Genomic DNA, 60,948 nt, shown 5'->3' on the forward strand with positions numbered 1-60,948 from the left:
ACGTGGTCGAGATATTTTTTTGGATTATTCCTTGAACACTGTGGGGGGGGGGGGGGGTTTCCTTGAAAATATTAACTTTACACCTTCTAAGATTTTATTTCCCTGACATTACAACTTTATCCGTCTGACTAATATTCCACCTTTTTTTTGAAGATATATTCCCATTCCACAAACTTTACAACCTCTCCACCCCCCCAAAAAAACATATATATATGTATATGTATATATATATGTACAGTATATATGTATATATATATATATATATATATATATATATATATATATATACTGTATATATGTATATGTACAGTATATATATATATATATAGAATTCCCCAAAAACATCTTTGTCTTGTCCAAGTACAACTTTATTCCACTCACCAAAGTTTTTTAAAAATACAATTTTATGCCACGAACATTGCTACTTTTTTCTTTAAAAAATAAATCCACAAATGCCTTCTTTTATTATAAAAAATGGAACTTGATTGCATTAACACTAAAAATGATGAGGATTTTTTTGTGTACTTTCTCTCCTCTATTTCACTCATGTAACCTTTTTTCTGTAAAAGTAGGACTTTATGATGTTCACAATTTTTCATTCTGTATTATTTCCCCCCACCCCAAAAAAATATATTGCATTTTGACTTTTTCGCAGAAGGAATCTGCTAACATCGCAACTTTTTCTCAGAAAAAAGGACATCCCAAATGGTGATTTGTGTGTGTGTGTGTGTGTGTGTCTTGAACAGGAGATTTTTTGTGTTGCGGCCGAGAGAAGCTCGGGCACTTCATCTTCTCCTCTGCACTGCCAAAAAGGTCAAAGGTGAAAAGTCAGGGCGATTGGGAGAATTCCGCACTGCATGCCGACAGATCGGATTTCAGGGGTGGGGGAGGGCCCCCCCCCCTCCGAGGGATAGGTGCTCTCTGTGCGTGCGTGCGCGTGTTTTATGTGCATGTGACAGCCGTTTTTGTTCTGTGTGGGGTTTTTTTTCCCCCTTGTTGTTTTTTTGCCCCCCCCCCCCCCCCCCTCACACCCCATGTGCGCGTGTTGTCACGGCATCAGCGCTCGCAGCATTTGGAACTTTCTTTTGATGTTTATTAGGAAGCGCGACGCCTCTGCGCTGTGACCTCGGCGTGTTGCATTGTTTGCCTACGGCGTCTTCCAAATGTGCCTCAGATCCATTTTGGGCCGTCGTCGCATGCGAGGTGACTTTTTCTTCTTGCCTAGGAATAAGGGTTAAGGCCACCGCACACTGTGCGATTCTTCCGCATCCAACCATTGCTGGGATAAAAAAATAAAAAAAGAAAGATAGACAGTTCTGAACTTGATGCCATGTCTCATGCTCTTCATAAAATATGTTCATGCTGCATCACTTTTTTTTTAATCCATGAAAAGATGGTATGTCAGTCAAGAGGCCACAGATTGCTTCAGAAAGAAGACATGGACCACAAGAAAAATAGGGGATCAAAATGGGGATATATTGAAAGGCGGGGCTCGCTCCCATTCATTTGAATGAAACCGGCGCGATACGTACGCACATGCTGAAATTATAAATGGTTAAGTATTGTTGTAAAACACAATCAGTGTACTGTGTTTCGATGGTGGGGAGGTGTCAGGGAGGTGGCTGTGTCCTGGCGCTCACCTATAAACCGGAAATTGATTTTCCGCCTGGTGAAAGTTTTTGATTGGCTCCCCATTTGAGATGTCCCCACATCTTGAAACTTGAATTTTTTTTATTACAACTTATTTCCATTCATGGAACTTTTTCTCGTGAAAACGGAACTTTCATTAACATTGCAACAAATGTTTGGGGGGGGGGGTGTTACGTATCACCACAGTTTTTTTTTTCAGTATTTTGGAAAATATTTGTATGTGATATTATTTTATAATGTTTTATTTTTGGGAACCAATGCTCATTTGTCCTGGAAAATGTTTAATAAAACCCTTTTTAAAATTTTGGGGGGTTAACCCTTTCATGCACGCTGAAACCAGATGACATGATAAATGTCCACTGGAGTAACTGTCCCTGAAAGGGTTAAAAGAGGATTGAATGTGCTTTGTTAGTTTTTTCTTTTTTTCAATGCAATTAGGTGTCATTTATTCATGGTTTCTGGTGGAAATTGGTCGAGTGACAGCTCATATCTCAAAAGCCCTCATGTCAAGGCACCCTTATCTGATTTTTTTTGCGCGTATCAAGACGAAAACGGGTCAAGTGACAGCTCATACCTTGGAAAAACTCGCAAGTGAAGGCAACGCTGTGCTGTATATTTAAACACCAAAAAGTTGATTTTCGTCTGCCTGTGGTTTGCTAGCTCAATGCTAACTTGTAATGTGAAAGGCCATTTATGGGCAAATGGAAGTGAGCTTAGAAGTTGCGGTTCTTAGAAAAATGCTTGAATTGTAAAGTTTTGATGAACACAAAAGTTTTTGCATGTTGGGAATGTTTGCATTAACAAATGTGCGATGTTGCGGGGGGTTCGCTGTACCCCCCCCCCCCCCCCCCCCCAACACTGTTCTTTTGTCTAACAAGTCGCTGCGGCGGACAAACCAGTTCGGAAGCGGACCAAAGCCGTGTTTCATTGATCCGCAAGAACAAAGACGTCTTTGGTGAGTCGCAAAGCACCGAGTCGGCGTCATCAATCAATTGGGCGCAGCGCCGCGCTTGAAGCATTTTGCAGACGGTGCATGCATTCACATGCTGGCAGATACGCCGCTCGGTGACATTGTGGACCTTTTGTGGCTCGTTATTAACCAACATGTGCTCTGGGGGGGCCCCTGGGGATGGGGGCCCGGGAGGAGGGGTGAGGGGCTGATGACCGCAGCTGCGTCTGCATTGTCTCCCAAACACAACACAACACCCTGGCCGTGGCTATGTGCTGGAATGTGTTCTATTTTCCTAACTTACAAGACAAAAAGCAGTTGGTCAGATGCATCGGTAGCCACGAGCTGCTTCAGTTGAAATTCAAGTCATACAATTGATTATTGAAAAATAAAAAATTCTGAAGTATCATCCATTAAATCTCTTTGCGTTAAATGAAAACACTACCTGTAACTTCAAGAGATGATTGAAGTAAAATTAATGATGTGAATCAAGCATCTTTTGTGGCCACGACGTGCTGTTGAAAATATGTTGTTGTTGCAGTCATACTTTAGCAGTCGCGGAGTGGCGCTGCGAGCGAAAGCGTTGCCTGCGGCCGCCGCTGGCATGACCGTCATTTGCGTACAGTAACGTCGGCCGCACAAAAACGTTTCTGTGCGGCTCGGCTGCCTCTTTGACCTCTTGTGAGAGAAGCGTTTGTTCTCCACGCTACTGCCGACGCACGAGTCCGCTTCCTGTGCCCGCTGCACAAGGAGACGAAGAAGAAGAAGAAGAAGAAGAAGAAAGGAGCCTCTTGAGAAGGATTTCAAAGTGGTGGCCCCAGGGCCAGGCCCGGCCCAACCAATCCGGTTATGTGGCCCGATCGAACACATTGACTTCATGTTTTTTTTTTTGGTTTGTTTGTTTGTTTGGGTTTTTTTTTTTGCCAAATGGACACGTAATTTTCTTTTTGGCAGAAAATGGGTTCTGAAATTGAAATCTTCCTTCACTTTTTACTAGTTTCAGAAGAATTTCACTGGGAATTCCGATTAGGCCTGTTCTTTAATTATTTTTTTCCCCCCAGGATAAAAATATATTTATTATTTAAAAAAAAATTTGGGGTGGATTCTAGTTATTTGGCATCTGGCCCATTATTTGAAGTTCATGGCAAAAAAAGTGTGCAGCAGCTGAGAACTTTGCAGGCCTCATTGGTTGGGATATAGCCTCAAAATGTTTTTCGCAATTTTAGTTGACTTATTATTATTATTATTTTTTTGCGATGTTGTCATCCAAAATTTGAGTTCAATTTCTGTTACACAGCCCCCATAAAAACAGTAGAACCACACTGACACTTTTGGCTGTTGACTGAATGGGATAAGCAACTGCAGTACGAATTAAAAACAAAATGAAAAATTTGTTTTTAATTATTTCTCTACTTTTGTGTGACCGGTGCCAAACAACAAAAGCAAAACTTGCCTTGCTCCTCTCATTTTTTTGTCTCCATATTATCCTGGCTGCCAATCATACAAGAGCCCAAACCGGTCATTGATGGATCGCCCGGAGCTGTGTAAAATGTGGGACTTGACCCTTTCAAACCCCCCCCCCCCCCCAACTCTTTTCGGCTGTTTGGAGTGTCGGGATCAGTGCATAATGGAGGCCACTCATTTGCCAAGAGGGGGCTTGTATCTTTGATGCCAAGTTCCTGGCGAACAATGCGGCCTTTCTGGGGCGGGCGAGAAACCATCAGCAGGGGTTCCGGGCGAAAGGGGGAAAACGTAAACGGGGGATTAGCCGGACTAATGGCCCCCGACTTGTCAGTGATGTTAATTAGCGTTAATTAGGAGCCGTTCATTTAGCGCCTGGCACTCAAAGGAGGGGCTGTTTTGCAAGTGTCCTGGCTCGTGTGTTTGTGTGTGTGTGTAGGTGTGTGTGTGTGAGTGTGTGTGTGTGTGTGTTCGTTTTAGCCTTGCCAACTTTTCGGGATATACTGTACGTACATGACTCACAAGACTTTTGGCAGATTGAAAGTCCACTCCAAATCCTATTCGAGTGATTAGCGAGTAGCGAGTGACGAATGATTCCAAACACATTCGCTCATTTCCTATTCCTGAATCACTCCAACGGGGTTTTTATTTTGTGAACTATAGAGTTGACTCTTGGGCTGAAGCGATAAATTAATAAAACACATTCGCCAGTGAAGTCTAATGAAGCAACTGGCGATGTTGCGAATCAGTGACTCATCCCTTACTCTCTAATCATGAGAAAAAGATTGTAAATTCCTGTAGTGCACTTCATAGTTGACTCTTGGGCCGAAAGAATGAATCGATTAACAGCGAATAAATAAACAGCCGTGTTGGGAATCATCATCTCATTCCCCGACTCCCTTTTCCATATACAGTGGTACTCTACTTACGAGCGTCTCTTCATATGAAGTTTTCAAGTTACGAAATGCCTCATCAGGAAAATATTGCCTCTTGTTACGAAAGAAATTTCAAGATACAAAAAGGAAAAATACAATGTGAGCTACTGGTTGTTTACATTCACATATTTTGATGCATTTTTCTGCTTTATAAAACATTTGGAACGGATTAGGGCATTTATATGGAAAATGCGTCTCTACTTCCAAAATTTTCTCGTTAAGATATTTCTTCCAGAACCAATTAATTTTATAAGGGGAGGTACCATTCTATATGGATTTTCAGATGATTGACTATGTCGTGTACTGTATGGCTGAAACAATGAATCAAATAACGGCAAATGTTGTGCAGAGAGAAGTGAAACATCGACCAGCTAGATATGTCCTAAAATGTCAAGTCAAGGGTACTTTTATGACTGTACTGCACCTTATTTTGGAGACAGTCCTCCCTGAAACACCTCCAGTTGGTCTAAAATGCTGCTGCTCGCCTCCCAACTAGTGCTCATAGGAGGGAGCACATATCATGGGACTCTCCGGCGTCCCCTTCACTGGCTCCCTGTGCATTTTAGAGTTCTTTTTAAGATTTTTGATTTGTTTTCAAGTCTTTCAAATAGTCCAGCCCCACCTGAACTCTCTGACCTCCTCGACCCCTCCGGACCTTCCCGGTACCTCAGGTCAATTGATATTTTCGTATGACTTATTTAGCTCCATATGTAGCGCTTTGTAAGCAGCGGTGGTTGTTTTAAAGCAGAGGTGGGCAAACTATGGCCCGCGGGCCAAATCCGGCCCGCCGAAGGTTGGTGCACAATTAAGGTTCGATGTCAACGACTGCATTCATTTCATTTGGACTTGTAATGACAGGCATTTCAATGCCAGGTGGCACAGTTACTTGAAGTTGCAGAGCATAGGGAGGAAGGGGGAGACGATACGGAAGCCCGCAGTAGCGCCAAGTCAAGCAAATCCCGTTCGATACGACAGAATAATGTACTCTTAAAGTCTGAAAAACGTGCCAAAAAATGCAAAATACTGCTTTTTAAATGTAGAAATCCAATTAATATTATGTCGAATTTAGTTCACCCTTTTGATCCGGCCCTCCATAATATTTTCTGGTTCTCATGTGGCCCTATGCAAAAAATAATTGCCCACCCCTGTTTTAAAGTGTTCTCTATGGAAAGTTGAGTTGAGAACATTTACACTGTGCAACAAATCCGAGTGTGAAAGGAGCTCTTCTCGTATGTTGTAGTCAGAAAACAATACCTATGTATTATTCTTATCTCATTCATTGTGTGAGTTTTGATCTTTGTGGCCCCCAGAAGAAATGGTGAAACGTGTGTGTTCTCTGATCTAGTGGAAAATGTCACTTGGTGGGATTTCAGCTCTCTTTACACCCGAGCTTAGTCCGCTCAGACATAATCGGCCACTTTGTCAGCTCGGTTAACCTCGTATTGTCCTGGAGGCCCCCTTAGAGCGCCGCCGCCATTCTGCAGAGCTATAAAATACCCCTGCCCACCAAAAAGACCAAAGCACCCCCCCCCCACTCCATCACCCACCCCTGTATCCCTCTTTTTGGTGGCAGATTTCCCCAACACATACAACTGATACAGGTCCACGTTGAGAAAGTGGACTAGAAGCAGGTCAAGTGCTACCGGGATTGACCTATGACAGGCCGTGTGGCACTACAAGGAAAAAAAATACAAAGGCACAGAAGAAGAAGGAGCTATGCTATTTGACCAGAGTGAAGTGTGCTGTCAGGAGTCTCGTCCCCTCAGAGCAGAAATCTTGCCCTGTCAAGCATGAGGTGTGGTGGTCCTCAGCCTGATCTGTTCGAGGCAAAGTACGACGGAGCCCCTCTATGTCACCGATTTTGAAGTGATATTTGTTTCTGGGCCTTTACAAGGAATTGAACTAGCTAATTGGTGTGTCAACTTTAGCGCAGAAGGTCCCGAATTAAATTCTTGTAATAGTGCCAAGAAGTAGCAATTGTTTGAAACGTTAAAATTATTGCTGCTAATTTCTGTTTGCGGGGATGTCCCACCAGAATTGGGAGGTGTGAAATGGGGCCCCGAGTAAGAAGAGTAGAAGACGAAGAAGAGAAGAAAAGGGCTTTGGTTGGGGGTTTGGGGCAAGGGGACGCGAGTGCGCGGGGGGGGGTTGGTCAACACCTGGTATCACTTTATTAACCCTCGCCTGTTCTGACCCCTGAGAACCAAGAAACAGCAGAGCCCAAAAGGGTGGGGAGGAGGGGAACGTCCAAAGGGTGTGTGGACGTCACCGCACAGCCTTTGAAGGGGGAAGCGGTGCGGAGTCCCTGCGATGACTTTACCAGTACTCTGACCCCCTTTGACCCTGAAGCCCCCTCCCTCCCCCCGCCCATCCCAACCCCCACCGCCATCCTTGCTCCAGCCGAGCTCCTGGCAGTTGCCGGCTGCCATTGCCTTCGCCGCGCAGCATCGTGGCGGCGGACGCGAAAGAAGGCGAGCGCAAAAAGGTCAACGCTTGGTCAGAGGTTTTTATTGGGCGGGTGGAGAGTGGAGTCGGGAGAATGCGTTCAAGACCACCGTCTGAGTTTTTAACTGCGGGGAGGGAGAATGTGGCCTTTTTACCACCCCTACACACATTTAGCGGTGAGACGAGTCGACCTGGGTGCTGGCGTCACTACGTTTAAGTGCCGAGGAGTTAAGTGAAATGACGCCCCCACCCACAACCCCACCGGGCAACAAGTGGGTCACTTGGACAGCTTAAAAGCTCATTTGTCCCCATGTGTTATTTGCACGTACCGAAGCTTTCGGATACACGCTGCCCTGAAATGGTGGGGGCGGTTCAATGCTGCCTTGACTTTTGTGTATAATTCATTGTGCATTTGAGCTCTTTTATCTTTTTTTTTTTTTATATAATTTTTAGCTCAGATATTGGCTGGTGACCCAAAGATAAAAATCAACAAACTTAGAAAATTCATGGGGTACACCAAGATATGGTCCCCAGTCAGTCACGGGGCACTTTTACGTATTCGATTTATTGTCAATGACGGAGAAACTGTAACACGCAAAAAAAAAAAAATAAAAATAAATGAAAAGGAGCAGAGATCCCAACGCCAAACTTCAGAACTATGAGGTAGACGTACAAACTCATAATTCTTAAATCTGTATCAAATATTTGTCTGTAAGGATGACCGGAAATTGAAAAAAAATCACCCCAAAAAGGAAGCTTCAAATCAAAATGGTAGCTCTCTTGTGTCTTTTCAAACATGGTTTCATTTTTGTAAGTCTACTTATGACAGACAGGCCAACCAAATTCCATGTCGCTAAATCAAACTGGCATTGGGGGCTGAATTAAAAAAATGATATCAAGATGCCGAAAGGGCTGCTTCTTAACAAAATGATAGCCCTCCCATATCTTTTCAGGCATGGTTTCTTGAGCTTTTTTGTAAGTCTACTTTTGACAGACATGGCTACCAAATTCCATGTTGAAGTCAAAGTGGTTTCTGCGACCAAACTTGGAAAAAAAATGTGTGTAACTTAGCCAAAATAGCAGACTTGCGATGTCATTTTGTGAATGGCTTTTTTTTTTTTTTTTTTTTTTTTTTTTTTTTTGGGTCTACTCATGACAGACACGCTAAACTCCGTGTTGCTAAGTCAAATTGTCTTCAGGGTCTGAATCTTCCCGAAAATAATGACACCCGGCAATCCAGGACACTCGGGACAACATCAGCTGGCCTCGCTTGCCCCGGTTTATTCGCTCTCTCTGAGGGTAATCGTTGTCTCACGGAAGCCCGCTTGGATATCCCACCGGGGGACGTCATAGCCGACGGGATTAGCGCTGATCCAGTCTGACGTCACCGTCCGAAAACCCTCAATGACCCGCCGATTAGTCACTAGCATGCTCATCCAGGATGTCCACAAATAGGACGTTTAAGAGCGGGCTGACCTTTTCATTAAGATCAACGTACTCACGAGAGGCAACTTGGGGGTTCTCGGGCCGGAAGCGCACTTGGCATGAGGTGGAAGTTTGACACTCACTCAGGAATCAAGTCGTGTTTGTCCACAATAATTAATAAATTATACAGCTGTGGATGTGCAACTGTATGCGATTACATACACACAATTCACAGTTGAAGTTCACTCTGAAAGTCAAACGTAAAAGAGAATGTCACCTATCTGTATTTGAAACAGCCAAACAACTGCCGAAAGAGGCCCCGCTAGCTCAATGCTAATGCTAATTTGCATTTAACTTTTGAGGGCAACGGGGGGTACACAATTGGCTTAGCAACACGTAGACAAACAATGAAACAGCCTCAGTTCTAACAGCCATATAGTCTTTTTCCTCGGTGTAGAACACAGCTATCAGATTCAAGGCCCGCGGGCCAAGTCTGGCCCACCACATCATTTTTCGTGGCCCGCGAAAGCAAATCAAACATGTTAACTTTTACGATGATTGCTAAAATCCGTACCAAAATGTCAACTTCTCATATTGAAATAAATAAGCGAGATATTGTAAGGATTTTCTTGTTACCAAACCTATCATTACAGTAGTTGACTTCTTCATATGGTTTCACAGTTGTAACGGCCCTCCGAGGGAAACGGTCATTAAATGTGGCCCGCAACAAAAATGAATTTGAGTGTAGAACGATTAATATTAGTGATGTACAGACGAGCTCGGAAAGGAGTTGAGATGTTACGAATCCTACCTGAGTACTAGACAGAAAACGGCTCGTTGCAATATGATTGGCTGCTATAAAGAGGCAAGAACTGCCTCCACTGAGCTTCCATGGGATTCATAAAAAACGACTCAAGGAACGGCATACCCGTCCTTTAACGCCCACCGGTGACTAAGAAGGGCACACCAGAAGGAAGTGATACAGTGTGACCAAAACATTTTTAATTATGTCTGCAAACATGAGTGGCAACTTGTACACTTCGTGAATTGAGAAAAGTTCACGGAAACAGCAGTATAGTCGCCAGCGATGCTTGTAGACATTCAGCAATCTTGAATGAGCAGTCTTTTTTTTTCTCCCCCCTCCCCACGAGGCGGCATGTCCCCTTAACTTGGATGTCGAGAGTTAAAACCAAAGCCTTCAGGTCCGAACGGTCCTTGCATGAAGCGAAAACAGAAATTACAGCCTTTTTTCCGCACCGAGTTGGGCATCTGTCTAAACTCTGCTTATCGGGGGGGGGGTGTAACACAAAGCAAAGGAGGTTAACCCCCCCCCCCCCCCCCCCCAACTGAGTGCAGTCTTCAGGCACTACCATGGCACATAGATAGATAGATAGATCTTTTTTTTATGGAAGTGACATTCCTGGAGTGGTGGAAACAGAAGCCCTTGTTTAAAGGTGAACCCCCCCGGCACCCTGCCCAGCCTCCCTCTTTTTTCATCTTCCTAGTTTTGGATCCCGGGGTGAAAGGTCGAGACCCCCTCCAGCTTCAGAGACATGTCAGGTCATGCAAGCCACATAGCTTTCCCTGTATAGCCACCCCTCACCCCCCTCGCCTTTCCCCCTTCATGCACACCACCAACAGACCTCCTTCCACACGAGGTGTGAGAGCACGCGCGGCCCGCTCGGCTGGCCGGCCGGCGTGCTTGTGCGCGAATCCTTCAAAGACACTTACTTGGAATTTGGGACTCCAACGCATTCCAGAGCATGTTGACTTGGAAGAGTTCCGAGTTTTATCGTCTCATCCTACTTTGCCGCCACGCTCGAACCAAACGCAATGATCACAATTTAGTCTTCTGTCAAGTATACACGCTTCAAATTTGCTCGAAATCGGACAGTTCTCAGACAAGTTAGCCTTTAAAGGACCGCTGGAAATGGCCAAAATGACCTTAAGACTGTTGCTTTAAACCACAATGGCAGGCACCATGTGTGGTTTTGGACACAGTTTCATTTGGGGACTTTTTGTGGGTCTACTTATGCCACCCCATAAATGAAATTAATGTCCAAGAAATGACCAAAATAGGCTCGAAAGAGCCATTTCAAACCAAACTGGGTGAGTACTTGCGTGTTTTTGCTTTTTTAGACTTTTTTTGGAGGGGTGCGGGGGGGGGGGGGGGGTTGTCTACCTACAATAGACAAACTTAGACACAAACCAAATGTCCAAGTGGTTATGTAGTTCAAATTTTGTAGCAATTGGTCAAAACCATTTAGATGAGTTTGCTTTCGAAGGAGCCCCAAAAACACCAAAATGATCTTGAAACGGCTGCTTCAAACCAAAATAGCAGACATCCCGTGTCTCTTGGGGCATTGGCTTTTGGATCAAATTTTTGTGGATCTACTCTTGATAGATGATCCAACCAAATTTCATGTTGTTTAGTTAAACTGGCTTCTGGGGCTGCATTTTCCACAAAATGACCATCAAACAAAAAAATTCACAAATCGTCAAATGTTGCAACCGTGCCTCAAGGCAAAATCTGGTGTCACCCATCTGCCTGAGTATACGTCCTTCAAATTTGGTAGCAATTGGACTATATCTGTTGGGCAAATTTGTCTTTGAGGCGAACGTGACTTAAAAATAAAAAAGTTGTTTTCCTTCTGTTTCGTGACAAACCGTCAAACTGTTGAAAACGAATTAATTCCAAACTAGCCTCTTCCATCTGTCTAGTATGCAACATTGGAATTTGATAGCAATCAGAAAACACGGCGTGTTTAGGTTTGTGTGTAAGTTAGCCTTTGGAGGACCCCCGGAAATGGCCCAAAAGACCCAGAAATGGACGCTTTGAACCAAAATGACAAACTTGCTCTGTTTTTTTTCCAGCATGGTTTTTCGAGACTTTTTTTTGTTTCTCGATTTTTGACAGACATCCCGACCAAATTTCACATTACTAAGTAACGTGTACTGGCCTCGGAGGCCGGTTTTCCCCAAATTCCAGCTGGGCTTTGTGTTTTGAGCACCACTGTCGCCATTTCGACCAGGATGAAGGCGCCTGCAAAACTCACAAGAAGAATTCCCAAGGCAGGAACGGGAGAATCCCAAATTAGACGAGTAAATAGAGCGAAATAAGATGGATGGTCCGATGGCGCCAGCACAAGTCAAAAGAGACTACCGGGTGGCGTAATAAATTGATAGTGATGGGCCGAAAGAAAACATCAGCGAGTTCGTACGTGCAATGATTTAACTAAGGCCGCCCCAAAGTTCTTCGCGGAAAAGCGGGAAATAAACAGCGATAAATCCACGGTGTCAGGAAGCAATTAGAACAAACGCCATCAGTCCTCCAAACGGGGGCCCCAGAAAAAAGACGTGTCATATGAAAACAAGCTTTTTTTTTTTTTGTGGGGGCGGCAGAGGGGGTGGGGGGGTGGTCGGTGGTGTTGGCCGGCGTATCTGCTTCCAAGTGTCACAGGTCAGGAGACTGGCCGGGGCCCTTCGTCAGCGTCCTTGTCGCTGAGTCGGCAGATGGGACCGGTCCCCCCCCGGCGAAATAGCCAAATAAATCCTGTAGACGCGGAGCTGTCCTCGAGCTCAACGAATGAGCGAAACGATTTCAGAAGCGCGCGTCCGTCGTCAAACATCTACGTGGAAAAAGAAGTCCAAATGCGCGCCACATCGGTTCTAAGATCGGAAACAAAATCCAGGTGGGACCTTAAGTTAGGGGTGGGGCCGGGTATTGTTTCGAACCTTTGATCGGATCACATTTTGAAAATTTGTATCGCGATTCACTTCATTTCGGTTACTCCGCAAGTATTTTTGGGCTCGCAGGTTTTACGGTGGAAGGGAAAGCGTCTTTGGCCGTCTTGTTTTGTTTCACATGCAGAAGTCTTACGGCCTTGTTGCATGAGAAAGATTCCAGCTTTGAATAATGAAGAAGTCAAACTGGGGTTTTTTGTTTTGTTTTGTTTTCATTTTTGTTTTTGAGCTTCAGAGCAGGCAAGGATAGGCCACCAATCTCATGCAATTGCATTTTTGGGCACAATGATTCCTGTATATCGCTGTTACACTGTTCCAGTCTCTCTGTGTCATGTAAAATAACACAAACACATTGAAAAATAATGAATTTTTGTTTTCAAACAACAATTTATATGTTTTGAAATGCGGTTGTGTCCTTATAAAAGTGTGTTTAAAATCCGTTCACCAAGTAAATGACATCATTTACTTGGTGAACGGATTTTAAACACGTGTTACACACAACACAAGGCGTGTTAAATAGGCTATTTCGATATCGCACATTTTTTTTCTATATTGCAGATTTATCTTATCGTCGGGGGTGGTCTGTGACGTAACCCCTGCAATAAACAAGCGACGACTGTACATGCCATTGACAGCGATAAATCCAAAGCATCAGGAAATTATCAGGACAAAGGCCATTATTCCGCCAAACGATGTACCCTCAAAAAAAATAAAAATTGTCGTATGAAAATAAGCTTGTACGTGTGTGTGTGTGTGTGGGGGGGCATATCTGTTGCCGAGTGTCACAGGTCAGGAGACTGGCCGGGGCCTTCGCCGGCGTCCTCAGCGCTGAGTCGGCAGATGGGAGCGGCCAGCGGCGGATAAACAAATAAGCAAATAAATCGTGGGGACACTGGGCTGGGGAAGCCACCCCTGAGGGGGTCAGCGCAGGAACAGATAAATCTTTCCTCCGCCTCGCCACCGGTAACCTCTTAATCAACCCCAATCGAGTCAGAGGAAACGCGGAGGGCCGTCTAAACGGAGGGGGGGGGCGAACGTGCCGAGGAAACGCCGCAACGGGAAAAGCGGCCACCTGGCCCGAGATCATGAGCGAGCACCTTCCAAGAGAACATTTCACCATCACGCGCTGCTACTTTGACTCAGGCCAAAGACTGTGGTCCGCCAATAATGATCTCAAAACAGGCCCTTAAGCAAAAAAAAAAAAAAAAAACTTGTGTGACTAAATGTGATCTCGCAAAAAAACAAAGACGACCAAACGCTCTGTGATTTGCGTCCATGTTGTCCAAAATGATCGGAGACGGGGAACATTGGACAGCGCCCCGAGCTGTCAAGACGCGACACTTCTTGCCCCTGTGGGGGTAATGCTTTTCGACAAAACGACGGCATCGGGTCAGACGTATTTTGTTGACTTTGTTGACTGCCGCCGCAGTCCAGGAAGTCAAATGGCTCGAGAGTGATCGACTTACCACACACGCAGGAAGACTTTTGGTGGGAAATACTGAACGCATTTAAGATTTCAGATTGTTGGCCGAGCGGCCCGGTGATCCAGTGGTTAGCGTGCAAAGGTGCAGGATTCGATTCCAGTCTTCTTGTGTGGAGTTTGCATGTTCTCCCCGGGCCTGCGTGGGTTTTCTCCGGGTACTCCGGTTTCCTCCCACATTCCAAAAACATGCATGGCAGGCTAATGGAACCCTAAATTGTCTTTAGGTTTGAGTGTGAGCGCGGATGCTTTTTCATCACTGTGTGCCCTGCGATTGGCTGGCAACCGGTTCAGGGTGTCCCCCGTCTGCAGCCCAAAGATGGCTAGGATAGGCTCTGGCACGCCCCGCGACCCTTGTGAGGATAAAGCGGATCGGAAAATAGAAATGGAAAAAAAAATGGAGATTGTTGGCCGGACCTGTTTTGAAGGTAAATATCGGGACACGTAGACTCTAAACACACTTCAGACCTTCCTTGGTTGGAAGGGAAGAAAAATTGATCCAAAAACAGCCCCGCTTTCTTTGTGTGTACTGGGCTTTAAGAGTGCCTCAAGTCTTCGCGTTTGTTGTTGGTTCGAGTTTGGTGTTTTCCTTGATCCATGTTTCACGATTACCAGTAAACACCCCCAATGGGTAACAATGTGAGCCAAAAATTGTTCAATTGACATGATTTCGCTCTCTGGAGAATATTGAAACCCAGTTGCGAAGTGGGGGGGGGGGCAGCAGCCAATAACCTCCAGCAGAAATGAAGCTGTTAGCAAACATGTCATTCTGAGCTTTAGGTTTCTATTTGGGCCACGTGCTCGGGTTACGTACCTAGTTCTGTTTTGGGGGGTGGAGGGGGCATGCCCCCCATCGCTCCCCCCTCTTTGCAGAGTCCCTTCACTGCAGTATTGGCGGGCGCTGCTGGTGTCGCTGTCAGGCGGCGCTGCCGTAAATTAGCGAGTGGCCCCGATGTTTCCTAGGCCATGCGGCACGCTCATGTTTACCAGCCCTTGTTGCCCCTCGACCCCCGCCACCGCCGTGACACCCATGCTGTGTGCCCCGTCTCCAAAACCACGCCATCCATCACAGGCAGTACTCTTTCAGTGAAGATATCCTGTCGAACGGTGAGGCTTGATGTTTTCCAGCTTCGGGTTCCATTTGGACTTCGCCAAGTGTTAGAGTTGGGCTGAGTGTCAAGGCGCATCTTTGAGTGACGGTTACATTTCTGGGTAGCGCGTTAGGATTCATCTCCAGGATGGTGCTTGATGCCCCGCGACGTCCTTGCGGCCGTCGCCGGCCATCAAGCACTGTGGAGGGGGTACACCCAATGCACAACTCCGGTCCTCCCGGCTTGAGACATTTTCTTTTTGTCAACACATGAAGCGGTTCAGATAACGGATGGACATTAAATAAAAGCAGACCAGGCTCGAGCGTAAACGATGGTAAGATGCTCACGTCCTCTTTTTCTCATCGTGAGCGCCTTTGGATAAGGTTCTCGCTGTGATTTTTCCAGAGGTCGAGGTGGGCATAAGTAGAGATGTCCATATCCGTTTTGGTTGACCATGACCGCAGTTTTTCGCACATTATAAGCGACGTGCGTTAAGTGAGTTCGACTGGTCTAAATTGTCTCCGTCCCGTTCTTTTGCTGTTGTCACGCCAAGACATGGGGCAGTATCGATTTTGCTGATGGGAAAATGAGCATTCCAGGGGGAATTCATTACTTAGTCATTGCTCCAAAACGGATTAACATTGTTGGAAATTAAGGCCAATTTCCCGAAGCAAAAAAAAAATAAAAATACAAATAGCGTGTTTATTAGTGAATAATGGACCATAAATTCCTTTCAGCTTGGGTCACGTGGTCACGGCAGAGTGTGGTGCTGGCATGACCAATTGACCCCCCTGCTTAATCTAACGCTTACCCACCTCGAGTTTCATGTTGACATTTTTTGCGTGTATGGATTTGTTCCATTTTCTCCCATCGATAGAAGTTGTCAAAAAGATTTGTTTAAATAACCATTCACTTTAAATGACTTATTTCATTCAGTTCATGAAAAAAAAAATTGTTAATCAGTAAAATAAAGAAATAATTTTGAGACGGAGAAAATGTTTCTCTTTGTGCACAAAGCACGTACGGAAAAACGTACAGAACGGTAGATCAAAAATCGAGGCCAAAAAAAAAAAACATACCGTCTGGATACTTACCTCGTATCAGGGTTAGGATTAGTTTTATGGTTATGGTTAATATTTGACAAAATGCTAATTCGTGAGACATTTGGGTGTGTGGCTATAAATGAGGTTTGCCTTGATGTTTCTCCTCCGTGTGAGGATGAATCGCAAACATTCGTCAAACAAGTCTGCTTTTCTGCCCAATCCTGCCCGACTTGATCATAAGCCTCCAGCGTATTGAGTTTCACTTTAATTATTGGCCTGAAAAGCCCCTCAAGAGGCGCACTTGGTCAGTAGGCCACACTGGAATCCCCCTAATAGTAAGTCGGGGGGCTAATTGACCGCCAGGTAAGGTTACATGTGACAGCAATTAAGTTGAGCGCGGGGCCAACTTTATGGCCTCTGGGCAGCTTCACTCCAGGACCCCCAAAGTGGCCTTCGTGGCTTTGTGGCCTTTTTTTTTTTTATGCTTGCAGAGACGCTCCTCTGACAAGAAGTTTTGTGTGCGCTCGCACAATGGAAGAGCATCGCCAACAAGGGATGCAGCAAGCTTTCAGAATATCAGCCCCCGACACCACTTTCACCTCAGAAAACCAAATTGGGCGGACGCATCAAGCTTAACGGGACATGCCAAAAAGGTTTCAAGGACCTCGACCTGAAATCGAAAAGGAAGTCAGCCATTTGGGCTCCAAGCAGCCATTTTGGCTGAATTCCAGGCCTTTTGCACTTTGACGCAAAAAACTAAACAAAACAAAAAAATGATAGTTAGCCCCCAACCAGTTTCACGAAATTAGGAGGACAAGCCTGTCTATCATGACTGGATTACAAAAAAGCAGTATTCAGCACTGTTCACCAACATTGAACAGAGATCCATTTTGGCTTGAAGCAGCCATTTTGTACCAATCCCAGTTCTTTTACTTTCACACAAAAAGCAAAACAAAACATGAATTGGGTATACGCATTTATCATAAGAACCCCCCCCCCCCCCCGCCCCCCTAAAAAAAAAATCTAAAGAGCCACTTTCAGGATGGAGAAGGAAGTCGCTCATTTTGGCTCAAAGCATTTTTGGGCCAACTCCGGTTGTGTTTCGACACTTTGATGCTAAAAATAATGAGCCCTCAACGAAATTTGGTGAGCATGTCCATCACAGCAGGAGGCACCAAAAAAGTCTCTCTTTTGCAAACCAACAGGAAGTCAGCCGCTTTGGCTTAAAGTAGTAGATCAAAGGTGTTGTTGAGTGCATCACCCTCACCACTCATTCAACACTAATAATCTGAGGAATTATTATGATAATCCTGAAATTCTTCAAGATTGTACTCTAAACAAAGAAAACACAAGGTGCTTTGAACTGGACTATTTAGAACACAGGTGTCAAAGTCAAGGCCCGGGGGCCAGATCCGGCCCGCCACGTCATTTTATGTGGCCCGCAGGAGCAAATCATGTGTGTCAACTTTCATGATGCTTGCTGAAATCTGTCCCGAAATTTCTAATTGTCATGCGTAATAAATAACGTTGAGATTTTGCATCGGCCCTCCGAGGAAAGCCATAACTTCGAAGTGGCCCACGACAAAAAATGAGTTTGACACCCCTGATTTAGAATATTTTCCCCTCCTTCAAGGACCCCCAAAAATATACTGTATAATGCCCGACAAATGTTTTTCATGACGTCATTGAGTCATTTGGTGGGTTTGATCGTTTTTTTTTTTTGGTTTGTTTAGTTTTTTTATTATCTGAGGCCATATCGGACTTCACCCAACATGATCCTGAACCATCATCGAGCAAAGAAAGAGCCTCGGGTTACAAGTCGCTCTTCCCGAGGGAAAACTTGGTGTCATTTGGAGAAGATGGCCAGCACAAGTGAGTGGCACTCAGCTCCACGTCGGACAAATGTGCGAAAGTGATCACCGGCGTGCCAGCTTCTTGTTGATGAGATTTACAGACAGTCAAAACTCCCCTCACATCAACACTTTGTCAAATGGCCAACAGTTTGCTGATGGCACCTTTTGTTGTTGGCTCCCGTGTGCGCGCTTGTTGTTGCAAGATTGTCTCCTTTCATCCAAAATTGGCTTCTTTGTGGGGACTCCAAAAAAAAGGAAAATGAACGAATGCTTCCAATGGAGCATCGAGGCGTATTTATTTCCCTACATTGTGACATCTGTGCATGCCCGTTTGCTTGCAAGGATGTTCCAACCCGCAATGCGTTTGGATCCTTTTATTGACTTATAATGGCGTCCTAAATGTCCCTTATGCGTGCACGTGCGCCTTAAAAGTTCAGAGCAAAACGTGAGTTGCTTACGCAAACATTTGAAGGCACTTAACGAGTCCTGAAATACTTGAAACGAGCATTGATATTCGTTCTTCATTTTGGAAAAGTAGTGTTTTCTAGACACGATTAACAAAGAAGCAGAACTTTGTGCTTAGGATTCAACAATCAGTGGAGCCAAATGCATGGTTGTCCTCTGAGTCCTGAAGCTTTAACAAAAAAAAAAAGTCATTCCAAACCATGAACATTTGCCCATTTTTAATCCAGCAATTTATTATGTGGAGAATGTTTTTTGAGTGAGTAAGGAGGGTTTTTTTCATTTGATTATTACATTATTCTCATTAAAATATTTAATTTAATAAAAACAAGACAAAATCACAAGCATTTGCCCCCCCCGTCCCCGTCCCCCGCCCAAAAGAAAGAACAGTCCGAAATGTTTTTTTTTGTTTTTGGTTATAGAAAAGCACAAACCTTTTTTTTGGTATATTAGAGATTATCATTTTTAAGTCATTAATTTAGCCCCTTTTTAAAACTATTCATAGTCCCCTCCTCCTCCAGCCCCCCCAAGTAGTTTGGTATTACCTTTTTCAAAAATGCATGGCAGTTCTACTGTGTTTCTGTTATTTTGATTAATTTCACTTCCTGAAAATGCATAAAGCAGTCCCAAAAAAATAGTTTCAAAAAGTTAAATAAAAAAAAAAAATTACGAGATATTTTCAAATCCCCCACCCCACCCAAAAAAAATTGAAAGTGTCAACTAATTTAATACTAATAGGGAAGCAATTGATGGAGCGATTCTTTTTTTTTTTTTTTTGCCTGCCAATCAAGCAAGTTTGTCTCCTGTCAATCCGAAGTGAGGTCCGGACCCAGTGGGTCGCCTAACCCCGGGCCGACACAGGCGCCCCCCCCGTTTGTCGCGGGTGAGGGGGGTGGGGGGCGGGTTTGAAGCCTGACCTTATTTGGCACTTATGCCCTTATATGGGTCAATGTGCCTGGAGAGGGGCGGGGTGATTGGAGGGCGGGTCACCAGCGAGCGGCCGGTGACCCATCCCACCCACGACCCCCCGCCACCCCCTCCCCAGATACGCGCTTGGACTCTGGGAGGCGACGCGCGTTCGGTGGACATGCGTGTGTTGTGTTACTTGCATGCACGCTAGAGAGCGCGCACACACTCGTCAGGCGGCCACCCCGCCACCACCATCGACGAGTGCAAGCACCGCGACGTGGACGTGGGTCGGACTCGTGGGGCCACAAATGTGTTGAAATCCAGCGTGAATCGTTTGGACTTTCCTCGTCGGCGTGCTGAAGATTTTTCTTTTTTTTTCATTTGGCCTCGTTTGTGGGTTTTTTTTTCTTTTTTCTTGCCGGGACGCTGTTTCCACGAGGAGGACGTGTTTATGGATCGGTGCGCGGCGGCCAGCAGCACCGGGACATCATCCGACGCTCCTCGGTCATGACTCGCCGCTTGCGCGCCTGTCGTGAACTTTGAACCAGAAAGAAAGTCTTTTTGGGCAGACCCCGATCCCACGTTTGCTCGTTTTGTTGTCCTCACTCGTGCTTTTTTTCAAAAGTGTCCGCGGGATAGCATGGCAATGGTAGTAAACCAGTGGCCAGAGAGCATTTCCGCCGAGCCGGGCTCGCAGCTGCAGATTTGCGGCCAGGATCCGGGCGGAGGCGGCGGCGGCGGTGGCGCGCCCGGGACGCCCGCCGGCTCCACGCCGGGCAACGACGCGCTGTCCGGGGACAAGCTGCCCAACGTGGACTGCATGGTGTGCGGGGACAAGTCGAGCGGCAAGCACTACGGCCAGTTCACGTGCGAGGGCTGCAAGAGCTTCTTCAAGCGCTCCGTGCGCCGGAACCTGTCCTACAGCTGCCGCGGCAACCGCGACTGCCCCATCGACCAGCACCACCGCAACCAGTGCCAGTACTGCCGCCTGAAAAAGTGCCTCAAAGTCGGCATGAGGAGAGAAGGTCAGAACGCAGCTGCCTTTTCGCTCTGTCTGTTTGTCTCTTTCTTTCTTTGGTTGTTTCTTGCAACGCGCCGACGTTAACCCTTCAACCCTCCATTCGACCAATCGCTTGAGCACGTCAAGAAAATCATCAGTTGAGTGTACAGCAGTTGCCAGGTCAGCAAGGGAGCATTTTTTTTCGCCTTTACAGACTTGGCAGAACCCAAGCAAAAGTGTGACGTTGCACCCACATGCAAGTGAAATGTCGCCGTGGTTTATCATATTTGCAATATTTGCATGCTTTGAGAAAAAAAACCCCAAACAAACCAGCAATTAAATAAGACAAACATGCAGGCAACTTTTAAACTGAATTTATTCAAGACAACATGTTCTTTTTTTTAAGCATCACGTGACTTCTCGACCGTTAGATTAAGCCTCAATTATGAAGAAAAGTTGATTTTAATTCAAACTGCCATAAGTTTTAAAAAAACATAGCTTTTTTGTTTTGGTTGTTAAAGGCTTAATTACACCTGAGTGCATTTTAAACTTTATGGGGGGGGGGGTTGCCACTTCCCCCCTCATTATGAATATACAATAGAGAGGGAAGAAATACAGCACATTTGACGATAAAGTTGTATCCAATCCAATATAATAAGTCAGTTGTCATAGCGATAGATAAGCAGCACTTTTTATTTCCAAATCTTAAAAAAAAAAAAAAAAAAGAAAATAGCCAGCCAGACCCTCCCACTTGTTATGCCCGAGAATCAAAACAGAGGACACCGCCGCCACCTCATCAGTGCTACATTTGTTGCTACATTGGTGCTCTTGTGTTATATTAACAACAGGTCACTTGGCACCAAATGCAGAGTAGCAGCAAACGTGTTACTGGGTGAAAAAAGGCGGGGGGGGGGGGGTGATTTGCCTCCAAGTGCACCTCTTTTCAGTCCTTATTATTCTGAATTGGCACTCTTTTTACAGTCATTTTTTTTCTTTTGATTTTCAAAAGCTCACAAAACTTATGTGGATAGTATATATACAGACTGTAGCTTCAATCCACTGGAAACAAACCAATTGACAAAACAAATGACACCCGCTCAAAAGGTTTCTTATCATCTCTGTCAATAGTTGAAACTGCAAATGTAGTGCACACTATGACACTTGAATATCACGTCAAACTCATCAGACAACATTGCCCTTCAAAATAAATGATTGGATTTAATTATTTTTTTTTAAACGTACCATAAGACCTCCATCACTTCCACTTACGATCCAGGCTAAACTTGGCTTTCCCCCTGACATACAAAGATCTCTCAGCCAAGACGTATCACTTCAACGTGCTCCTTTGACACCAATTACCCATCTCAGAAGTTGTGGAAAGTCGCGTCAGTGTGCTTCCTTCTGCCTTTCTATTGCACATTTCCCCGAGTACCCGGAGAGAACCGAGCATGTGTGGCTTTTCTACAGCTATTCACAACTTTATCCCGCCTTCGCATAAGTGCTATAAAAGGAAACATTTGTGTTTCGCAAAAAACAAGATTTAACGACAAATAAATGAGCCAATGGCCCCGATCGACTCCAGGGCTGCCAGTTTGACACCAAGTGTTGGCAGGGGTCGCCCAAGGACGCCTCGGAAGTGCCTCTTAAAGAGACAGCGGCCTCTTTTTTCTTTTTTCTTTTTTTCAGCCCTCATTCATAGGCGAGCGAGGTGTCACCTGAAATGCTCCCTCCTGCTTTTGAGGTCACGCACTGCGCTTGCTCGCCGGGTGCATGCGTTCAAAATCTCGATCATTGTGCACAAGCCACACGACCTCGGTCATGCTTGTCCCTGAGGGAATCTCCTGATCAGCTGCGTGGTTTCAAGAACAAGGAAAAAAAAAAAGGTCAATAAAAAAAAAAATCTGCCAGAATCTGGTCATGTGATCAAAAATTGAATGGGAGCCGTGAAATGAAAATTAAAAAAAAAAAAAAGATTGATCATTTTTACAATTCAAAATCAAACATTGACAAGTCACCATTTGCAATTAGACACGCACACCCCCGATCACAGATATAATTTTTTTTAAATGATATTTTCAACAAACTTTTACCAGTTGTAAGGAGCAATTGATAATTTCCTAAATATTTTAAATGTATCTTCTGTGAAGTGAGATTTTTTTTTTAACATAAAAAAAAAGGGGGTGGGGTTCTGGTGTATTTGAGGTCAGCGGGATTAATGTCTGTCTCGAAATCCTCTTTGCCGTCCCAGTGTTTGGTGTTTATCGACACTCGCTCTCTGTCGGACGCCCCCCCCCCCCCCTCCCCGAGGAGAAATAGATGTGTTGCCGAACAGGAAGCACACTTTTAAAAATAAACAATGTCACCATGAATATTGGAGCGCGGCGCCACGATTATTTCACGGCGACATGCACGTCAAATTGAAGCGAGGCGCTAGCGGCGGCAGATGACGGCAGATGGCAGGGCTTGAACTACTCCTGATTTTTGTTCTTGTTGTATTTTTCGCAGTCGACGCTTACTTGAAGACATTCACTTGAAGTCGATTAATCGATGACGTCATGAATCGACTTGGCACTCGAGACTTGTAACCAAGTCTCGCACTGTTGGTGCGTATTGTACACAAGGTGGCTGAAAGTACTCAACTCATTCAACTTTGTTTATGTAGCGCTTTCCCTGCAGCTGTGAAAAAATAAATAAAATAACCATAAACACAAACATAACACACTTAGAAATCTTAGCGGGTGTCAAATTGGAGCACACACTTCCCAACCAGATGTTGGAAAAATGTGCCACTTTGAATATGGACCAAAAAAAATGTGTATCTGTGCAAAATACTTGCTCTCAAACTATTTCATTTTTCCGAATGAAATTTTCAATGCAGTTGCAAAAGATCGACTATCCTAACCCAACAACAAAGGCTTTCACGTAAACAGCAAATTAACACTGTGTTCTATTTTCCAGTGCCAAAGACCATTCAAGGACAGGACAAAATTGCAGAACAAAAAAAACATCAGGCGTAACAACTCCTTTTGTACATTTTTTTTCTCCAAAAATAAACTTACTCAAATGTCATTTTTATTCAGGTACGACTCTGCTGGCTCTGCAGATCATTACAAATCCGCCCAAAAATACGAGGCCTACCACATCGTAGAGGGGCAGTAAAATACTCAGTGGAAGCGCAACTAAGACATCTAGTGGTGATTGGTGATATTACAGCTTACAACTAGTTGACCCCTGCATATTCGTAGTTCGGCATCTGAGGATTCGCATAATGACAGATTATTTTTTTTATCTTTTACAATTTGGCTTTTTCCAATTTTTAAGGGGATTTCCTCCCATTTTTCATGGAAAACGAATATTGAATGTTTCTCAGTGTTTTTAGAAGAATTGTTTGGGTTTGTCAAAAAAAAACAACACCCTCGCCCCATGGGGCAGAAACCAAGTGCCCTGTGACCGTTCCGCAGCAACAGTTGAATAGCGCTGACATTACAGGAAATAGAAACGCTGATCAGGCAAGCGTGCGCTGCTGAAACGGCACAACCGGCAAGCACTAATATTGTCCTATACTTTTGCTTTTGAACTTGGCACTGGTTACAATCTTTTTTGGCTCTTTTCGTCTTTGGCCCAGACGACGCAACATCCACGAGTTCCCAAACCAATTCGAATCGTGGACTCGTCAGACCACAGCACGTTTTCCCACTTTGCAGTTCGTCTCAGACGAGCTCGAGCCCACAGAAGCCAGCGGCGGTTTCTGGGATGCAGTTAACAGGGTTTTCACTTTGCATCGTATTGTTTTCAGTTTTCATTCGTAGTTGTGGCCACAAAGTGCGTGAGGGGACGATATATTTCGCAAGTCTTCCGAACCAACGTGGCAATATCCTTAACACAATGACGACGGCCGGCTATTATTGATTGCACTGCCGTCTGAAGGGTTCAAAGGTCGCGGGTGTTCATTGTTGGTTTGTGGACCGTGCCGCTTCCATTCAAAGATTTTTCTCCAGATTCTCTGAAGCTTTCGGTGATATTCTGGTGCATAGATGATGAAGTCCCAAAACCTTATGTTGAGAAACGTCCTTAGCTTATGTTTTGACTTAAACGGTGAATGGAACGCTCTCTCGTCAAAGGTAAAACGATCAGGATAAAAAATATGTACTCAAGAAAAGTACAGAGATGTGAAAAATGTACCAGAGTACAGCCAGCAAGTATTTCCCACTCTCATTTCCCACCGCTGATCTTCCAGGAATATTTTGCTGCTTTGGCCAGCCATCAAGCCACGTGTTGACCAGAACCTCCCCCAGGGCAGCCATCCGCATAAAGACGGCAGGCGTTCGTCAGCTGCAAAGTGCGACGAATTTGCGTGTGCGAGTGTTTGGATTGATATCGCCTTGACTTTTCCAGTCGACACGCTAAAAATTTAATGACCTTCTCTCGTGGAGAAGATTGGAATTTCTTCTCCTTCTTGCCACCCGCCCCGAGAGGCTTGTCTGGCCTCTTCATATCGTTGGAAGGCATCGAAACTCGGGAGCGAAGGCGTGTCTTCAGCGGCGTGGGCCCTCGAGGCAGGGTTGTTTTCCCTGCCCCGTTTTTCATTTGCCCGCGAGAACATCAGGCAACCAAACAAAAAGTTGGCATGACCACTAGACAGGAAGCCAAAGTAACAAACATCAACACTCACACTGGGCTTCAAAAATGGTACCTTTATGGCTACTATGGTACCTTTAATAATACCTCTGAGTTGTTATGATGTGCAATTTAACAAAATAAAACAGAGGAGAATATGAAGCAAAAAGATGGCATGACGACTAGATGGGAAACCAAAGTAACAAAGGTACTCATGCCAGGCTTCCAAATGTCGCCCTTTAGAGAAAACATTTGAAGTATTGTGCTGTGAAGATCAATTTATTAAACTACGATTATATAAAAAAAAATAATAAGAAGAAGAATAAATTGGTTTGACAACTCGATGGGAAGCTCATGCCATGATTTGAAATGTTGTCATGATTGTAATATTTAAGTTAATATGCCATGGTGGTCGACGGTGGAATTACATCCAAAATAAAGTTGCAGCAAAATAATATAGTAGTTACACACTGTCCCCACCCCCCGGCAAGAAAACCCCCCAAATAGCAGGACTGCAAAGCCAGAATCCGAGATGAAGTGGGGTGACTGAACTGGAGACCGTCAGTGGTGTCAAGTGGATGGCGTGAGGTTCCCCAGGGCTCTGAACTCAGCCTCTTTGTGTGCTTTTCACGGCCGGGTCACTTTGGCGTTTTTCCATTCCCCATCAAGAGACTCACCAGGCTCTTGTCGTTTTATTTGGTCATGCTTGACATTTAAATGGGACGAGATTGAGCACTGAGCCTCGGGCTTTTTTTTTTTTTTTTGTGGTGGTGGTGGTTGTTTTTTTTGTTTTGTTTTCATTTGTTTGTTTTTTTGCTTCTGCTGCTGTCGAGCTCTCCCCCCTATTGTTTGAACAGGGAAGTTAATGTTTAGCCGTTTGGACTGCTCGTTTCGTTTTTGGAATACAGATGTGAGAAAAGCGAAACAAACGCAAAGAACGACCCGAATCTATGTGGGAATGTGTTCATCCCCAAATTGAAGCGGCGGGCGCAGTGGGATACTCGCCCGGTCGCCTCCCGTGCGTGACCCATATTGAGCCAACAGCGGTGCGGAATATAGGTCAAGCAAAAGTAAAACATTCAGAGCAGACACAGCCAGGGCCAAAGTCCAAATGAGGGCACGTCATAGCAGGGCGGGGACAGATGGAGTGGGGGGTTCTCAGAACTGTCTCCCACCGCTAGGACGCTAACCGTTGTTAGCTCGCTTTTGTGGCCTGTGACAAATTCCGACACTTAACCCCGCGCGCCCCTTCTCAAATGCTCCCTTTCAGTTTCTTCTTCCTGGTTTGAAGTCTGAAGAAGGAAACCCTTTGAATTATTATTATTATTATTATTATAAAGCCAACGGTGCCCGGCCGTTCAACTACGTATGAAGCAATCTTAGCCCCACCCCTCCCTAAAAAATACATAACGATCCCAGAGCCTAACGTTATCATCATTGATTTGTTCAGTATTTATTATTTTTCTCGGAATCTCTTTTGCAATCCGGGATAGGAGGGAATAAGTCTTAATTCCCAACACATCCATTTAATTAGTTGCCCTCTGTTGACTGTATTAGCCGTTATTCCCAACACAGCTATTTATCTAGTTGGAGTCTGTTGACTACATTAGCTATTTGTCGTTTTATCGTTCCAGCCCTCGACGCTGTATAAAAATCCCTATCTAGTAATTAGGTTTAATTGAAAAGCTTTTTTTTTTTCAGATTTTCCCTTCATGACCTTCTTTGCACTTTCTTTCCGTCGATTTGATTTCAATTTGATCTTCCTGGTGCGCGCTGTGACATTTGGGTGACTAAGGTCCGGCATGTTTGCGTGCACTTGAAAACAAACGACGTGACAAGTGGCACTACTCCAAGCTGACGAGCGTGTTTTGGTCGAGCGTGTATAAAAATAGCCGCGTTTGGTGCGTTTCCCGTCTTGGAGTGAGTGAGTGTGTGTGTGTGAGCATAGCGTGAATCACAGTCAGCCACTCGCTTTACTAATTAATTCAGGAAGTGCCTCATCAAAGTCTGAGAGACGCAGGCAACAGCACCCTCGCAGCCAAAAAAATTAAAAATAAAATTAAAGTTGCGCACGCGATGCTTTCTCTTATCTGTGCGTATCATGGCGCCCCCCCCCCCCCTCCTGACTCTTCGAATGCGACATCTCCATCCTTTTTGTGAATCGAGTATTCTGATTTTATTTATTTCCAGTTCCAGGTCCATTAGCTTAATGCTAACATATAATGCAGAATGCAGTATACAGGCTAATGTAAATTAGCATTGCTATTATGGTCATTTGAAACTTTCAAACAACTACTTTCAAACACATAAAAGCTGGCATGTCATCATTTCACTTTATTTCTTCTTTTTTTTTCTTAAGATGGCTTAGCAGGCAGGAGGTTCCATGAACTCAGTGGCAGAAAGGACACCGTTTGTTTTTTATATGGCGAAGAAAAGGAGCTCTCTTTCCGCTTCTCGCATGGCCTCTCAGTGATGCGTTCCAGCGGTCGAGTGGATTCTCCTCAGTCTGCGAGATTAACCACTCACCCTTATGAGAGATAATTCGTTGCTCGCACTCAATCGTGAGCCGCGCGACTGGTCGCGGAGTCCAATTTAGATTTTTTTTAAAAATTGTATTTGTGTGTGAAATGACGGCAGCCGTTTAGCACGTGAAAGGACGTGTGCTAAACGGCAGCGAAAAGCAGCTCCAAGGAAGAAGCTGTTACTGCTGCCCGATGGATTATTTTACACTTGAATGACTGAGCACGACCTTCAGCGTCGATGCTAAAAGGCGTTCTGGCTGATCCGCTGATAACACAAAGTCAGCAATCAGCACTCGGCGTGGGAGTCTCAGTACAAAACAGGATAGCATCAACATTGCTTTAAAGTTGTTGTGGTGGTGATGATTTCAAATTATTACGTATAGTTGCTTTAAAAACAATCTTTATTGTTCTTTGGTCAAAAAAGCAAAACTCAGGAAGTTGCTTTTTATTGTCTTTTTTTTATTTTTTTTTTAAACCAGAGATGGTTCAAGCAACCCTATGGAACTGCTAATTTTGCTCTCAGGATTGGTTGGGTCAAATGTGTTGTTCTCGCAAGCCAGAAGCGGTCCTGGCTACACCCCCAATGACAATAGCAGGCCATCAGTGTTGTTCATGTTATGGAGCAAACCAGGCGTTGCGATGACTTTGAAGCTGACAACTCAAGGTCCCATAGTTACGCAGGGTTCTTAAAAGTGGCGCTTTAACACGGCACGGTGTCCTCGTTTGGACCGGAGGTGCCCTTTTAGTTCCTGGAAGACGGCGGGCGGCTGGTCCTCCACCATCAGGAAACTTCTCCTTCCAAGAAGTTTAAAAGCATCGCTGCTGCGCTCTTGTCGCAGCGGTTTGACTTTGCGCAGCTGCGTTTCAGTCCCACCGACACCCCCACCCCCTCACCAGAAGTCCCCCTGCGTATGTTTGTGTAACACAAGACCAACGAACAGGTGTTTTCCGAACACTTGCCATCATCTGCATCAGTTTGAAGGCCGGGCCTTGAGGTCGAAACATTTCCCAGCACGTGTGGGTCTGCTCACACCAAGAACCTCATTCATTGTTCTTGGCAGAGGATAAAGAACATATGAGTGGGAGAACGGTGAAGTGTCGCGCAAACGCTTAGTGAGCCTGACGTTTACTCATGTACACATTCAATGGAAACAATGTTTTGTTTTGTTTTTTTGCCTTGGACGTTTCTTCAAAACAGATTTTTAAAGCTGAAATTGCACAGACGTTTTTTCTTACCGTGTGTTTGTTCATCGCGCCTGAATCTGACCAATTGGTCCCGCTTTGTCCCTCAGCCGTCCAGCGAGGACGCACGTCCAACTCTCAAAGCAGCCCAGGCCAGTACCTGAGCAACGGCGCCGACCCCTACAACAGCCAGCCCTACCTGTCGGGCTTCATCTCGCTGCTTCTGCGCGCCGAGCCCTACCCGACGTCGCGTTACGGCGCCCAGTGCATGCAGGGCAACAACCTGATGGGCATCGAGAACATCTGCGAGCTGGCCGCCCGCCTGCTCTTCAGCGCCGTGGAGTGGGCCAAGAACATCCCCTTTTTCCCCGACCTGCAGCTCATGGATCAGGTGCGCGCGCAAGTCTCACTTCCTTCCTCCATTTTCTCTTTCAAGTCATCGTTGAGACATTTTCTCCGCTCTTTTTGCCAAAATATGAAACTTCATTTGGGACACAATATGGTCAAGACAATTTAAGTTAAAAAGTTTTCGGGCCAAGAGGCATTCTGATAGTTTTACGTAAACGTGAATCACCCAGAAAAAGTGTTCACCAATTGGGCGATCGCTCACTATGCTGATGTTTGCCTTGGACATTGTCGAAGGATTGTTAAAAGCCGACAAAAGCAAACGTCCTTGGATCAGTTCTTTAAAACGCCAGGCAAAAACCACTTCTGAGAGAGAACATGAACTAAAGAGGGCAAATTGGCCATCTTTTTTATTCTTCACTCTATTCTTTGTTTTTTACATGATGCACAACTCTCATTTATTGTGCAATAGTCTAATTGTAACATGTATTTGTTACATATTTTGATGCCTTTTTATGCTTTCGAAAACATTTGTCTGAATTTGGGGGGCTTGGAACGGATCAGGGCATTTACATTGAAAACGCGTCTCTACTTACAAAATTTTCTAGTTACAAAATTTCTTTCAGAACCAATTCATTTCATAAGTAGAGGTACCACTGTATATTGAAAAAAAAATCAATATTTAGCGATCGCGTCGCTCTCTTGGCTTTCACCTTTTGGCGGCTGACTGTAATGAGGGTTGCCTGTTCCTAGGTGGCGCTGCTGCGCATGTCGTGGAGCGAGCTGTTCGTCCTGAACGCGGCGCAGTGCTCCATGCCGCTGCACGTGGCGCCCCTGCTGGCGGCGGCCGGCCTGCACGCCTCGCCCATGTCGGCCGAGCGTGTGGTGGCCTTCATGGACCACATCCGCGTCTTTCAGGAGCAGGTGGAGAAGCTCAAGGCGCTCCAAGTGGACACGGCTGAGTACTCCTGCCTCAAGTCCATCGTGCTCTTCACGTCCGGTGAGTGGAGGAAATAGTGACGGGCTGAGCATTTCTATGATCATTTAAAAAAAAGTGGGTTGAATCCGTATTGAATGCGTGCCGGACTGCACGTCGCTCTTTCGAGGGCAAGACATCGTAAAGGTCCGCAAGAATGTCCGATATTTTGCCAGGTAATGAAAGCTAATGCATTGAATCATATATCTTGACCGAATAATCGATAGCATTTTCAGATTTGCCAACTTTGTTTCTTGTATGAAGTCCAAACGTTCGAAATGTGATCCTGTGAGGGAGGACCATGAAGGAAATGGATTCCCATCATCTTGATTTCTGTTTTTCAAAATTTTGAATGATTTCACGTTGCCTTTTGATAGAGCCAGAAAATGAAATTGATCACTTTAAAGTCAAGTTCAAATGTACTTTGGACATTGTGTAAGACACATAGCATCTTTTTTAGTCAAGATTCAGATCTCCCTCCATCCATTTTCTGATTAGTTTTATCCTCGCGGGGGTCGCCGGAGCCCATCCCAGCCGTCTTCGGGCAGTAGGCGGGGGACACCCTGAACCGGTTGCCAGCCAATCGCAGGGCACACAGAGACGAACAACCATTCGTGTTCACAATCACACCTCGGGACAATTTCGAGTGCTCCATTAACCTGCCATGCGTGTTTTTGGAAATGTGAGAGGAAACCGGATTTTTATATGACACCTCAGTTAGTTTTTTTTTGATCGCTCTTGGCATGTTTGTTCTTTTTCAGAGGGCGCACACATGACTTTATCCGCGTAACGAGCTACGGAGGAGCTCTAAGAAACGGCAAAAACAAAAATGATATTCATGGAATGAACCCCGCGCGGTGTTTCCCGTCGGCCGCGTCGTCGGGCTTTTGTTGTGCCTTGCTTTGACGCTGACCGCTTTGGTCACTTTGCTGCCGTCGCCTCCGACGGTGCTGTCACAACCCAGACACCTCGCCGGGAGATCATGATGTGAACAAGTTAACAGAAGAGACCCCCCAACCCCTGTGACCCCCCCGCCCCCCCGACCACCTCCCCCATGCAATGTAAATCTTTTGCTTCCTCCGTGATCCCATTTATTATTGAGTCACCCCCCCCCCTACCCCCCGCCCATCTCACAAGTTAAATTATGTATAGTGGCGGATCGGCCACAGCGCCGCCGTGACCTACATGGTTACCCCCTGTCGCCCTCAGCTCGCCATGTGACTTATGCGCACGCACACGCACACAGAAACACACGATACAAAGCCTCCTGTCATTTGCCGGCGACCAATCCCGCCTGTCCTGCCAAAATGCAGACATGTGAGGCTGATGGAAGACTTGACATTGTCCGCAGGTGTGAGCGCGAGTGTGAAAGTTGGCCGACCGTATTTTTCACCACTCCAAAAATGCATCACGGAGAAGGAAAAAAAACAAACAAAACAAAACATAAAAAGTGGTCTAGAGAATAAATCACATCTAGGGGGGTATTTTTTTCCAAAACGGCAGTAGAGCTCGGTTTCGTACCCAAATCCCCGTTCCTTAAATCATGGCTGTGTGTGGACATATGCGGATTGCTTGATAACATCGAGGCTCCATTCAGAATTTAATGCAAGGGGGCGCAAACACACACAAGGTGGTGCGCGGGCATCTTGATGGCGTTCCGGCGAGTTCCGGTTGGACAAAATGTCGACCTCTAACCATGGACAACTTTTTCTTTTGAGTTTAAAACGGCTTACCGACATAACTCGAATCCCAAGTCACATTGTGGCCAAAGATTCCTGGTCGCTTTATTGCGGCTCTTGCTGCCGTAAGTTCTTGCAGTGGTGTAAGGAACTCAACTTAGCCGTATGGCCCGCCTTCATTGCCATGACGACTACTTCTTCTGATTCCATTTCTTCTTCTGTTTTCTTTTAATGGTCGACGCCGACGTCTTACTCTCAAGTCGGGGGGGCCACGAATTCTACTCCTTCTTCTTCTTCATCCATATCTTCTTCGACTTCCCTTTGGCTTCTGGCAAATTCTTTTGTTGCAATGAAGCCCGTGTCTCACTGAGCTACGAAGGCTTGCCGACGTAGGTTGCTGACGCGTTCACAAACACTTTTTGAACATTGTTCAACTGCGAAAACTTTGTTTTGCTAACAGTGGCAAGTGTTTGCAAAACCGGCATAAGAGAGCGACTTTTTATCAAATGAAGTTGCCACCCCACACTTCAACGTAGTTCCTTGGCGCCAGTATGCCGGTTCTCAAAACACATATCCAGTCAAACCTCGGTTTTCGAACGTCTCTGTTCTCGACCAAATTGGTTTTTGACCAGAAACTTTGAGATTTTTACACCTCGGATTATGACCGAAAACTGGTTTTCAACCAAACTGAGCAAAGCCGAATACGCCAATTGACCCCTCTCGGCATCCTTACACGAGGAAGTGACGCTTCCTCGTGTAGGGTTCATTATGAGCAGACGTATTTGCTGTGATTTATGCAAATCTGACTGTTTTCATGTTATTTCTGCAAAGTGTATTAGCCCCTAATCATGGGCTCATAAAATAGTTTCGGATTTCGAACAAATTGCTTTTCGAACAGCCTTCTGCAACGGATTATGCTCGAAAACCGAGGTATGACCGGATATATTTTTTTAATGAGACTGGACGATGGTCTAAGGAAATAAAGCTCCTCCCCACATCAACATAATTCATTGACATCAGGATACCACAGGATGGCGCTAACGCAACCGAGACTTTGGCCAGAACGCAGAAAACAACAAATCAGGCCATTTTTCATCATACAGTGGACGATAGTTGTTTTGAACTTCTTGACTACACCAATAAACATGAATTCGTGATGGAGTCGAGTGCCGCGCCGGTCGTTCCAGCTGTTGTTCAGATGGGAATTCCTGACGCTCGTTTTGGTGAAAGACGTCTCCACCGCGCCCTCTCCGTGCTCCGCCACCTTGTCTGCGCCGCTTGGCGCAGAAACGCCAGAGTGCCCGCAGAGCTGTCGCTTCGGCACGCGAAGCCGCTTTTTTGGGCGGCGGAGGACAGCTTGACTAATCTCCGCCGCTTTGTCACGAACGCGGCCTTCTGCCGCGCGCGCGCACACACAAAAACAGTCCAGCTGTCCTCTGAGTAGCAGAAAAGCAAGGCAGTGATTCACACAGTTTGACACGCTATATTTTGGGGGGGGGGGGGGGGGGGTTACATCAAAGGCCAGTGTGACAAAAAGGAGCCCCGATGCAAGCTGACAGGTTCAAACCAAGCAATGGAAGAAACACGAGGGTTCACGCGGAGGTCACGGGCAAAAGGAGAGAGGAGAAAAAAAAAAGCGTCTTTGTTTGGACTTCACACAGCACCAAATCCCTAATGCCCCCCCCCGCCCCCCCACCCCCGATCCCGACACCGAGGGTGTGAAAAGTGTAGTGTGCAACGTAACCCTCCCTTCCCATTTTCTCTCAGCTGTGCGGTGGGGGTGGGAAGAGTGCGAGACGAGAGGTGTAAGTCACATGTCGAGGTCGGAGTGCTTCGAGTGCCGTCGACATTCACAAATTCGCTCAATTCGCTTGTAGCACAACATCGGCTACACCCGGACGATTAAAACAACAAGCACTAAAACTGCCCTAACCGCTGCACGCTAACCTTCATCACCCAGGGCTGCCCCTATGCAACCATATTTTTAAAAATATTTATCTGTTTGACCATCTGCAGCAATACCAAAACCAAGATGAATGACATAATCGAAGAAGGTTCGGCCCGGTGGCCCAGTTCGATTCTGGCTCCGCACTTCCCGTGTGGAGTTTGCATGTTCGCCCCGTGCCTGCGTGGGTTTTCTCTGGGTACTCTGGTTTCCTCCCACATTCCAAAAACATGCATGGCAGGCTGATTGAACACTCCAAATTGTCCCGAGGTGTGCGTGTGAGCATGGATGGTTGTTCGTCTCTGTGTGTCCTGCGATTGGCTGGCAACCGGTTCAGGGTGTCCCCCGCCTACTACCCGACGACAGCTTGGATAGGCTCCAGCACCCCCCCCCCCCCCCCCCCCCCACTTCCACGCGCCGCGACCCTTGTGAAGATACGTGGATTGGAAAATGGATGGATGGATGAAAACTGAGGACATTTTTGCTACAATTATAATTGCAGTTGATTTCATGAACATAAGATGTAGTTTTCGTCAGCTTTCGTTATTTTAAAAGCATTTTTGTTATTTTATTTCGGGAATGAAAATGTGTGTGTGCGTGCGTGCTTGTGTGTCTGTGTTTGTGCGCAGACGCGATGGGCCTGTCGGACGCGGGCCACGTGGAGAGCATCCAGGAGAAGTCGCAGTGCGCCCTGGAGGAGTACGTGCGCAACCAGTACCCGAGCCAGCCCAACCGCTTCGGGCGTCTGCTGCTGCGGCTGCCGTCGCTGCGCATCGTGTCGTCGCCCGTCATCGAGCAGCTCTTCTTCGTGCGCCTGGTGGGCAAGACGCCCATCGAGACGCTGCTGCGTGACATGCTGCTGTCGGGCTCCGGCTACAACTGGCCCTACGTGCCCGCCGCTGTCCAGCGCGAGCGACCCGTCTCGCTGCACTACAACGACGGTGGTCCCTGAGGGCCCCCCGGAGACCAGGGCAAGCCAAAAAGACTGGACGCAGGCGGAGGGCCGCCCCAACCGTAAGCCATTATACGAAAAAGGACAAACGCCAAAAACATTTTCTTTTTTGTTGGATTTTTTTTTTTGTTTTGTTTTTGTGGGACCTTTTTGCAGAAGTTTTATTGTGTGTCTATACCGAGAGAAAAGTCCCGATGTGCGGTCCACATGCACGGTGTAGCGTCCATAGCATCGCGGGTGTCCGCTGGGTTTGAGGGAGGTTGTGGGGGCGGCGGGGTAAAGCTCAGGTTCAAAAGCGGGGGTGACTTGACGGCCAAGAATCAAAAACGAAGACAAAACGAAAATGAATCTTATCATGCCAAAGTGAACGTTTTTTGGGAGGGTTCAGTTTCGGGAAGCACGGTGGACTAGTGGGGAACAGCCGCATTCCAAAAGCATGCGTGGGGGTTTCATTGAAGACTCCAAATTGTCCATCGGTGGGAATGTGAGTGTGAAGGCCATATTTAGGTTGATAGCCGGAGAACGGGCGCATCTTCGTTGTCGTGCCGGGGCAGGTCTCGTATCGCGTGTTCTGGAACGTGGCACACCGTGCTGCGCACTGTTGAGCGTTTTCATTTGGTGACAGAAAGTCAATAAGAATTGAGACCAGCTCGGAGTAGATTTAAGGTGTGGCGCAGGTGGTATATTGTGATTTTGGTGGACTTTATGTCTGCACGACTGATTCTGAGTTGGACGTAAACATAATTCATTCGTCAACGTGACAACAGCTTCGACATCGATTCATAAACACAATCTAAATATATTTTGGCGCTTTCCAAGTGCCCACTCCACAGCGGCATCCGCAAGTGGGGATCTTTCACTCCGCAAGTTGTTTTCAAATGTATTTTGCGCGTGGCCATCTCCATGGACTCCCACCATGTCAACTGGGCGCTTCTCTCGTGCTGCATTGAAAGGGAATTAGGAGAGCCAGTTCAGTTGGATGGCAAACAGGTCCGATGTGTTTCCTCCCATAACGGCGCAAACACCGCCTTCTAGGAAACTTGCAAAAGAAAGAAATGTCGAGCCACGTACACTTTCCGACAAGTCCGTTTCGCTTCAATCAAGATCGTGGTAATGCTTGTTTGCCCTACGACCAGTCCAGAGTGTCCCTGAGTTTTGAATGTGTTTGTCAAAATTTTTCCTGCAATTGGCTCGTGACCAGTCCAGGCTGTACCGCACTTCTCACACCAGAAGTCACTTTAGCGTCATTGAGGACTCCAAAACAGGAGTGCTTGCTTGTCTTCATGTGTCCTGCGATGGAGTGGCGACCAATCTGAGGTATATCATGCTTCCGTTGCCAGACGTCCGTGGCTAGCAACTAATCTAGTTCGTACCCGGGTTCTCACGCCCAATAAAACATGTAGTAGGTCAGGGATAGGCAACTCCTTCTGCAGAAAACAGGCGGGACAGCGGCCTTCACGGACAAAGACTCTTAATTGGCTCCGGGGCGTGAATGAGAATGTTCCTCGTGATTGGCTGGCGACCAGTCCAGGGTGCACCCCACTTCTCTTGCCAAGCATTCAATGGAAATCCACCCCCACCCCCCACTGCCCTCCCCACCACCCCCTTAAAAAGGCAAGGCACTTGCATGGTGACGTTGACTTGACAAACGCAGCAGCACTCCTTCTGTCACGCTCGTTTGGCTAACAGCACCATTCCACCTTTTTCGGAAAGGAGGGGTGGGGGTGGGGGGCATTTTCTGCAACTATCTGAACTTGCCTTAGAACAGAAAAGACGTTGTCACATTTATCTTATGACTGTGCCATAATCTGTGCTTACCTGTTATAACAGGGATTAATAAAAAAAAGTGAAGTAATGAAACGCTAACGTGTGAGGTGTGGGGGGTGGGGGGGTGACCCTCGCATCGCTCGTTACCTTCTTCTCCTACTTCTGGGATTTGTGGTGGGGATGTAGCGCAGGACTTGTTTCAACTTGGCCTCCCGTCCACAAACCTGGGTCAGGTTTGCGACCGTCATTCTTGGCCAATCAGAGAGGCTGGCGACCGGCGCTGTTGCTTTTGGTAGACCGCGACGTCGAAAACGGTTCCAATAAAATGTGGTTGTTCACACTGACTCTGCTTGCTTGTCACTTATTGGATCCGGCAGCTGGCGGAAGGGTTTTGAACTAGGGATAGGGTGTCAAAGTAGGGTTTTAAACTAGGGTTAGCATTTCAAAATATTTTTTATAGTATTTTTTTTGGAAGGGTTTGGGTTACAAATTAGGGTTTTAAGATATCTTTAGGGTTTCAAAATAGGGAAATATACTAGGGTTTGGGTTTCAAAACACCCAGTCAGCAAAATTGGTCTGGCCCAGCTCTGGGGCAGACACGGCACGTACACTCGGCCCACATACCTCAATGAATGACGGTCCTTCAGTGGCCCACGTCTGGCATCAATGATGTGGGCCGTATTAGGCCCGGATCTGAGCCGCATTGTAAAACCATATCTGGCCCTACTCCGGCCCGACGCTGGGCCAGAACAGGTTCCTGGTATCAGCCTGAATTCAACCTCAACTAAGCCACATCTTTCATGAGCCATATTTGTCCCACATTAAAAAAAAGTCTCAAGAACGACTGTTATAAAAATATGTTTATTGTCATAATTTGTGAACCTCACATATAACCCCACATACACTAAAAAAATGCACTTTTCTTTATTTAACAGTGAACACAAAGTCCAAATTGGGATGCAGCTTACTCTTGAACGGTATTTTTCTGTCCAGCAAATTGTTGCGCTCTCCATGTCCTCTTTTCTTCTCATGCTCGCCTTCCTGTCACCATCCCGATCAGGAGCCAGCGTTTTTTTCGGGTAAAAACGCCTTACTACACATGGTCGTTTTTTTCGGCTAAAAACGCCTTACTATACATGGTCGTTTTTTTCCAGCTAAAAACGCCTTACTATACGTGGTCGTTTTTTTTGGCTAAAAACGCCTTACTATATACATTGTCGTTTTTTTTCGGCTAAAAACGCCTTACTATACATGGTCGTTTTTTTCCAGCTAGAAACGCCTTACAATACATGGTCGTTTTTTTTTCGGCTAAAAACGCCTTACTACACATGGTCGTTTTTTTCCAGCTAAAAACGCCTTACTATACGTGGTCGTTTTTTTGGGCTAAAAACGCCTTACTATATACATTGTCGGTTTTTTTCGGCTAAAAATGCCTTACTATACATGGTCGTTTTTTTCCAGCTAAAAACGCCTTCGTATACATGGTCGTTTTTTTCGGCTAAAACGCCTTCGTATACATGGTCGTTTTTTTTGGCTAAAAACACCTTCGTATACATGGTTGTTTTTTTTCGGCTAAAAACGCCTTACTATACATGGTCGTTTTTTTCCAGCTAAAAACGCCTTACTATACGTGGTCGTTTTTTTGGGCTAAAAACGCCTTACTATATACATTGTCGGTTTTTTTCGGCTAAAAATGCCTTACTATACATGGTCGTTTTTTTCCAGCTAGAAACGCCTTACTATTCATGGTCATTTTTTTCGGCTAAAAATGCCTTATGATACATGGTCGTTATTTTTGGGCTAAAAATGCCTTACTATACATGGCCGGTTTTTTCGGCTAAAAACGCCTTACTATCCATCGTCGTTTTTTTTCGGCTAAAAACGCCTTACTATACATGGTCGTTTTTTTCGTCTAAAAATTTCTTACTATACATGGTCGTTTTTTTCGACTAAAAACGCCTTCCTATACATGGTCCTTTTTACTGTCTAAAATCACCTGACTATACATGGTCTTTTTTTTCGGCTAGAAACGGCTTACTATTCATGGTCATTTTTTTTCGGCTAAAAATGCCTTATGATACATGGTCGTTATTTTTGGGCTAAAAATGCCTTACTATATACATTGTCGTTTTTTTTCGGCTAAAAACGCCTTACTATACATGGTCGTTTTTTTCCAGCTAGAAACGCCTTACAATACATGGTCGTTTTTTTTTCGGCTAAAAACGCCTTACTACACATGGTCGTTTTTTTTCGGCTAAAAACGCCTTACTATACATGGTCGTTTTTTTCCAGCTAAAAACGCCTTACTATACGTGGTCGTTTTTTTGGGCTAAAAACGCCTTACTATATACATTGTCGGTTTTTTTCGGCTAAAAATGCCTTACTATACATGGTCGTTTTTCTCCAGCTAGAAACGCCTTACAATACATGGTCGTTTTTTTTTTCGGCTAAAAACGCCTTACTATACATGGTCGTTTTTTTTGGCTAAAAACGCCTTACTATACATTGTCGTTTTTTTTCCAGCTAGAAACGCCTTACAATACATGGTCGGGTTTTCTTTCGGCTAAAAACGCCTATATACATGGTCGTTTTTTTGGGCTAAAAACGCCTTACTATACATTGTCGGGTTTTTTTCAGCTAAAAACGCCTTACTATACATGGTCGTTTTTTTCCAGCTAAAAACGCCTTACTATACATGGTCGTTTTTTTCCAGCGAGAAACGCCTTTCTATACATGGTCGTTTTTTTTTCGGCTAAAAACGCCTTACTATACATGGTCGTTTTTTTTCCAGCTAAAAACGCCTTAGTATACATGGTCGTTTTTTTCCAGCTAGAAACGCCTTTCTATACATGGTCGTTTTTTTTTCGGCTAAAAACGCCTTACTATACATGGTCGTTTTTTTCCGCTAAAACACCTTCGTATACATGGTCGTTTTTTTCGGCTAAAAACGCCTTACTATACATGGTCGTTTTTTTGGGCTAAAAACGCCTTCGTATACATGGTTGTTTTTTTCGGCTAAAAACGCCTTACTCGACATTGTCGTTTTTTCCAGCTAAAAACGCCTTACTATACATGGTCGTTTTTTTCCAGCGAGAAACGCCTTTCTATACATGGTCGTTTTTTTTTTCGGCTAAAAACGCCTTACTATACATGGTCGTTTTTTTTCCAGCTAAAAACGCCTTAGTATACATGGTCGTTTTTTTCCAGCTAGAAACGCCTTTCTATACATGGTCGTTTTTTTTCCGGCTAAAAACGCCTTACTATACATGGTCGTTTTTTTCCGCTAAAACACCTTCGTATACATGGTCGTTTTTTTCGGCTAAAAACGCCTTACTATACATGGTCGTTTTTTTTGGCTAAAAACGCCTTCGTATACATGGTTGTTTTTTTCGGCTAAAAACGCCTTACTCGACATTGTGGTTTTTTTCAGCTAAAAACGGCTTACTATACATGGTCGTTTTTTTTTCGGCTAAAAATGCCTTAGTATACATGGTCGTTTTTTTTCGGCCAAAAATGCCTTACTATACATGGTCGTCTTTTTCCAGCTAAAAACGCCTTACTATACATGGTCATTTTTTTCGGCTAAAAATGCCTTATGATACATGGTCGTTATTTTTGGGCTAAAAATGCCTTACTATACATGGACGTTTTTTTCGGCTAAAAACGCCTTACTATCCATCGTCGTTTTTTTTCGGCTAAAAACGCCTTACTATATATACATGGTCGTTTTTTTCGTCTAAAAATTTCTTACTATACATGGTCGTTTTTTTCGACTAAAAACGCCTTCCTATACATGGTCCTTTTTATTGTCTAAAATCACCTGACTATACATGGGTCTTTTTTTTCGGCTAGAAACGGCTTACGAGACATGGTCTTTTTTTTCGGCTAAAAACGCCTGACTATGCATGGTCATTTTTTTTGGGCTAAAAACACCTTACTATACGTGGTCGTTTTTTTCGGCTAAAAACGCCTTACTATACATGGTCGTTTTTTTCCAGCTAGAAACGCCTTACAATACATGGTCGTTTTTTTTCCGGCTAAAAACGCCTTACTACACATGGTCGTTTTTTTTCGGCTAAAAACGCCTTACTATACATGGTCGTTTTTTTCCAGCTAAAAACGCCTTACTATACGTGGTCGTTTTTTTCCAGCTAAAAACGCCTTACTATACATGGTCGTTTTTTTCGTCTAAAAATGCCTTATGATACATGGTCGTTATTTTTGGGCTAAAAATGCCTTACTATACATGGCCGGTTTTTTCGGCTAAAAACGCCTTACTATCCATCGTCGTTTTTTTTCGGCTAAAAACGCCTTACTATATATACATGGTCGTTTTTTTCGTCTAAAAATTTCTTACTATACATGGTCGTTTTTTTCGACTAAAAACGCCTTCCTATACATGGTCCTTTTTATTGTCTAAAATCACCTGACTATACATGGTCTTTTTTTTTCGGCTAGAAACGGCTTACTATTCATGGTCATTTTTTTTCGGCTAAAAATGCCTTATGATACATGGTCGTTATTTTTGGGCTAAAAATGCCTTACTATATACATTGTCGGTTTTTTTCGGCTAAAAACGCCTTACTATACATGGTCGTTTTTTTCCAGCTAGAAACGCCTTACAATACATGGTCGTTTTTTTTACGGCTAAAAACGCCTTACTACACATGGTCGTTTTTTTTCGGCTAAAAACGCCTTACTATACATGGTCGTTTTTTTCCAGCTAAAAACGCCTTACTATACGTGGTCGTTTTTTTGGGCTAAAAACGCCTTACTATATACATTGTCGGTTTTTTTCGGCTAAAAATGCCTTACTATACATGGTCGTTTTTCTCCAGCTAGAAACGCCTTACAATACATGGTCGTTTTTTTTTCCGGCTAAAAACGCCTTACTATACATGGTCGTTTTTTTGGGCTAAAAACGCCTTACTATACATTGTCGTTTTTTTTCCAGCTAGAAACGCCTTACAATACATGGTCGGGTTTTCTTTCGGCTAAAAACGCCTATATACATGGTCGTTTTTTTGGGCTAAAAACGCCTTACTATACATTGTCTTTTTTTTTTCAGCTAAAAACGCCTTACTATACATGGTCGTTTTTTTCCAGCTAAAAACGCCTTACTATACATGGTCGTTTTTTTCCAGCGAGAAACGCCTTTCTATACATGGTCGTTTTTTTCCAGCTAGAAACACCTTTCTATACATGGTCGTTTTTTTTTTCGGCTAAAAACGCCTTACTATACATGGTCGTTTTTTTCGGCTAAAACGCCTTCGTATACATGGTCGTTTTTTTCGGCTAAAAACGCCTTACTATACATGGTCGTTTTTTTTGGCTAAAAACGCCTTCGTATACATGGTTGTTTTTTTCGGCTAAAAACGCCTTACTCGACATTGTCGTTTTTTTCAGCTAAAAACGGCTGGTCGTACATGGTCGTTTTTTTCGGCTAAAACGCCTTCGTATACATGGTCGTTTTTTTCGGCTAAAAACGCCTTACTATACATGGTCGTTTTTTTTGGCTAAAAACGCCTTCGTATACATGGTTGTTTTTTTCGGCTAAAAGCGCCTTACTCGACATTGTCGTTTTTTTCAGCTAAAAACAGCTTACTATACATGGTCGTTTTTTTTCGGCCAAAAATGCCTTACTATACATGGTCGTCTTTTTCCAGCTAAAAACGCCTTACTATTCATGGTCATTTTTTTCGGCTAAAAATGCCTTATGATACATGGTCGTTATTTTTGGGCTAAAAATGCCTTACTATACATGGCCGTTTTTTTCCAGCGAGAAACGCCTTTCTATACATGGTTGTTTTTTTTTCGGCTAAAAACGCCTTACTATACATGGTCGTTTTTTTTCCAGCTAAAAACGCCTTAGTATACATGGTCGTTTTTTTCCAGCTAGAAACACCTTTCTATACATGGTCGTTTTTTTTTTCGGCTAAAAACGCCTTACTATACATGGTCGTTTTTTTTCCAGCTAAAAACGCCTTAGTATACATGGTCGTTTTTTTCCAGCTAGAAACACCTTTCTATACATGGTCGTTTTTTTTTTCGGCTAAAAACGCCTTACTATACATGGTCGTTTTTTTCGGCTAAAACGCCTTCGTATACATGGTCGTTTTTTTCGGCTAAAAACGCCTTACTATACATGGTCGTTTTTTTTGGGCTAAAAACGCCTTCGTATACATGGTTGTTTTTTTCGGCTAAAAACGCCTTACTCGACATTGTCGTTTTTTTCAGCTAAAAACGGCTGGTCGTACATGGTCGTTTTTTTCGGCTAAAACGCCTTCGTATACATGGTCGTTTTTTTCGGCTAAAAACGCCTTACTATACATGGTCGTTTTTTTTGGCTAAAAACGCCTTCGTATACATGGTTGTTTTTTTCGGCTAAAAGCGCCTTACTCGACATTGTCGTTTTTTTCAGCTAAAAACGGCTTACTATAACATGGTCGTTTTTTTTCGGCCAAAAATGCCTTACTATACATGGTCGTCTTTTTCCAGCTAAAAACGCCTTACTATACATGGTCGTTTTTTTTCCAGCTAAAAACGCCTTACTATTCATGGTCATTTTTTTCGGCTAAAAATGCCTTATGATACATGGTCGTTATTTTTGGGCTAAAAATGCCTTACTATACATGGCCGTTTTTTTCGGCTAAAAACGCCTTACTATCCATCGTCGTTTTTTTTCGGCTAAAAACGCCTTACTATATATACATGGTCGTTTTTTTCGTCTAAAAATTTCTTACTATACATGGTCGTTTTTTTCGACTAAAAACGCCTTCCTATACATGGTCCTTTTTATTGTCTAAAATCACCTGACTATACATGGTCTTTTTTTTCGGCTAGAAACGGCTTACGAGACATGGTCTTTTTTTTCGGCTAAAAACGCCTGACTATGCATGGTCATTTTTTTTGGGCTAAAAACACCTTTCTTTACATGGTCGTTTTTTTTTCGTCCAAAAACGCCTTACTATATACATGGTCGTTTGTTTTCGGCTAAAAGCGCCTTTCTATACGTGTTCGTTTTTTTCGGCTAAAAACCTTTCTTTACATGGTCGTTTTTTTCGGCTAAAAACGCCTTACTATACATGGTCGTTTTTTTCGGCTAAAACGCCTTCGTATACATGGTCGTTTTTTTCGGCTAAAAACGCCTTACTATACATGGTCGTTTTTTTTGGGCTAAAAACGCCTTCGTATACATGGTTGTTTTTTTCGGCTAAAAACGCCTTACTCGACATTGTCGTTTTTTTCAGCTAAAAACGGCTGGTCGTACATGGTCGTTTTTTTCGGCTAAAACGCCTTCGTATACATGGTCGTTTTTTTCGGCTAAAAACGCCTTACTATACATGGTCGTTTTTTTTGGCTAAAAACGCCTTCGTATACATGGTTGTTTTTTTCGGCTAAAAGCGCCTTACTCGACATTGTCGTTTTTTTCAGCTAAAAACGGCTTACTATAACATGGTCGTTTTTTTTCGGCCAAAAATGCCTTACTATACATGGTCGTCTTTTTCCAGCTAAAAACGCCTTACTATACATGGTCGTTTTTTTTCCAGCTAAAAACGCCTTACTATTCATGGTCATTTTTTTCGGCTAAAAATGCCTTATGATACATGGTCGTTATTTTTGGGCTAAAAATGCCTTACTATACATGGCCGTTTTTTTCGGCTAAAAACGCCTTACTATCCATCGTCGTTTTTTTTCGGCTAAAAACGCCTTACTATATATACATGGTCGTTTTTTTCGTCTAAAAATTTCTTACTATACATGGTCGTTTTTTTCGACTAAAAACGCCTTCCTATACATGGTCCTTTTTATTGTCTAAAATCACCTGACTATACATGGTCTTTTTTTTCGGCTAGAAACGGCTTACGAGACATGGTCTTTTTTTTCGGCTAAAAACGCCTGACTATGCATGGTCATTTTTTTTGGGCTAAAAACACCTTTCTTTACATGGTCGTTTTTTTTTCGTCCAAAAACGCCTTACTATATACATGGTCGTTTGTTTTCGGCTAAAAGCGCCTTTCTATACGTGTTCGTTTTTTTCGGCTAAAAACCTTTCTTTACATGGTCGTTTTTTTCGGCTAAAAACGCCTTACTATACATGGTCGTTTTTTTTCACATGGCAAGCATCCAAATCAAAGCCAAACGTACCCAATGTATTCAGTCCGGGATTGGGAGGCGTGGGGTCTACGAGCACAACTTGTTGGTTGTGTGAGTGCCCATTGTTGGGGTCGATAGTAACGTACGCTCACTCAAGTCTGCATTAAATTCTAAACTTGAAACCCGAACCTAGGTGGCTGGAAACCAGTTAACCTCTTTGAAAGTCCTTGAAACCCAACTTTGAGACCCTACCCCTGATTTAAAACCTTATGCACGGAACCCAAATTTGAAACCTGAACACTGACTTGAAACCCTAACCCAGTCCTGAAACACTATTTGAAATCCCTACCATTGTCGGAAACCATAATTTGAAGCCCTATCACTTGCTTTAAATCCGAAGGCTTTCCCTCATAATCCCCGCCCCCCAAAATACATAAATAAATTATGTGAGCAAAGTACGTTGAAACTCAGACTTGAACTTTTTGGCGGTGAACCAAACATCTCATTGAGCTTGTTCCATCTTGACGGCCCACACAAAATGTGACTTTAATCTGTCCTGTCCTGTCCTACCGCGTACAAATTCAAGCAGGCTAACCCCCCTTTGCAGCAGATGCCATGAGCATTGGGGGTTGAGGGGGCGCATCAATATTGATGCGCGTCCAGCGAGCCGGCTTGGCGGGAACTTTGTCCCGCATCAATATTGATGCTGTTGCCATACGTCGCAGTCGGGACCTCTTGAAGGATTTATGGGGGGGGGGGGGGGGGGGGATGATGCACATTTTTCCTGCACAGCAATTTCCACGAAAGCAAGGGAGGGGGAGCTTGAGGGGTGGCGATGAGATCCGGGCGGAACCGGGGGTCGGCGGACGATGCGATTCCCTCGGCAACGGCGGGAAGATGGACTGGGGGGGGGGATGAATGTTTCATAGGATGACGGCGGCCTGTTGACGCTGGAAGCGAGGCTGTTGCTTTTGGGACGTCTTCGGACCACCCGACACCACGCTCGTTAGCATATTAGCTTTGGAACGGTGTGGAGAGCCGAAAGTCTTCGTTCACTTTTTATCAAGTAAATCATTGCAGAACTCCACATGAACTTTGGCAAGAAGAAGGCCCGCTCAGAAGATGCAAAGCATTGCACTTCGCTTTTATGCTTCAGCCTGAGTCCAAATTTGATTAAATTCACTTCGGCCCGAAAAACGTTCCACTCAACAACTCATAACAACATCCATCCGTCCATTTTCCGATCTGCTTTATCCTCACAAGGCTCGCGGAGATGAACAACCATCCGCGCTCACACGCACACCTCGGGAAAATTTCAAGTGTTCAATCAGCCTGCCATGTTTGTTTTTGGAATGTGGGAGGAAACCGGAGTACACGGAAAAAACCCACGCAGGCCCGGGGAGAACATGCAAAGTCCACACAGAGAGGACGGAACCGGGATCGAACCCACGACCTCTGTGAGGTCGACGCGCCAACCGTTCGCCCTCGGGCCCGCCAGCCCTTAAAAATGTTCCACTCAACAACCCATCGCAACATGAAACAAAAACTGGAGACTTTTTTTTTTTTTTTTAAACAAAATTGAAGCGCTTCTTTCTGCAAGGCGTAAAAACAAATTCTGGATTGCTTTCAACTTTTTGAGGAGACAGAAGTGAGGAATGGTACAATTAAGAGACTTGAAATGCGCCCCGTGACTCATATAACTCTCTCACACACACACACACCCCCATAATTGCACAAAATTGCACTCTAGTTGTGCCTTCCATCACCAAGTGCCGAGGTCAACCTGGCCACAGCGCACATGGCAGAGAAGTCATTGTTTCTCATAACATCCACACTCACAATACAAGCGGGAACAAATCCAAGTCAAGAGCAACTTTGCTAAGCTTGACCTACTAGAAAAGTCGTTTTTTTTGCCGTTTATTTTATTAATATTATTATTATTTTTTGCTTATCATTTATGTTTTTTGTATCATGCATTCATTCACTATCCAATCAGAGGGGATCAATTGTCACAGCCGGAAAACGGCATTTTGCAGACTGAATCTGGCGAAAACTGCCCGCCGATCGACGGCTCGTTTCATTCAAATGACGCCTAAGAAGCACAATGAGTGGGAAAGGTCGCATCAATCTCTTTGTTCTTCACATGCAGTAAGACCAAAAAAATGACACGCCTCATCTGGTACCGACTTGTAAATCACTCGTGGACAGAAATGCATTTTTTTGGGCAACTGTAGTATTTACGGCATGGTTTTGGCTCTCCCTACACACCAAATAATGTCAACGCAGACCAAATTGTGCCGATTTCACGTCCTTATTGAGTTATTTATTCTATTTATATATTCATCAAACGGATGTTTGGTTTCCCCTCAGCTTCGACGCGCTATCGGCAAGGCGACGAGAGCGTCGGAGCGGCCTCATCATATCATGGCTGTCGCGCTCGGCTTGTGCAAACATACGATTACGCTGGGGCGCCTTTCTGGGTCACTAAGTTAAATATTTCAGATGGTTTATTTTTAGTGCCTTCTGCTTCTGCACACACACGCATACGCCACACACACACACACACACACACACACACACACATACACGCACACACGCAGTAATGCATCTGTGTTGTCCGCAGGCTGCGTTTGACCCACTAAGTCGTGTTCACACGGCCCCCGGGCTTTATTGAGTGTTTTGCTTTGGCAGCGAAGTGTCATAACGGCAAATAGCAACTACGACAATTTACACAGGACAGCATTTCGACAGGAAAAAAATAAGAAATGCATTAAAAAAATATATATATAAATAAGCCGCACCATCCCATAATGTGCTGCGATTTTGGCCCGTTGATGTGTCCCAGTCGTACTTGCATGACGAAACAATTCAATACAGCAGAAATCGAGAATTAATGGAGCGGACAACATAACACACTGAAGTGCCGAGTTCAATGAACTCGCATTTATGGCAGGGGATACATTCAAACCCCCCCCCCCCCCCAAAAAAAGGAAATAAATAATTTTTGCCCTTCACACACACTACATTTGAACTTGTGGAATTGTTTGGGGTCAGGATTAGTTTAAATGAGAGATTTGTTGGGAAGGTTTATCGGTCCTTCTGCCATCTACTGGAAGAGTGTTTAATTGTTCTGCCTGTCACTGGGACAGATCGATGAACAAAGACAGCCTTGTAATTCGTACGCAATCATTTTCAGATGCGGCAGAATCATTGAGAATCACTGACAGAGTACAGATCGGTCCTGTGCCACATGGATTCATTAATGTAGAATGTGGGGGGAAAAAAAACAAAAACGCAACAAACCTAATTTCCACGCAGTTACGTCACTCTGGAAGCCCGGTGAAAGGCTCGGAGCCTCCCACGTCGCATCGCCTGCGAGCCGCTTGACACGTAAAGTGTAAGCGGCTCGCAGGCGATGCGCCGCTCTCTCATTGTGCTCGCCCGAAGCGCGACGCCCGGACCCGTCCAACTTCTCACCTGCGCCATTGTGCGCCGCGCCGCTCGGCGCCCTTGCTAATTGGGAGCGCGGATTCCGGGACAACTTTCCGTTTTTGTTCCATTCTGTTTCGAAGCGCTGACCCGGACGTGTGAGGTCACAGCTGCGCTAATTGCCGCTAATGATGATGATGCACGTGCGTGCGCGCGCGGCGCGCGGGTGTGTTGGTGTGCGCCATTGTTACCCAGTCCACACGCCGAGGCTGTCCAACGTAAACCGTCTGTTGTCGTTGCTTTATAATTTCACGTCTTCACGCACGAGATGGCCTCCCTAAAGCAGACGAGTGCTTCTTAATTTCTGCATGCAATTACATATTTTACAAATATGAAATTGAACCGGACTGTGCTGTGCGACATGTTGCCGCACATTGTGGCACTAATGTGCAACTCTAAATTCGGTTTGGAGGACGAAAACGTGATCGCGATCTTTTGCAGGGCTCCTGGAAATGAAACCCCAAGCTGAAAATTGCCATTTTAAGCCAAAATGGCAGACTTCCCGTGTCTCTTCAAGTTCTTCAAGCTTCTTAAGATTTTTTTTTTGAGTCTACTCTTATTGGACATGTCAACTAGATTTCGAGTTATTGTGGGAGCTGAACCCCATTAATAAATAAATCAATCAATAAATAATAAATTCTTGTCTTCGAGCGGCTTCTGGAACTGGACAAATTGCGTGTACAATGGCCACTAAAAACAGAAACAGAAGACCACCTTTGACTTTTTGAGCATGGCTTAAATTCTGACTTTTTTGAGGATCTACTCATGATCGACGACGGCCACCAAATTTCATGTTGCCAAATCAAACCAGCTTCATGGACAAAATGAAACATACTTTCCCGTTGCAGGACGCCTGGAAATGGCCAACATGACCCGAAAATAGCCATTTCAAACCAAAAATAATAAATAAAGCATAGTTTATTGAGGCTTTTTTTTTGTGAATCTACTCGCGCTCTTGTCTTTTCCAGTATGGCTTCTTCAGACTTTTTGTGGGTCTACACACGATAGACCGATGTGCCAAGCTTCATATTGTTCAGTTGAACAAGCTTTGAGGGCTGAATTTTAAAAATGACAAAACATCATTCTTTGTTTTTGAAGCGCTCACGGAACGGGCCCAAAATGACCCAAAAACTGCCACTTCAAAATGGCGGACGTACTGCATCTTTTCAGACCTGGCCTCTGGAGATTGTTTTGGTGAGACAACTCAAGATAGGCATCTTCAACCAAATTTCATGTTTCTAAAATCGAACTGGCTTCGGGGGCTGAATTTTCAAACGACAACAACTTCATTCTTTTCGATTGCACTCCTGGAAATGGCAACGCTGAACTGTAAAATGTTCGCGTCCAACCGACACAGTCGACTTCCTGCGTCATTTTAGGCGTGGTTATTGGTCTACTCATGATAAACTCTGCCGACCAAATTTTACGTTGCTTCGTGAAACTGGCTTCGGGGGGCTGAATCTCGTAAACAGGAATGGCAATGGCTAATGATGAAAAGGGCGTGGCCTGGACGGGGCGACCAATCACAACAAGTAAGACATCATACACGTCCAATCGCAGGGCTGTTTACAATCGGAAGATGGAAAGACTGATCGGGAGAGCTCGTGAAAACTCGACGATAAGGTACCTGACCCTCTCTAAAGTTTTCTCAGCGGATTTAGACGATTCACAAAAATGATCAATTAAAGAAATAAAACGGCGGAAAATTGCCATCCCCTGTGTAAAGGAAAATCAATGATATCCTTCCACGAGGCCCCCGAGAACGGCCAAATCAACCCGAAAATGACCTATGTGGGCAAAACGAACACGGCGCCACTGTGTAAAGCAATGATCCACAAATAATATGATGGTTGCACAACCTGTGCCCCCAACCCCAACCCCCCCCCCCCCCCTTGAGCCTACACGCCGTCCCTAATGGATTGGCCTTTAACTCTAAAATGCGTTTGTCGCAAAGTGGTCGAATTCAGGCTACGTACGCCGACGCCTTTGGCCCGCCGGCGTTTTCTATCGCTTCCACAATCATGACAAAAATTCATTGCGCGCGCGCACACACACATACACACACACACACAAACACAATCACACACTTGGCCGCAGCAACAGTAGTTGCGTTAGCGTTTTATCTCCTCGCCGTGCCCCCCCCCGCGAGATGAGGAGGCAAGGCAGAGTGCAGGGATGGGTCACGGACAGGTCAGCGCCGAGCGTAATGGGTCGGGTTCTGTCTCGTGTTGAGCTGACAGACAGATGGATTAAACGAGGGGGGAAGAGGGGGGGGGGGGCTCTGTGGAGGTTGTGATGACGAGGGAGGGTACAAATAGCGGCAGTTTGACTGTCATTTCTCTGGTGTTTCTTGATGCTGCTGCAGGGATGTCGTCGAGCACAACGATGGTTTGCGTGTTCACACGTGGACCATTCGTTCGCTATTTTTCACTGGCAATTGGGAAATAAAAAGGTGACTGTTATATTCGTTTTTAAATTGGAAAAAAAAAAAAACGATAAATATGTGATTTATATTTTAGGCTCGGATGGTAAATGGGCTGTCGCTTACTTTATAGCACTTTTCTACCTCGGGTATTCAAAGCGCTTTACACTGTTATCTCATTCAGCGACTGATGACACAGCAGCAGGAGCAACTGGGGGTTCAGTATCTTGCTCAAGTGCGTTTTCATTGCTCCTGAATTGCCTCGTGTACAGCCAAACCTTTTCCATGTCACGGCAAAATGTTCACACTGGGCCCGGTGGTCTGCACACGTGCACCCCCGCCCAAGTAAGTGACAAAACGCTCTTTCCGCATATTCAGAGTCACGGATCGACAGATAGAAGCTCAGAGAGCGCTAATATCGCTAATGTTGTAAAGAGGATTAACGTCCATCTGGGAAATCATTTCGCTGGTGGTTGTGTGACGGCTGTTGGACGGAGGGGAGATCACCACTAGAACGCAATGGGTGGAGGGTGGGGTGGTTGGATTTGAACCTCCCCTGAGGACGGGACAGGTGGCGGGGCGCTCGGATTGACAGGTGGGCAGTTGAGGGGGTCATGCTTCTGACATCGCCGGCAGTGGGCTTTCATTCACAGAACGACGATTTTAATTCCCACTTGGAAATTGTGGAAATAGAAATCAATCAACCAATCCAAACTTTTTTTAGGGCGCCTCCAACCAGAAAGTTTAACTGAAAGTGCTTCCCTCTGTTTGCATGCGTTGCTGCTCCGTGTGTGTTAAAGCGAAAGTTGGAAGAAGATTTATAAATGCCGTCCCGTGTTCATTTCCTTTAGTTCCTCTACAGTGTTCAGTATTTTATCTTTGAGCGTTCATTAAGCTCGCAGACTTGATGAGGTTTGGCTGAAATTGTCGGTATTTAAATGTATTTGTTTGGACAACTGCGCGAGTGGCAGTCTTCGTTTCCTCAAAGTGATGTTATAACCTTAGGCTCCCCTTTCTTGAGCTCAGTCCGAGTACGTTTTAAAACCTTAACGCGCTGAAAGTATACGGTAGGGGTGAAACTATTGTAAAAAGTAAAAAGAATCTCCCTGATTTCTGGACGGTATCTTCTGTGATATACTGTATTGAGCAAAAGTATTGGGACATATTCAGAAAAATATTCATTCTTCAAAATCTACATCCAAAAATCGGACGTGTATGAAGTTAGATACTAATGTAAATGTACTGAGTGGAAGTGCACGTGTGTGCGTGTGTGTGTGTGTGTGGTTCAGATCGTGTTGGGAGATGCATGAGTATAGATTGTCAAGTTTAAGGTTCGCCTGGAGTTCAGATGGAAGTTCAACAGGCGGTCAGCGGGCCACGTCCGGATCAGATTCATTGCGAGCTCTCACACCCCCCGCCCCCCACCCACCGCACATGCATACACACGTGCACTCGACAACCTCATGCTTTCCATCTCCTTTGAGCGCTCAGCTGATCTTTTGTCTCCAGTTTGACCCGGGTTGCGGCAGAATCTGGTGACCGTATTAAAACTCGGCATTTATTTTTAGCCTCCTCTGAGCCCAACTTTTTTTTTTTTTCTTTTCGGGGAGGTTTTGTTCTGTTGACAAGACAATGGCATAAAAACACTGTGGCAGGAGCACTGTATGTTTTTTTTTAATCATTCATTCGTCTGCTCATTCATTTTTAATGTTAGGAGTAGAGAAAAACACCAAGTGTGCAGGTCAACGATGTGGAAAGCCATTCATTGATCCTTTGATTCATGGTATAATTTTCAATGAAGGTAGCCCTCTAAAGCACAGGTGTCAAAGTCAAGGCCCCGGGGCCAGATCTGGTCCGCCACATCATTTTATGTGGCCCGCAAAAGCAAATCATACATGGCAACTTCCATGATGCTTGCTAAAATATGTACCAAAAATTCTCATATGTAATAAATAAGAGAGATATGGTAAGCATTTTCTCATTACAGTAACTTAAACGTTATTCTTGACTTCCTTATAGGATTTCAGTCATAATGGCCCTCCAGCCATTATGGGGGGATTTCAGACCTTGCGTGAATTTGTACGTCCAAATAACATTACTGGGCCCCAATCAGAAGTCGGTATTGAAGACATATGGATGTTGCTAAATCGCGACCCTCAGCGAACAAAAGCAGAATCGAGAATCAGCGGTCTGGCGGACATCTGCTTCAACTCGTTGACAGGGTGAAACTGATGTTCAACTTTTCGGAGCAGCATAGGCAAAAGACTAACAGCGCCGCAGTCCGACCTTCATCTGTCCAATCATGTGCGACCCATCTGTGACTTGGGCTACACTCCCTACCCTTTCTAAAGCCATGTTATCCCACCTGGATTCAAAACAATCGGGCCGTCTGTAACGAGTCCGGCGGCATCGGAGCAGGGCGGAGAATCTGTGGCAGAGAACAGTCAATCGAAATGGAATCGTGTGAAATGAACTGGACGGTAAACCACTGAATTAGCACTCCGGTCTTGTAGAAATAAGGCGTAAAGAAGAGCGAACAGAGGCAGATAAGCCCCCCCAACGACGCATCAATAAGAGTCAACGTTTCCACAGAGCAGAGAGGATGTATGTATGCGGGTCATTGTGTCTTTAAATAAACAAATAGATAAATAAAATAAGGTGGGATAACACTTACAACAACGGGAGCCCCCCCACCCCCGCCCCTGAGGATTTGCATACCTTGGGAATTAAGCAATGCATGTGGAAAATCAGTGATGAAGATGCAAGTAATTATTTTGGTTCGATTTTGTGTGTGTGTGTATTTATGTGTGTGTGTCTTGGGAGTGAGCAGACAGGACGCAGCTGCTTGCTACGCCACCAGTGCAAAACGATGAGAAAATAAACTCTCGACTTGTGTTATTTGGCAAGAATCGGCGCTTTATTTGAAGCCGGCTGCTAACGTTAAGGAGGTTATTGTTTCCCTACAAATGAGTTTTTCAAATTCTTTTTTTTCTTTCCCCCCCCCCCCCGCCCCCGCAAATTACATTTTGACAACAAAGGCTAATCTTCGCAACATGTCGTACATGAATCTAAAGAAAAAGGATTAACGCTGAGCCTATTCATGGAAATAAATGGGGGGGGGGGGGGGGAAAAGCATCATTTAAGATTCTCAATGGCCCTCGCGTGAACGTTAAGCGTCAAAACTGTTTGAACGGATGGATGGAAAAATGTAGTGAGCACAAAATCCAGAAATTTTAAAAAGAATTGTTATGTTTTCACAATTTAGCTTTGTCCATGTGCCATGAGTCTTTTGACGGACTTCGATGCCATGCTCCATCCACGTTTGATGACATAAGCAAAAAAAAAAAAAAAGTTTTGCTTTTCTTATCCCTCTAAATGGCTGCTTCGAACCAAAATGATCAACTTCCTGCTCAGCTTTGGTCAGGGATACTTGAGACTTTTCGATGCGTCCTGTCATGCTAAGACAGGTCTGTCTAGTTTCTTGTTGATAGGTGAAACTGGCGTCATGGGCTTTTTTTTTTGTGTGTCGACGGCGCGGTATTTTGAAGAATACTTGAAATGAAAGCAAATTTTGATGCCGTGCTCTAATCTCATTAGTTGGCGTAGGCAAGAGACCTTCCCAATTTCGCTTTTCTGATCCGTCAAAATACGTAGCTGCTTCAAAACAAAATGTTTGCCTTCCTGTTAAATTACTCGCACCGGTCCTTGAGACCTTTTCATAATGCTGTCATGATGAACATGTCCACCCGTTTTTTTTTTCTTGCTTGCTTCAGATCTAACTGTCATTTAAAGAAAATCCATGCTGCTATATTACAAATGCTATTCAGGAGGTAAGCAATGACCCAAGCGGCCAATGACATCAGCTCACTTGAACACAACCTTTTCATCCCGGTATTGATAATGAGTCAGGTGCTTAATAAAAACAAATTCATGTGGGTTCAAGCACCTAGCAGCGCGGCGACCATCTTATCAGGACGGCATATTGCTGAATCGCACTTTGCATGAGAAATCGAAGCGGCGGCGGAGGCGAATTAAGCGAGAGCCGTATCAGCTTTTTTCTTACCCCCCCCCCACCCTGCCCCTCGTGTCTCGGCTATTAAAAGGAGGGTCAAACTAAAGTAACCTTATCTTGTAATTGGGTTCAAGGTTAAGTGACCCCGCCGTGCGGAGGTCTGGGGGTTAAGGTCACCATGTCAGTGAGAAAGAGTGAAGGGAGTGGGGGGAGTTTTAATCACTGATGGATGGAAGTCAAGGCTTCGGATGGTAACATGTCCCCCAACAACCTCCAACCTCACTGGCGTTTACATACAATAGACAGGCGAACCAATGCAATATTACGAGAAATGAAATTGACAGGTTGCTAGTTAGTTAGAAAGTTAGTTACAGTAGTTAAATGGTGATTTGCAGGAATACAAGGAATGATTAGCAGGATGTTGCAAACTGAAAGTTAGAGTTTGCTAGTTATTTAGCAAATTAGCTTGTAGGTGAGTAGCGGGATAACGGAAAAAGAAAATAGCAGTTAGCAACTAGCAGTTATGCTAGTTGTGATGACCTTAATTACAGAAAATCAACACAGCAGTTATCTAGTTGGATGACAGAAAATGGAAATGGTTGTTAGCTTCACAGTTAGCAATTTAGGGAGTTGGTAATGAGCAGGGTTACATAAAATGAAAATGGCAGTTAGCTAGTTAGCCAGTTTAGCGATTAGCAGGATTTGAAAAAGAAAACAGCAGAATGAAATTAACTTGTTGGTCATTATTGAGATTACAAGAACTCAAAAATGGCAGTTAGTTAGTTGGTCATGAGCAGGACAATGTAAATGAAAATTCAATTAGCGAGTAATCAGGTTGGTGGGGGGGGGGGGTCAGATGAAATAACATGCTTGGAGGGGTAAAACTACATATTAATATATCGTTGCACTGGATTAGGGACAAAGCCCGATTGCAAAAAGAAAAAAAGACAAGAAAATCAACAAATAATTAACAATTCTAATCAAATTCAACATTTCATAACTCTTGTCCTGCATGTTTTTTGTAAATGCACTTACGCTAACGTAGACAGTAATGTGATTGTGGGACACCGTGCGGACACCTCTTTATCCTTGCCGGTGGCTGGGGGCGGACGCGGCAGTTGCTTGGCAACCCTTGCTGAAGCCAAGGTCTCGCAAGCTTTTAACCTCCGATCGATCTCCATGCCAAGTGGGCTAATATTCACCGAGCAGATGGGAGAATTAGACTCAAGTGCGCCTACAGGAGATGAAGGAGAGTGCCGCGGTTAAAAAGAAAAAAGTGGAATTGTGAGGAAATGGTGGACGGGAGAATGGATGTGACACTTTAGTGGCCTCTTCATTACGCCTTCAACTCCACATGCGTGCATAACACACCTTCCTCCTCCGACTCTGGGCCGACCCCTACGCAGGGTTAATTGTTCAACGTTGCTTCGTACGTCCGCCCAGCGGGAAAAGTGCGGCGTTCGGCATTAGTCACTCAGTTAGCTAGTCAGTAACAGAAAGTGAAAATGACAGTCACGTAGATACTTCACTCATTCAGTACCAGCCAAGGCTGGACCAAGTCTGAAAAGACGTTTAAAAACGTCTTTGGGAGTGAATGAGCTAATCACTGAATATAAACGATGCTGTTAGTTAGTTAGTATGATTTGACAAAATCTAAAAAGCAGTTATCATCAGGTTGCAGGATTAGAGAAAATGTAACTAGCAGTTAGCTAGACATTTAGTGAATCACTGAATTAGTAGGACGAGGGTTAAAGCAGCTAAACAACTACAGTCGAACCTCTTTTTGATCCCCCCCCGTTCACAAGTCCCGATTTCACGTAATTCATTTTCCTTACAACGAACACCTCTATAACGCAAGCTTCACGATAATGACCAGATTTTTCCCGCAAAATAGTGAAGAGGCCGTCGTGACAACGAACCGTGGGAAGCTAACTGCCGCCGCAACCTTACTTATGAACAAAACGTACAGCATGGGATTCTCCTCTGTTGCTCTGCACTTGGTCTGAAAACATCCCTGGTAAACGGAAGCAAATGCCGCTCTCTGTGAAGGCGGAAATTGTCTCTCACTTTCGAAAGAGAGTCCTCCCAGAACCTCGGCAGCACTGGCAGTTGCCTATGGCGGGTAACATTTGCTAATTGAAAGATTTCAGAGATGAAGTAGGAACGCGACAGTTGTTTCATGTCTTATAAAAATCATTTTTACTTCAAATACACATTTGTGGAACTAACATGTTAATTCTGTTCATGTTTTTACATCTATAAATGTTCATATTCTATTATACATTGTGGGTGGCAGCCATTTTATTGGAAATGGTTACAACAAACTCCCATTATAATGCAGAGATTCGTTGTGTCCTTTCGGGGTATGTTGTAATGAGTTTCGACGATCGAGTTTTAGTGTAATCCTGCAAGGAAACAAAATGTGAATTCGGTATTCAGCGTATCAACCAATCAACCCACTAACAAACTAACAAACAACTGTCAGCTAGCTGGCTTGCTTTGACCAAATAATCAGATGATGGAGAAAAAAAAAAAGACATCATCGAGGGCCAAGGAATCGACAAATTTGACGTGAAAAGTTTTATGTTCCATGGGCCATCACTACAGATGTTGAAGGTGGTGGGCAGACCAGATGAGATGGCAAAACACCGAGACTGAAAGCTGATTAGACAAAAAATAATAAAATCTCACATCCATGTGCTGGAAGTGGGAGAGCCAAGAGCAACAAACAGACTGCTGGGGATACAATTCCATGGCACAAATGTTAGAATTCTGCTTGACAGTGTTGGGGCAAAAAAGACGCCCTTTGTGGCCCTGTCCGACAGTAAGTTGACGTTTCTTGGCAACGCCATCATTCAAACGTGGAAAAAAAAAAAGGCATCAGTCCTTTCACCTTGGTAACAATCGTCCCCCCGCCCTCCATTCACGTCCTGGGCCGTCCGTCCTGGGGAGAGGGATGAACGGCGCTGTCGGTGGGTTCAGGTTCAGGCAGCGCGACCCGCCAAGCGATCCATTGCCAAGGGCAAGGAAATAGCCCAGATTAAAGAGCTTGTAAATAATGGCCCATAAACATCTGCCCGTTAGCCGGCCCAATCCATCTCGCGCTCCCCATCTGTTCGCCTCCTTCTTTTTCTCCATGCTCTTGATTTCATTGAATGCATCATCCCCAGCGAACTTGCTCCAACCCAAACAAACACTCGCATTGACCCCCCCCCCTCCCCCACATGTCCCCCTACGGGTCATGTACAGTTCATGTATGAATGACCTCCCCCTCCTCCCCCATGGCTCAACCCAAAGACAACAATGGCAGCGCTTTGCCTTCATTTCTCGAGCCTGAGAAAATGCAAAAAGGCAGCCAGTCGGTCAATCGGTTAGTTCGCGGGATTGCGCAAAATAAAAGGAAAATTTAAATGGCAATTCATTGATGATGAACATGATTACAAAAAAAATAAAAAATAAAAATAGCAATGAGTTAGCTAGCTACTTAGTCAGTCAGTCAGCAAAATGAAAATGGCAGTTTTCAAACTGGGTGACATTGGAAATAACCGGCCGCCTGCTTATTTGTTGGTTGGCGAGTCGCAACTTTACAAAAATGAAAATGACAGCTGGCTTGTTATTTGGTTTCATGGTTAGTTACTTAGCACCTTGGATGCACATTAGCGGGATGCGGATTGTGTTGAAACGGGAATGGCGATGAGTTAGTCGGTTGGCTAGCGAATGAGAAAGTTATTTTGCTGCTTTGTTCGCAAAAACATCAACGGGGGTGCGTTTGGTTGCTTTTATTGTTCTTCCTTACGTTTTTTTTTTTCGTTTTGATGTTTGGGTGATTGTCATTTACAAATAGCTAATGACGAGAACGTGATTAGAGCTGCGAGCCTCATACAGTAAAGCTCCCCCTGCCTTACGCCCGCGCACTTGTCGCGATTAGGCATCTTTAATGTAAGCTTACCGGCTCCCATCTGCTCCCTCTGATCTGGAGGGGCCCGGTCAAGGGTCGGCTTTGTGTCGATGAACCCCTGGTACCAACGCAGCGCCGATGCCAAACTAGAGGTGGCAAATTAGCGCAAAGAAAGGCTAATTGGTTTGCCCGACTCGGGCCAGAAAAGCCGCACGACAGCCTTTTATGTGGCATCCAAGCTTTGAATGGCCATTGCGTAAGCGTTTGTGCAAATGTCACTAGTAAGCTTTGATTTAGTTCTTTGGTGGCTGAGCGTGTTACGCGCAACAGTCGGCTTACGGATGGTCGCATTTATTAGGCTCATCCACCCGCAATCCTGGTGGGAAAAGTGCTGCTATTAACCGCGGTTAATGTAGTTCGGTAGTTAGTTGTCTTAGCCAAATTCAGGATTCCACAACATGCAAATGCCTGTTAGCTACTTAGCTTGGTACTTTGTTAGCTACTTCATTTGGTTTGTTACCATTTCCAAGATATTTAACTATTGTTCATACATTCTAAGAACAATGTATTTTTACACAAAGTGCAACCCTAGAGTGAACGATTTCCAATGAGGAAAAAAAAAATGGTGGCATAATGGGAAGTTTGGGTGTTTCCAAAAAGTGGAAAGACCTACGGGGTACTATTGAGTTCCATCCGCATGTCGATAGCATGCTGCATCCATTGGCTCTGTACTTAGCGTAGCAAGTTATTGTTATTTGCAAGGCACGCAGGATTGAAAATGAAAGCAAACCAAAGTATTGATCCCGTACAATTGGCAACCTGACAACATAGTGGTTAATTTCCCCAGATTCGTTTTATGGGAGTTCATAGTGTGTGTGCTTTTTTTTTTTTCTCAAGAGTGCCAGGATTCTTTAGCCTTTCGGGAGAAAACTACGCACGAGAAATGAGTCTTCATATGGAGAGGGGGATAAGGACCTTTTTTTGGCATCCCAAGTCACAGAGCCTCATGTGTACACGTCATCAAAAATGTATGATGGCAGCTTGTGTGTTAGTCCCGAGTAGATATTAGGCAACCTTTTCCCTTTGGATTTTTGTGGGGAGGTCGCAGGTGTGTCATCGTTTCACAGTCGCCGCAAGACAAGAGGGGGTTTGAGTTAGGGTGCGTATGAGACAGCTCATTTTCCTACCTCAGCGCGTTTCCTACCTTAGATTGTGCTTTGTACTTGTCTTAAATGTTGTTTTAATTCCTCAGTTAAAAAAAAAAAAGAAAAAAAAGAGCATTCCCGCAGCAAGTTTTTCCCCTTATTGAGATTGTCGGGTGAAACTTGCAGCTGTCCACTCATGGGGAACTATTTTGAGTGGAATGGCTCGCAGTAGCATATTATGAAACAAAATAAATACAAAAATAAATCAATAAAACAGAACTATGAACTAATTAGCTTTTGGAATGAAGAATTTAGTTCTTTTTTAAATGAACTATGAAATGAAAAAGTTCATTTAAAAAAAAAAGTGAACTGAACCTTGAACTAGTTCATGTAGAAAATTAACTTTCCCAACACTGGGTAACACTTTATATACAAAAATATATTTGAATATATATGAAAATATGGGCGGCCCGGTAGTCCAGTGGTTAGCACGTCGACTTCACAGTGCAGAGGTACCGGGTTCAATTCCAGCTCTGGCCTCCCTGTGTGGAGTTTGCATGTTCTCCCCGGGCCTGCGTGGGTTTTCTCCGGGTACTCCGGTTTCCTCCCACATTCCCAAAACATGCATGGCAGGCTGATTGAACACTCCAAATTGTCCCTAGGTGTGAATGTGAGCGTGGATGGTTGTTCGTCTCTGTGTGCCCTGCGATTGGCTGGCAACCGATTCGGGGTGTCCCCCGCCTACTGCCCGAAGACAGCTGGGATAGGCTCCAGCACCCCCCGCGACCCGAGTGAGGATCAAGCGGTTCGGAAATTGGATTGGATGAAAATATCCCCTGCGAAAAACACGCGGGCGGCGCATACTAAGGAAAACATGACCCAATGTGTTGAACGTGTTAGTCTCCCCCGGTTCATCATTTTTACTGTCCCATGAAAAAGTGTTTCTGTAACTGAAGCCCTGCTTTAAAATAGTCTGAGCCTCCCGTCATGCTACAAAAACCTTTTTAAAAAGGAGATAAATGACCCACACTGGTGCAATTTATGACCGTAAGCATGAACTGTGAGGTTTTCACACACACACACACACACACACACGATTCCACCAGAGTTGTTTGGTCTGTTTGCAGAATTACACTGAAAGAAAAAAAATAACAAAAAATTTCCCCAAATTTGGTGAATGGATGAGGTGGTGTTTTGTTTTGGGTTTTTTTTCTCCTGGTTTGCCCTCACATGATTTCAATCACATTTCATTGCCAAACGAGACTCGTTATTACTCCAAAACAACAACTAAGGTTCTCGGGTTAACACCATGAACCAACTTCACGACAAAAGTAGTTTATGGACTTAGAGTTAAGCTGCTACTAAGTTTGTGTTTACATGACAACAACTCACTTTTTCTCTGAGGCAATTTCGAAACATTTTGCATGCAAAGGACACTGAAAAGGCTGGATTG

At 44.7% G+C, this 60,948-nt stretch overlaps 1 protein-coding gene across 1 annotated transcript; it reads left to right on the forward strand.

Moving 5' to 3' along the window:
• Window positions 1–19,598: 19,598 nt before the first annotated feature.
• nr2f5 (nuclear receptor subfamily 2, group F, member 5) lies at window positions 19,599–36,776 on the forward strand. The gene is made up of 4 exons (XM_086113543.1): window positions 19,599–20,472; window positions 28,879–29,159; window positions 29,867–30,113; window positions 34,343–36,776. The coding sequence occupies exons 1-4, from the start codon at window positions 20,088–20,090 to the stop codon at window positions 34,663–34,665; spliced, it is 1,236 nt and encodes a 411-aa protein (XP_085969669.1). The 5' UTR covers window positions 19,599–20,087; the 3' UTR covers window positions 34,666–36,776.
• The last annotated feature ends 24,172 nt before the right edge of the window (window positions 36,777–60,948 follow it).

Source organism: Hippocampus guttulatus, chromosome 6, assembly GCF_054856545.1.
Source record: "Hippocampus guttulatus isolate MCC_2025c chromosome 6, RoL_Hgut_1.0, whole genome shotgun sequence".
NCBI lineage: Eukaryota > Metazoa > Chordata > Actinopteri > Syngnathiformes > Syngnathidae > Hippocampus > Hippocampus guttulatus.

Bases quoted from the DNA above. Each gene is read 5' to 3' on its own strand.
- nr2f5 (XM_086113543.1), top strand. From the start codon at position 20,088: ATGGCAATGGTAGTAAACCAGTGGCCAGAGAGCATTTCCGCCGAGCCG. The intron at 29,160-29,866 runs GTGCGCGCGCAA...GCCTGTTCCTAG, and splicing joins ACCTGCAGCTCATGGATCAG to GTGGCGCTGCTGCGCATGTC. The intron at 30,114-34,342 runs GTGAGTGGAGGA...GTTTGTGCGCAG, and splicing joins CATCGTGCTCTTCACGTCCG to ACGCGATGGGCCTGTCGGAC.